The 72,089-nt window shown below is 37.1% G+C and overlaps 1 protein-coding gene across 11 annotated transcripts; it reads right to left on the bottom strand.

Moving 5' to 3' along the window:
• Positions 1–4,073: 4,073 nt before the first annotated feature.
• HNRNPC (heterogeneous nuclear ribonucleoprotein C) lies at positions 4,074–56,528 on the bottom strand. Of its 11 annotated transcripts, XM_077770334.1 has the most exons (11): positions 56,386–56,526; positions 55,706–55,751; positions 51,918–52,081; positions 51,561–51,586; positions 31,100–31,377; positions 25,204–25,318; positions 24,565–24,612; positions 5,589–5,749; positions 4,945–5,058; positions 4,542–4,702; positions 4,074–4,442 (listed from the first exon to the last, which is right to left on the bottom strand). In XM_077770334.1, exons 5-11 carry the CDS (start codon positions 31,338–31,340, stop codon positions 4,359–4,361), a joined length of 924 nt encoding a protein of 307 aa, XP_077626460.1. In that variant the 5' UTR covers positions 31,341–31,377; positions 51,561–51,586; positions 51,918–52,081; positions 55,706–55,751; positions 56,386–56,526; the 3' UTR covers positions 4,074–4,358. The 11 variants fall into 11 exon arrangements, with proteins under 11 accessions (XP_077626460.1, XP_077626470.1, XP_077626468.1 ...); XM_077770344.1 differs by lacking the exon at positions 51,918–52,081 and having other exon boundaries at positions 4,542–4,699; positions 25,243–25,318; positions 56,386–56,528; XM_077770342.1 differs by lacking the exon at positions 51,918–52,081 and having other exon boundaries at positions 4,542–4,699; positions 56,386–56,528.
• Between the last annotated feature and the right edge of the window lie 15,561 nt (positions 56,529–72,089).

Genomic DNA, 72,089 nt, shown 5'->3' on the forward strand with positions numbered 1-72,089 from the left:
CCTCCCTACCCAGACACTTCCTCCCTTTCAGTGCTTTCTATCTATACAAACTCTCACCCTTTTGCCACTTTTAAAAAAATAAAGTATTGCCACCATAGTTTCTTAAACCACTTAAGTCCCAACTACAGAGATTTAAATTGGCCTGGAATGCACACCTGGGCATTAGGACTTTAAAAAAGCTACCTTGCTCATTTGAATGCACAACCAAGGTTGAGATCCACCAACTATAATTATCTCAGTCAAAACTGTGAAAGGTCTGTAGGAGATATTTTGCATAAGCAAATCTTGGGCTTATATTCTGGTTTTTAACTGTTTTGTCTTTTTGCATCCACCCCATTACACTATCTCTTCTTTCTATTGTAGTTCTGACATAAGTGGTAGGGAGGGGCCCATGCTAGCTCCCAACAGGGCTTTAACTCCCAATTCTATATAGGTTCTGCTTTTCAAAACTGGTACTTTCAAAAAGTTTTTGGATTAACTTGAAAGTTATTTATGCAACCAGATAGGTTTTGAGGCATTCTTTATTAGGACTAATTTGATTAACTAAAGTTCAAACATGGACTTTTCCATTTCTCCTAACTCTCCTCTCTAAACTTTTAGAATTCTGTTATCCTGGTCATGTATACATCTAAAATCTAGCTTTTTCTGTACAGTTTAGCTGGCCAGATTTTCACTTTATCCTAAGGTCTTTCCGAACCACGTAATTCTCCAAAAATAATGCCCCCATAGTTCTCAAATACAGTATAAATGATACCTATTCTCTATGAGACACAACATTGACAAGGCAGGTGAGGTTGTCTATAGGTACTTACCCAGCCCATACTCTGCACATTGTATGTAGCTTATTTCCTGGTCACTCTCACTTCTACTTCATATCTGTGTTCACTATTAACTGGCCACAACTCATCACAGTACCTTTCCCCCTTAATCTATTGAAAACTCAACTGAATTGCATTTTCTTGATCAATGTAATCTGAACTAGGGTCCAGAAACTCAAACCCCATTTGACAGTGGTGCAACTGAATCCTTCATTCTCCCAGGCCACAATGATGAGGCTTTCTGGTTCTCTTAAAACTAATATTCATTAGTTCATCAGTGGTCATTCAGTGCTGTCACAGGTCAGCCACATGTGATCGGAACTAAGTATAGTTTTCAACTGATCTCATTAAATACAAAGCTATTTCCTATTTCAACTGCTTCTACAATATTCCATCTAAGTTACCTAAAACCATCAGTTATTTGTGAAGTATAGTCTCTCTTCAGTTCCATTTCTTTACTTAGCGTATCATACCCATGGGCCTTGCTTCCCGTGGCTACTTATTCTTTTGAATAAATATACTGCTGCTGAGTCATCCAGTAGACTCCTTTATTGCTATCTTCTTGTTACCATATGGCTGGAATGATGCCCATTTTTCTATCCCTTCTTTCCATTACATTCTTAAAACTCATTTGTTTATTCTTTGGTTTCCAATTTACCATAATCCTGTGGTGGTTCTTTGCATTTTCCTATTGTTATGCCAAGTTCCCTCCGAAAAACAGAGCCTTTAAAACAAATGCTGAATAGTAATGATAATTCTTGCAGTTTTCAGATGACACTTGAAACTACCTTAGTCAACTGCAAAGAAGTTTCCCCATTAAAAATTGGGCATCGGGTTTCAAAGCCTACGTGGCTCACAGTCAGTTAAGCGTCCAACTCTCGATTTCAGTCATGAGATAGAGCCCCACAGTGTGTGGAGCCTGCTTGGGATCCTCTCTCACCCTCATCTTTCCCCTGCGTGTTCTAAAAAAAAAAAATTAAAACTCTTAGCTTCCAAGCTATTTTTTCCCCTTAATTTCTTGGTATATGGGGTGAGGGAAGGGGAAGACATTCTGAATTTTATACCCAACAAATGCATCACCATATTTTACTGTTTTAAACCTTATTTCCACTGAATAGCTTAAGGCTCTGGTCTTTGAGATTGTCACTACCCAGAATTCCCTCTAAACAATTATCTGAGTCTGAAACTCAAGCTTTTCATCCTTACCGGCACTGCTTACCTTGCTTGCTCTGCCTCTATTTCTATTGAAACTACTCCAATCTTTTCCCCTGGAACCCAAGGTAAAGTAACAGTAACTATAACCCTTCATTAGAATCTGGAACCACAGTGGCCTCTTTTAAAAAAAGTTTGTAATATCTCTACTTAATCAGACTACTAAATGTAGAAGTATTTCAATCCTGTTTCCTTTACTTTCCTATAGTTTTGGCCTGAGTCTGAATTTAAAAGTATTAAAAGAATAGAACTATGATTATAGAATTCTACAGTAATGTTCTTAGTTCCAAGAAGATAGGAGTATGAAATAATTCTTCCCTGTCAAGATAAACTAGAGATCTCTTGGCATTTTACCAGTAACTCTGTGTGTGTATGTTTTCAAAACGCATATGACCATTTCTCTAAGCTTCCGACAGTTTCTTTCAGTATTTGATTTCACACGAAATTATAAAAGACACTTTTAGGCATGGCCTAACTGGTCTATTACCTTTTAAGTACTGATGGCTAACATTATAACCTTAAACAGGTTTTATTAACATCTTAGAACCCTGACCATTTCTTCTAAGCATCCAATTTATTGTTGGGAGTTACATGCAGAAAGTGAGTTTCTGTAACATGAAATCACATAGGTTCAGAAAATAGGGTGGGTAGAAGTATTTTTAACCAAATTAACACACAGAAGCTACTTTTGTACTGTGGATATTGGGTCGAAAGGTAGTCCATAGTTCAATCTTTTCTGCTTTGTCACTTGTTACATAAAATGATTTATGGAGTTCTAATAAATAGGACAGGACTTCTGCTCCTAGTAAGTTGGATACAAATGCCTTTGCTGTATGCTATGAAACAGCAACTTTCCTGGGGAATTAAAGGTTGTGTGAACTATAGTGGTCTAAACTAACCATGGTTTTGTCCTGCTCTGCTGGAAACGGAAGTATAAAACAAACTGGACCTTTCAGGATTAGGTAAGCATCACAAAACTAGAAGCTGTTTAACAAATGATCCGTAGAAGTTTGTGTGCCTAATAATTAGTATCATGACTAAAAATCACTGCAATTAGTCATACTGGTTGGGGGGGGGGAGGTGCGTGCAAAAATTTATATGGATTAAACCAATTTAAAGTAAATTAAATATTCTCAGTAACCTTGGATGGTTTTTATAAATACTACACAAGAGAAGTAAAGAAAAGAGCTTTCCTATTTTAAGTTAACAGTGAGGCACAGACTCAATCCAGAAAGCAACTGGGACTATAACAAAATAATAAAATGGAAGAAAAAAGAAGTTTCATTCTCCCAGAAATCTGGACATGTTTGAGCCTCACCTATTTAAGGACAAAATATAGCACACAACAAAAATCTCAAAAAGGGTGCCAAATGGACCACCAAAACATTAATGAAAAAAGCATAATGTAGTTCGCAAACCTTTTCATTTGGAAACAAGAGCCATTCTGCAAAAGAATCTCCACTCCACATCAAAGTAACTTGTCTCCTTAACATAATACCCACCCCAGTGATACATCATTTGAGTAGTGTATGTGGTATGCATAATGACTATGTCTCAAAAATATATATAGTACGTTCTAGGGGTTTTGTGGAGGCCGCTGTGAAACAGAATTGGAAGTAAACAGTTATAAACTACAAAAATAAAAAACCAGGTTCTCTTTTTCTCCAAATTCCTGGTTTAATAAGGACTTGTTTATTTTGAGAAAAAAGGGTCCCAAACATCAGGCTGTTCACAAAAATAACCCACAGTATCAACTTTAGAAAACAAATCTTAAAGACTATTACACTACTTATTTTTCTAGAGGATGCATTTGACATGCCAACTCTCATTCACAAAAATACATTGTTACATTTGTGTTGAACAGCCCCACGTAAGCACTCTTGTGTGGGGTATAACACACATACCTCTAACTCAAAGCTGCTCTCAGATGCTACTCAACTAAAGCGATTGCCTTTGCAGTTAGGGAAGCAACTATGGAGCTCATGTATGAATGGAAATAACTGCACTCCCTGCATAACAAGAGATTATTTTGGAGACAGTTGATAAAAACCACACATCCTTTTTATTGTTAAGTCATAAAGAGGTATCAAAATTAAAAGCAAAAATTACAGGGTAAGACTTAACATAACTATTAGGAGCGTCAAGGGAAGTGAAAATGGGACTAGGCGCAGGGCAATATGAATTAATGAACATGGGAAGGACAAGGATGGGGAGAACAGTGAGATGTGCTGAAGATACTAGGGGAGAGGATCTGGTGAAAATTTTGATCTTAGACAAGCGCCTAGGTAAAGAAATAATGGGACAAGATTTCTAAACCCCACTATGTGCTTAAGAGTCATCCTCGCCATTGGCGCTGTCTCTGTCATCCTCTCCTTCCTCAGCCTCTTTTTCATCATCCTTGATCAACTCCAGCTGTGAGAAACAGACACAAATAGGATGGAGTTAGAGGCACTCCATGTGTCCCTGATCCCCCCTCCACCACCTCTTTCTTTCCTTTCCCGTGGTTTTCACCTGGTCATCCCCCCGATCTTCATTATCATCATCATCCAGTAGGTCCCCCTCCTCAGCAGAGTCATCTGCACCCCCCTCAGACTCCATCTTCACATTAGTCTCATCTTTCTTCAGGGAGCTGCTGCTCTGCTCCTCTTCTGACTTATCATTCTTCATCTCTACTGGGGATGAGAAGGACAAGTCTGTCTAGGGGCAAATAATGTCCACAGGATGTAGACAATCCCCACTAATGATCATAGAACTGCAGCACAAATCTAAATCCTCCCACACAAATGCCCTTCCCAATTCAAACTCCCCAAGTGTCATATTCAATCGCTTTATATCCCACTACTCCAACATATACCTCCAACTATCTTAGGTGACTAACCCAACTTTACACCCAACAAGCAGGAAATCCATTTACCTCCTTGTTTGCTTTGTTCTTTCTCAATTTTTTCCAGGCTTTCCAGTAGAGAATCCACTTTTTGCTTTATCTGGGTCAACTCCTTCTTAATGGTCTGAAGGTCATCGCCTTTCACTTTAATACAAACAAAACTCTAGATTAGAATGAACTGTACCAGCCAGAAAGCTACCAGTTGCCAAACGCACCCCCAGGTAAAAAAAATAAGGCTGTAGCCAGTAGGAGATCACTGGAGAGAAACAGAGCCATGACCATATTCTCCAAGTAATGTGGACCCTTATTTTTTTAGCTAAAAACTAAATCTAATGTGCCTACTCCCTTAGCATCAGTATTCTACTTTAGGCCCGCTAAGGACCCTCAATTATATTGAAAGCATCTTTTGTACTGTTTTACTGACTTAACACATTTCATATATTTATATATGCTTAATTAGCTCCCTCAAGTCTAGTGACTTTTTTCAAATTAGCAAGGCCTTATAATTTATATAATTTACAGAAGGCAGCCTAAATTGGCCCCTTAATCACTACCTCTCCTCTTTCATTATTTTGATAATGTAGAGCCATTTGTATGAAAACTAATTAGCTGCACTAATTTCCCTATTTCAACAAAAGAAAATAGCAGAATCCCAAAACTACAATAATACATACACTTTCCAGACTTGGAAGAAGATCCTCGCTGTCCACTCTTAGAATTGAAGCCACTTTTGCCTCTGCGTGAGGTGTTTCCTGATACACGTTGGCGTTTTGATGGAACTACAGCCCGAGCAATAGGAGGAGGAGGAGGAACACGTGCTGGGTAACTATACATCCTATGGGATAAAAGGAAAAAAGAATTCCTTCACAACTAAAATTAAGTCAGCAAGATCCAACAGTGACCTTACAAAAGAATTACCATTGTCTGTTTCTTTGTGTTAGTTTCATTCAAAAGGCCAGTTAAAACCTTTCTTTGCTGATCTGAATGCAGCAGCTACTTCAAGATGCTACATATACATAAGCAGATCCGATGATAGTTGATTTACCTTAAGGGATGGACATTAAAGCTTCTTCTGTACTAGGGCATAGGGCAGTATTAATAAAGCATTGCTTTTTATAAAGAATAGTCTATATATTGATCTTGCTCTTTTCATGTTACAGTACATAATTAAACAACATCTAGAACTCACAAAACAAACATAAAAACAATTCCAACTAAAGTACTCACAAGAAGAGAGTGCCATTACTGGAGTCTGCCAACAGTGGTTTATTTACTGTTAGCCAGATCCTTAATTTTTATTACCTACACAAGTATACAGATAAATCATTACTACTAATTAGTGATAATAGACTGAACCACATAAAACTGCCAGATTAACCAGCTCTGGCCTCTAAAAACAAAAGCCATTCGAATGTGTTCACTGTGTATAAAATGCCATGATCAATTCTAACGACATTTAAAAAGATATACTCATAGTTACAAAAGGATGGAGAATATGGTCTTATTTGCTATTCACTAGTGCCTAAATCCAACGGCCAGCATACATTCAGCTCTCAAATACAAACACTGGTTGCTCAACTGCTTTCATTGGAGAAGTATGACCCTAAAATTAGTAAAGAGAAAATTCAAAGTACAACAAAAAGCTTCTTACGTGGGTATCCAGATGTTTTAGAAAATGTCTACATCCCATGTCATTTTTACAAGAGATTGTAGCAGCATAAGGGGAGACATAGCAGCAGGAATAAAAATCTTCTAATTCTAGTTCTGTACCTTTTTAGTAACTAACTTAATTTCAGGGCCATTTTTGATGAAAACCACCCACCAAGTGTGTTGCTCTGCCTAACTTCAAAAGTTTAAGGAGCAAATGTGATGTATTAAAATCACATAATTCATATATGTGATACGACTCCCTCTAATACAGTTCATTAGTGGCTAGTCTCTGAATCTCAAAGTTTCCAATCCTCCTGGTAGTGAAAACAATGATTTTATACCATCTCGCAGAGAATTCTCTCCTCAACCCAATTTAATCTAAAATGTTTCTATTATATTTTAACACAGCAGTATTTTAGTTTTGCCCAGGAGTAGCTATGACAGGAACATTTTCCTAAATTAAGAAAGAGCACATGTACATTGTCAAACAAGAGCAGGCACAACTAAATTTTCACTTATGCAGTTTTTAGTCAAGACCATCCTTGGGACAAAGCAGTTACTGATTTGCCATGTGAAATGAAGAATGATGTGCTAAAGGTTACTGCAGTGCTCATAATTCTTGTTTTAAGCTCTATTAAGAACACTTTTTTAAGGGCGCCTAGGTGGCTCAGTCGGTTGGCTTCGGCTCGTCATGGCCTCATGGTTAGTAGGTCCAAGCAGCTCAGAGCCTGGAGCCTGCTTCACATTCTGTGTTTCCCTCTCTCTCTCTAGCCCTCCCCTGCTCATGCTCTGTCTCTCAAAAAAAAAAATAAAATAAAATAAAATAAAAAAAAATAAAAAAAGAACACTTTTTTATTTGAGAGAGAGAGAACCTGAGAGAAGGGCAGGAGGAGAGAGAGAATCTTAAGGAGGCCCAACACATACTGGAGATTCTGACATAGGGCTCGATCTCAAAACCCTGGGATCATGTCCTGAACTGAAACCAAGAGTGGGATGGCTCAACTGACTGAGCCATTCAGGCGCCCCTCAAAGACTTTTATGGTTGAATTCCAGGAAATAAGAAACTATACGATTCAGAAGGTAGGGAGGTATTAGTGCTTCTATAGAGGTTTTTCTTCAGTAGACAAATTTAAATGTTAATGTGCAAGATGACACTTTAAAAAGCAGTTTCAGAAAACGATGGAGGAGTTCATCCATCTTTGGGCATGAAATACCTACTGGCCCAATCCTGCTGGATTTAGAGATCCTAACCAACCCACTCACTGTTACAAGTCTCCAAACCAATGACCATACCATTTACCTTCTTTATACTTTACCACACTGGAAACCTAACAATTTCACCAACGTAGGTAAATCGTCATAATGAAAATAAGGCAAGAAATACAGTTCTGAAGTCAAACACTCCAGTTTACAGAAGATAAACTGCTAGTGTTGAAGGGCTTTTAGTGCCATGGAACTTAACTGCTGCTCAAACAAAAATGAACTCTTGAAAAACTCAAAAGATTCCTCTAAAGAGGAAGTTGAAGTAGATCTTCCTTGTAAAATCTCCAAGTGCATGACTGAAAACATGAGAAAACCTACCTACTATGATAACCCTCAAGGTCAAAGGGATAGGAAATAGAAAGCTGTGTATGACAGCTTCAAAAACTAGCTACAACCATTCCTGCCCCCCCCCCCAAGAAAACCTTTATTGATAAAGCCCAAAGTCATTAAAGTCTTCATGAAAGTTTCACTGTTACTAACGGAAAAAGCACTAAAAACACTAAGACAGTTATGACTGGCCCCTAAAGCAGCAATCTGGACATTAAGTGTTGGTATAAAATCTAGCCAGAATAAACAGGTAATTAAAATACCATTAAAAAAATTAAAACACTTCTGATTACATATAAGCTAGCTAATTATCTGCACAGTAAGAAAAAGGTTTGAACTCTGTCCAAATCTCTAAACAAAACACAACACATCACTTATTAAAAAATAAGTTTAGTTTTGTCTGTCTGGGTGGCTCAGTCAGTTAAGTGACTCCTGATTTCGACTCAGGTCATAATCACAGTTCGTGAGTTCAAGCCCTGCTTTGGGTTCCGTGCTGGGACTCTCTCCCTCCCTCCTCTCTCAAAAATAAACTTTAAAAGTTTACAGAGGTGCCTGGGTGGCCAGTCAGTTAAGTGTCAGACTTTGGTTTCAGCTCAGGTCATGGACTCCCAGTTAGTTGAGATCAGGCCCCGTGTCCAGCCAGTTCTGTCCTGGCACCATGAAGCCTGCTTGGGATTCTCTCTGCCCCTCTCCTACTAGAGCTTGCTCTCTCATAATAAACAAACTTGAAGTAAATGTTAGCGTGTTAGTTTCTACTTAGAGTCATGGTGGGTACAGAGTTTGAGGTGACTATCTTGTCATCAACTAGTAATTACTGGAACTAGGAAGGAAAAATCTCTTTTTGGCTTTTAAACTCTACACATAATATTTACCGTTGTGTCACATTATTTTCTATGATTGCCTCTAGATCTATCCCACAGACTACAGTTACTTCTATTTATTAATTGGGGTTTTGTTCTTGTCACTTTCTTAAAATCATTCCTTTTGCACATCATGGATTTGTACATATTTCTCCCTATATTTCTCTAAATTAAAGCATGTTTTAAGGTGCCTGGCTAGCTCATTCAGTGGAACATGATTCTTGGGGTCATGACTTGGAGCTCCATATATGGTGTAGATTTTTTAAAAAAAAAAAAAAAGTTTCAATAGAGAACATTTCTCATAAATGAGCGGTCATGTTAGATTTGGTCCTGATTAGCTTAAATAGAATCTTAACAAGATTACTCTTGTTCCTGCCTTAGTGATTTTTAACCTTAATGTGAATAGGTACATTCATCGAATTTTAGCGATTTCAGAGATGCTTGCACATTCCAAAGCCCAAACCACATATAGCAGCCTATAAAATCAGTCCTTCTAGGAAAATCAGAGGTAAGCAGGGAGAAACATCATCCTGAAATCCCATTAATATATAGTAATGAAGCAGAAGAAAATACCTCCTAACACTTGAAAGAAGTTTAACATTTTTTTTTAAATGTTTTATTTATTTCTGAGAGAGAGAACGTGAGCAGCGGAGGGTCAGAGAGGGAGACACAGAATCTGAAACAGGCTCCAGGCTCTGAGCTGTCAGCACAGAGCCCGACACGGGGTTGGAACCCACGAAGCACAAGATCATGACCTGAGCTGAAGCTGGACACTTAACTGACTGAGCCACCCAGGCGCCTTAATTTTTTTTAACCTTTTTGGGGGCCTAAAATATCTGGCAGTTTTTTTCCCCCAGAATTACCTGTTTCCTAATTGATAGTTAATATACCTAAAAATCATTTTTTATCTACGTTTTTAAGACCTGAAGGCAGGTATGGCACATTAAATAAATATATGCAGGAGAATACAGATACTTACTAATACATTAATTCTAGTTGTTTCTACTTTGTAGTGATTGAAATGTAATCGTATTAATCATGGTTTCTGAGATACAAAGATCACTTTTACATCTAGGCATTTAATAAACTTGCCTCTCTAAACTTTTATTTATATATTTTAAGACTTTAAATAATCTCTACAACCAACAGTGACTTTAACTTAACCTCAAGGTCAAGAGTCACATGTTAGACTAAGCCAGCCAGGCACCTCTGTAAACTACCTTACAATCCAGCAGTTGTACTAATAGGTATTTATCCAAAGGATACAAAAATACAAATTCGAAGGGATACATACACACCGATGTATATAACCGCATTATCAACAACAGGCAAACAAGAGAAAGAGCCCAAGGGTCCAGTGACTGATGAATGGATAAAAATGTGGTATACACACACACACACACACACTGGAATATTATTCAGCCATGGAAAAGAATGAAATCTTGGGGCACGTTGGTGTGGGCACTCCGTTAAGTAACTTTTCATTTTGGCCCAGGTCATGATCTCACGAACCATGAAACTAAGACCCATGTTGGGCTCCGCAATGACAGCCAGGAGCCTGCTTGGGATTCTTTCTCCTCCTCGCTCTACCCCTTGTCCACACGTGTGCTCTCTCAAAACAAACAAACAAATGAAATCTTGCCATTTGCAATGACTTATGGATAGAGTCCATCAGAGAAAGACAAAAGCCATATGGTTTCGCTTGTGTGGAATTTAGGAAACAAAAAACGAACACATGAAAAAGAAAAAAAAAAAAGAGGGAAGCAAACCATGAGACTTTGTAACAATAGAGAATGTAACAGGGTTGATGGGAGGCCGAGAGAAGGATAGGCTAAATGGGTGAGGAGTATTGAGGTCCCTTGTTATGAGCACAAGGTGTTATATCAATGAATTACTAAATTCGACTCCTAAAACCAATAGTATATTATGTGTTAACCAACTAGAATTTAAGTAAGAATTTAGAAAAAAATTATGAAAAATTTTAAATTCATCCTAATGTAACTTGGTTAATACTATATATTTCTTTAAATCTCAAAGACAGCAGGCTACTGATGCATTTCCTGAGTGGCTCAGATGGTTAACCATCTGACTTCGGCTCAGGTCATCATCTCAAATGCTCATGGCCTCAAGCCCTGTGCTAATAGTGCGAATCCTGCTTGGGACTTTTCCTCTCTCTCAAGTATAAATAAAATAAAAATGAATCAACTAGCTAAATTTTTATAATCGGTTTTATTTCTAAAGTAAGAGAATGTTTTTAAAAATTTTTGTTTATTTAGAGAGAATATCCCAAGCAGGCTCTGCGCTGTCAGTGTAGACCCTGATACAGGGCTTGAACTCACGAAATGTGAGAACATTACCTGAGCTGAAATCAAGAGTCAGATGCTTACCCAATTGAGTCACCCAGGAGCCCCCAAAAGAGACAATTTCTAAACCTTAATTGCAAGTAGTTTTTTTTCCCACAAATACACTACGTTGAGTCTTCTTGGGAGAAGCTTAACTGAGGTGAGTGCAACTGTTAAACATGTTTCACTAATGCAACTTATGTTTAGAGTGCTGTTTACCAATATTAAATTTGCAGTTGTACTTTGTATTCATTAACTTTCTTCGTTTTGCCTTTATCTAATGGTCCATTAAGGAGATAGATTTATAGGACAATGGAAAAACAGGAAGCCCTGCTAATTAATGATAAAGGAAGGGGCTGAAGGACAAACCAATATGCTGCACAGGATCATTTAACATATAGTGGCACCCAAACTTAAATTTTAAAGAACAGGGATGCCTGGGTGGCTGAGTGGGTTAAGCATCTGACTCTTGATTCTCACTCAGGTCATGATCTCCTACTCTTGGGATCAAGCGTGGAGGGATCAATCCCCAGTCGGGCTACACAATGACAGCACAAGCCTGCTTGAGAATTCTCTCTGCTCTCTATCCTTCCCCTGCTCACCTAGGTGTGTGCTCTCTCTAACATAAAAAAGGAACTTAAAAAAAGAAATAGAAAACCATTCCGTAATTAAAGGAAAACAAAGATTACCTAACTACCTTTGTGGTTTTAAGAACACTGCCCACAGAAAAATGATCAAGGTGCATTCCTGTTTACAAAGAGAACGAATTAACAGCCCCTATATACGTGTAACCAAAGTTGTCAATGTGCCACTGGTTCTACACTCTTCTGTCAGAACTGTTGGTTTAATGTTTATGACTATTTTTGCAGATTCAAAGAAACACTTGATTAAAAATTGCTTCACTGATTTATTTGCAACTCTCCAAGAAAGAGGAAAAAATTAACACTCATTTTAGGATGCATCCAATTTTATATATTTAAAAAAATAAAAAGCTGCATCTTAAAATTACAGTGATTTGTCTTAATGATTAAATTGCAAAGCTACTTTTGCAAACCAGAGGTGTCTAGGGAAGACAATTTAAAAATTCACCTTAAAACTTTCTAAATGAAAAATAATCTGAATACGTAGGTTGCTTTGGTAAATTCTTTCAGAAACAGTACTCGATCCAAAACTGTGTTAAAAAAAATTTAATCTTGGGGCGCCTGGGTGGCTTAGTCGGTTAAGCGTCCGACTTTCACTTAGGTCATGATCTCGCGGTTCGTGGGTTCGAGCCCCGCGTCGGGCTCTGTGCTGACTGCCAGCTCAGAGCCTGGAGCCTGTTTCAGTCTGTGACTCCCTCTCTCTCTGACCCTCCCCTGCTCACGCTGTCTCTTTCTCGCTCGCTCTCTCTCTCCTAGAAATAAAAAAGTTTAAAAAAAAAAATTAATCTGTCTTTGCTTCTGTTTATGAAGCTATACATCCAGATAACCATCTTTAGTTCACAATTTCCCCAAAATTATAACAGTATTAACTTGTCATAATCCCAAAATGTCACTTTGGGTCTTTTCCAAAGACAACAAACTGTCAGTGTTGTCCAATTTTTATTTTTTTTATAAAGCTGAAATTAAAAAACAGTGTTTATGAAAAATATGGTTTATAAACCATGTTAAGAACATGTAACCCCATTCATTTCTATATTCTCAATTTACCATCCAGGTCAAAAGGGTACACTTGTTTTGCTTATCATAAAAGTTCTTTTAAGCAGTTGTCTGAAACAGATTTGTGGTTGCTAGGAATAGGGTGGAGAAACAGACCAGAATAGAGTTTCATGGTGAATTTGTGAGAAGCATGGACTATCTATATCTTGATTATCCTGGTAGATACTGTACCTTGAATATATTAAGTATGTTAGAATTATACACTGAAAGAGTAATTTTTCTATATGCAAAATGGTATCCTATTTCTATCTTTCCATTCTTGAATTTCTTTGTAAAGTTTCTGCCCCCATCATTATCCAACCCTACCCGTGTCAAGTCACCAATGATGCCCACATTTCTCAATCATCTATTAACATTTGTAGTTCATGCCTCTACTCTTTTAATACATATTCATACAGCTGTGACACTTAAATTCTTCTGGTTTTTGTCCAGCTTTCTTTTATGACATTTCTCAATCACTTGTACTCATTCCTCATCTCCCCAGTTTTTAATAGTTGCAGTGCTCTACATCTCTCTCTTCACTCACCCAGTATTGTGGTTTTGTGACCTACAAGCAGACAACTATGTCTCTACATAATCAACCGCCTATCTAACAGATCTCAAAACATGTCCATGGCCAATCTGTGATAGTCACTCCTCAACCTAGTTTCTCCTAGGTTCTTCTGTCACTATTTCTGCAAATTCCAAGTCTCTAGTTGTGCAGGCCAAAACCTTGGTGCCATCTAATTCCTCTCTTAGCCTTCACAGTAACATGGAAGCAAATCTGTCTGTATCAACTTCAAAACTCAAAATTTCCATGGCTACCCCCAGGGTCCTTTCCCAAATGACTGCATGTCTAGATAATTACATCAGCCACTTATTATCTACAATCAGACTAAACCTGTTAAAATACAAATAAGATGCCTCATTTCAAATCTCTCTAATGCCTTCTCCTCTCATTTCATAAAAGCTAAAGATGCCTTAACATGCTTTTGTTCAACCAACCCATCTTCTCTGAGACCATTTATTTTCCACTATGGCATCCTGGGTGAACACAACAATGCCTTTCCTAAACTAGCCTGTAGGAAAGAAATTTGTCACAAATCACACTATTAACATGTAAAAAACCAAATCTAATTATATCACTAGAAAGCCAGGAGCACTAATATGCCTTTCCCGCAGTTTTATACAGACTATTCGGGAGTTTTCCTCTAAGAAAACCAGACAAAAGTAAACTGAATCATCTACCACAAAATTAAAAAAAAAAAAATCAGATCTTGTGCCTACAATGGAGGTGATGAGACTATTAGGTCATACCTGCTGTGAAGGAATTCACACAAAACTTTTCCCCTGGTAAGTTTCTCTTGTAAATACATTTTTTTTGGTGCCATCTTAATCTATTTCCCTTCTTAAACCCCACCAATCTCACAGTAGTAGCATTTATTATTGTAAAGGTCCTGGAAAAAGGTTGATCTGCCTAAATCAATCAAACTGTATTTAGTGGACCTTTGTTTCTTATGTGTTGGATTATAGTTCTTAAGGAGATTACATTATAATCTTATCCTATGTATCAATGAGTATGTACCTTCCCTTTCTTTCCTTGAAAAATGACTCATTTCTTGGATAGTCTTTTTCAATATTCCTTATAGCTTTATTCCAAAACCCCACTCAGGGTTCTCTAATTCCCTACCTGAAGAGCAGTCCTCAAGTCACTACAATTCTCCTTCTGAAACACTACTCAGAAATCATTTGTAGAACACCTGAGTGACTCAATTTCAGCTCAGGTCATGATCTCACCATTTGTCAGATCAATCCCTGTGTTGGGCTCTGCGCTGACAGAATAGGGCCTGCTTGGGATTCTCTCTCCCTCTCTTCCTGACCCTCTACTGCTCTCTCAAAATAAACTAAAAAAATTTCATTTAACCAGTAATTTTGCAGCATTATAAACGTGCATTATCCAACTGAGTAGTCACTGGCCACATAGGGCTATTTAAATTAAAATTTCAGTTTCTCAGTCACATTAGCCACATTTCAAGTGCAAAAAAGCCCAATGTGACTAATGTCTACCACACTAACCATGCAGGTATAAATATTTACATCAACACAGAAAGTTCTATTGCACAACACCATTCTAGTTTGTTGCTTATCTACTGCCTCTATATAATTTCCAAAAAGGTTAGAATTCTGTAATTTTTTTAGTCTATTACAAAACCATAATCCTTATCAACTAGCTAAAGGTTCTAGTTAACACATCTCCTATGATCACAAAGCAGAATCATTAAACTATAAAAGACTAAAAATAGTAATATAAAAAATGTAAATATCGGATACTGTATCAAGACTTACATCTATAATATATGAAGCCTTACACCTCAAGAAAACCCCAAAATGAGCAAATCATCTGATATGATGAAAAGAAAAATCATTTTTTCTTTTTTTTGAATTTTTTAATGTTTTATTTATTTCTGAGAGTGAGAGAGAGCGAGAACGCGCGCGCGCAAGCGAGCACAAGAGCAGGGGAGGGTCAGAGAGAGGGGAAGACACAGAATCCAAAGCAGGCTCCAGGCTCTGAACTAGCGGTGAGGACAGAGCCCAACGCAGGGCTCGAACCCGCAAACTGTGAGATTATGACCTGAGTCGAACTCGGACAACTGACTCACTGAGCCACCCAGGCGCCCCTGATACAGTTTTTCTAAAAATAAACATATCTGATAAGCACATGAATACTCAACATCATTTAAAAGAATTTTTTTTTTTAGTAATCACCACTTATCAATAGTTGTGTGCTCTTTGGACCAAACCAGCCAGGTGCCCTTCAACGTCTTTAGTTTCTAAGAAAATGCAAATCAAAACCACAATGGGATAACATTATTCAAACTTGAACTACTATAGTTAATAACACTGATGAATGGGTAAACCAAATGTGGTATCATCCATACAATGGAATATAAAAAGGAATGATGAACTAACAAATGGTACATTATCGATTAATAATGAAGTATAAAGTAGAAGAAACCAGTCATAAAAGAAAAATAATTTATGAATCAATTGATATGAAATACCCAGAATAGACAAATCTATAAATAGAAAACAGATTAGTAAACTGGCAGACCTAGGAATAGAAGAATAGAGATGGCTGGTAACAAATAAGGTGTTTACTTTTAGGGAGACGGAAGTTTCTAAAATTAGATCATGGTCAAGACTGCATAACTCCAAATATACTAAATTGAATTGTACACTTTAAAATGAATTTTAGGGGTGCCTGGGTGGCTTAGTCGGTTAAATGTCCGACTTCGGATCAGGTCATGATCTTATGGTTCGTGGGTTCGAGCCTCGCATCAGGCTCTGTGCTGACAGCTGGCTCAGAGCCTGGAGCCTGTTTTAGATGTATCTCCTTCTCTATCTGAACTTCCCCTGGTCATGCGGTCTTTCTCTCAGAAATAAATAAAACATTAAAAAAAAAAAAGAAGAAGAAGAACGGATCCTAAAATAGAATCCTGTTAAAACAGCAGTGGCGAATTTTGGATTACAGGTCATAAAGAGAATACCACTTAACTCAGAGCCTTATTGTAGATTTTCTGACAGAGTCTCAAATGCTTCCCCTGCAAAGAAATACCTCCCACCTACTTAGTAAGAGTCCAGGACACAATAAACATAAGCAAACAGCCCAAACTGAAAGCTAAGTAAAATAAATACACTGTCAAAATTTTAAGTCAGTAATACCAGATTTATGTTGAAAAGTATAGTTGTGCTAATCCATGTCTTTAATTAAAATCCTCCAGGCAACTATAACATTATCAGGGGCCCATACAAAAGATAAAACCAATACAAAGGTTCTTCCTGTGCCTTTGCTTTTCCAAGTAGCTAAGAATCCTTTTCTCTCTGAATCACATGCCTTTCCAAGCAGATGGTCTAAATCAGTTTTTCAAAACCTAAATATTTCATGTGTTCTTCCTTCAGTTCTAGTGTTACTCGGGAATAAGAAAAACGGAAAAACGGAAGGAGGCAGGATGACAGCATCACTAATCTCAAGAACATAGGGGTTGGAGGTGTCCTTCAATCTGTAGTCAGTATTTCTTTGGGGCTTGAACCCACAGACCAGGAGATAATGACCTGAGCCAAAGTTGGCTGCTTAACCTACTGAGCCACCCAGGTGCCCTTGCAGTTACTATTTCTTTAACTTACTAACCAAAACCTAAAACTTCATGTGCTTAGAATAAGGGCTTAAGGGGTGCCTGGGTGGTTCAGTCAGTTAAGCGTCCGACTTCAGCTCAGGTCATGATCTCATGGTTCGTGGGTTCGAGACCGGCGTCAGGCTCTGCGCTGAGAGCTAGCTCAGAGCCTGGAGCCTGTTTCAGATTCTGTGTCTCCCTCTCTCTCTGACCCTCCACTGCTCGTGCTCTCTCTCAGAAATAAACATAAAAAGAAAAAAAAAAGAATAAGGGCTTAAATATTAGCTTAACATGATGGTTAAACTATCACCTGTCCTGTGTTTCAAAGGAGACTCCCTTAACAACTGTACTTCACCTCCACAATTTTTCTACAAGGATACCTTCCTGGAAAAGAGCTCTAAGAGTAGTATTAACAATAAAATTGTCTCCCAAAATTCAAACTCATACCTTCCAACCTCTTTCATGTAACCCTTAATGGTATAATGGTAGTCATGAAAGGTAAATATCTCTGCTATACATCATTTTCTCCCTATAAAACTTACTCTCATTAACTTCAACTCAATAAATTATATTGAGACCAGTCTACGTCAGAAATTCCTGTACCTCCTTTTCCATTCCAACATTTACAATGTTACAAATATTACAATTTATGTTACAGCTTCTTAATACATCTTTTATTCCCCTCCATAAAGCAGTTCTAAGACATCTCTATCTGCAAGACACAATTCCCTAATAGACCATACAAAGATTTTTACAAGCAGCACTCTTTCCAATTATATCTGGCTGCTTCATCAAATACAACCAGGGATATTTATCACTCTGTACCTTTATTAAAGCTGTACCTTTTACTCTCTGCCTCAAAACCTCCTACTTAGTATCAAAGGCAAGTTCGAATGTAGCACTTTGTGAAACTATCTAGGGATGTTTAAATTTGAAGAGAGCTCAAAGCTCCAAAGGGAAACACAACCAATCTATTACAAACAATCCCTATACAAATGCAGGAAACATAGCAGCCAATATTAATTCCACATCACTGTCTTCACTGTATAATATAGTGATTGCTACGATAGTTTCTTCATTGAATAACATATCTTCCTACATGTGTTGTATTTGATATGTAAGTTGATATATTCCATTCCTCTTTCTGTTCATGGTGCGATGGGAGTATTAACTTTTATAGGCCAGTGCCTTATACACTCTTTACACATGGACCATGAATAATAATGTAATGTGTGATAAGTTACTTGTTATAAAGCCCTCAAAGACCACTGAACAAAAATCAGGGTCTTTTTGAACCATATCTTTTGCATACTAGGTTGTTTATTGTGTCATGACTTTTATACTATAACCTGCTGTCAAACCTGGCAAACCACTATTGCTTTCTGTGCTCCCAAGTTTCTATAGATGATTGAGAAGGAATTACTTGGCTGTCCATAACGGAGTTTTTAAAAAAATTTAAATATAGGATTCCATATGCTATATCCATATGGTATATTACATGCCATAGAATACCCCCCCTTAAACTTGTGCAACCATTACCACTGTGTAATCCCAAAACAATTTTATCAGTGACCTTGTAAGGGAAAGAAAAGTAGGACTACAACTGATAAAAAAAATCTAAAGAATTTCAGATTTTTTTAAAAAAATGGATATGGTTGGGGCGCCTGGGTGGCTCAGTCGGTTAAGGGTCAAACTTCGGCTCAGGTCATGATCTCGCAGTTCATGGGTTCGAGTCCCTTGTGGGGCTCTGTGCTGACAGCTAGCTCAGAGCCTGGAGCCTGTTTTGGATTCTGTGTCTCCCTCTCTCTGACCCTTCCTTGCTGATGCTGTCTCTCTCAGAAATAAATAATTAAAAAAAAAAAGAAAGGATATGGTTTTATACGTAAGAAAAGGCTAAATATTTGTGACACAAACACATAAGATTAGAAATAAATTTTAAGAAATTGAAAAACAGGGAGCCTGGCTGGCCAAGTTGGAAAAGCATGTGACTCCATGATGCTGGGGGTGTGAATTCAAGGCCCACAATGGATGTAGAGATTACTTCATAAAACTTTGAAGAATTGAAAAAACAAATCACTTCTAAGTATTTCAAAGCAACTGCTCACATAAGGCGTTCTTCAGCAACAATTTTCCTAGAAGCTACAAGGTTCTCAACAGGACATAACAGAAATTGCATCTCTGCCAGAATCCTACAGGTTTTCAGGATTAAAAATAATTTTTTTAAATGATTTATTTTTTGAGAGAAAGAGAGTAGGAGACACAGCATCCACAGGAGGCTCTAGGCTTCTAGTGGTCAACAGAGCCTGACATGGGGCTTGAACTCCTAGACGGTAACATCATGACCTGAACAGAAGTTGGAAGGAAGCTTAACTGACTGAGCCACCCAAGCACCCCCAGGTTTTCAGGATTTCAAAATCAACAAATAGTATGTTCTACACACAGGCAAGCCTTATGCAACTCCCCTTGTTTTATACATAGAAGCCCATGAACAGGCATCCTAAAACAAAAACCTACTTTTAAGTATCCTACCAGAAAAAAATGTGTTGTTTAATGAATTTCTAGGTAATTCTAAACTATGTATGATAGAGTTTACAATATACATGAAACAGAGTTGACAGTGTCTGTCAGATATTAATAAATCTATCTAAAATGGTAGTTCCACATTATCAGCAATTTATACTGAAAATTCATCACCAAACCGTCCAATGCCTATAAAATTAGGAATGGTCTTCAGAACAGACAGACCAAATTCAGACCTACCTAATGAAAAAGGTAACCTATGGAAAAAAGCTAGTAAGAATCATCTTATCTTAATGGTGAAAAATGTGGGGGTGTCTGAGTGGTTCTTTCAGTAAAGTGCCTAACTCTTGATTTCCCCCACTTGTGCTCTTGCTCTCGCAAAAAACAGATGCATAATCTGATCACTGGAAAAATGCTACAATATTAACATTTAGTTAACTTTGAGTATTCCTGTTAAGCCAACAGGAAAAACATGTACTAAGAATTCTTTCACACTATAGTAAGCTTTAATGATGACAGATTAACAGTTTTTCATTTTTATACCCGCACCCCAAATTAAATCAGTAATATTACAACACTGCAGGGGGCAGCATTAAGGCTACAGAATTTGATCCTGTTGTCTCCCTCAGCAGACAAAATACTAAAAATATAAGTGACTTGGTTTAAGTTTTAAAGTTTGATTGCCCTACAGTTTTAAGATAAAGTATTTACAATCCTTGGGTCTTCCCAGGCAAAAATACAACACGGTTAGGGGAGGGCTCTTTAAACAAACCAAGTCACTCTAATAAAACAGTGTTAATTACCTATTTCCTGATATCTAAAGTGTTTCTTCTTATAAAACACTCAATGCCTCCTGTATTCTTAAAATTCCTGCCAAATCAGGTTAATGATTAAAATGCATAATGCATTTATGAAGTGCTCTAGGCTCCTTCCCCACCAACACCATCATGCTGTCATCCCAAAGGAGAAAAAAACAAAAACAAAAAAATAGAAGCTGAAATCTGATCAAGCCTGCAAATGTATCCACCAATTCACAGGAAATACAATGAAACATGCTAAACACCAAATATAACGACAAAATGAAGTCTGAAAAACTGATGAGATTAGAAATATTATAAGTATAAATGGAATTGTGATGTTTATAAAAGCAATCTTTTACTGATACACCATTATCTTTTATATATATTTGATTGGAAATGCTCCAGGTCCACACACACACAAAAATTGAAATAACCATTAAAAAGAGGTCTAGAAAACAAATACTAAGCATTTCAGTATGCATTAAAATTAGGAAGACTGTTATCACACCTAAAGAGAACTGGAGTATGCTAGAGATGTCAAGTTTTTTGGGAGGAGGATTGGAGGGGTTATCCATAATTCCCTTCATTCTGATAATCCAGAAGTGTAACTTGCAGCAATTTTGCATATAAGAAATGTGAAGATCATGGTAATAAACAGGAATGAATCCTCATGTGCTAAAGATTGGGAATTCTTCACTGACTGGTTGTAAATAGTTATGATATTTCTGAGTTTATAATTTATAATGTAATTATAATGCAATTTCTTGTCTTTCATGTTTCTATAGCAACTCTATTAATAAGCATTATTTTTTCCATATTAGGGATAAGAAAGTTGAGATTACATAGGACTTTAGTCAAAAACTTCCTAGCTGAATGTCAATTCTTTGGATTCTTCAATTGTTCTTTCATAGGCTATCAGCTGACTCTCTACCATAAAAAATTAGAACTCCAGATCCCAGGAAGCTAGGATTAAAGCTTTAAAGGATTAAATAAACACTGTTCTAACCCCTTTACACAGGAAGATCTAGAGCTTTTATCTCATCTCAGAGCCAATATCAATCCTATCCTCCTTTAATAAAGAATCTAATATAGTTGATGTAGGACCACTATGTTGCTATGACAGTTAATACAAGACTTAACCTTGTGAATATCTTCAGAATGACTTCTTAGTGTAATTTTCTCTAAAAAAATTTTTTTAACATTTATCTTTGAGTGAGAGAGTGACAGTACAAGGGAAGGGCAGAGAGAGACACACACAAAATCCAAAGCAGTCTCCAGTTGCCTGCACAGAGCCAACGTGGACCTCAAACCTACGGATTATAAGATCATAACCTGAGCCCAAGTCAGATGCCCAACCGAGCCACCCAGTGCGATATTCTAACGCAATTTTCCTGACTAGTTTTCTTACACTTGACTAAACGTGTCTTCTCATTATAGACCTCAGTACTGTACTTAAATCAGCTCTTTACCAGCTACTCCCTGGCTGCTCTATCATCAGTCATCACAAGTCTTTTTCCATTGGCTGAGATTAGCATAGAAGCTATTACTTTTCACTGACACTCGATTAATACCAAGCAATACACCAGAGTAATTAAAGGTATTCTTTTGCCTCTTGAAAACTGAAGAACGAGGCCAATAGCGGCACGGCCACTAATTTTTAGGCTCAAAGAGCAGTGGCAAGAAATTTGAAGGTTATTTCTACAAACATCTAACTTTCTGTACTACTCCTTGCTATTTATGTCTTTTTTCCAATGAACTTATTTAAAATTCCTCAGTCAAAAAACTCTTTACCAAGCTTACTTACAGTGGCATGATAGAAATGGTCAATGCTTTCCTGCCTCACCAAGACAACTAATAGTAAATAAAACATTAGAGGACTATTCTCATGAAGAAGTTAGGATTGTACATTTTAAAATTCTCTACATACTAAATTTAAAACAGGAGTTTCTTGTGCCAGAGTCCAAGAAATTTTCTGTATTATATATATGCATATTTGTACATAATAAACATATGTCTATATATGTTAATAAATGTACAAATAAATAAATATATTAGAATTTTTCTAAAGAGTCCATGGACAAAGAAATACGGTTAAGAATCACAGAAATAAAACTACTTCCTCATGCTTTCTTATCAATGATTCTCAACATCACCGACATCAGTGTCTCTTGAGAAGCATTAAAAAAAATACACCAACATTCAAGAATCTATCTAGACCGTATACAGAAGAATCTCTACAGGTATAGTTGGGCATGAGTTTGTCGTTTTTTTTTTTTCTTTCTTTCTTCCCCAGAGTAAAGGGCAACTGCTTCAGATAAACTCAACAAGGCCTCTGTGCCATCAAGTCACCCAACAAATGATCATTTTCAGGAGAAAAGAGATGCTCAGATCTCTCAACTGCCATTTTTTATATTATAATACCTTTAAAATATGAAAATCATCAGCTTTCAAACCATGTGTTCAAACATAAATAGACATAAAAACCTGAAGAAATCTAAGAACATAATAATTAGCCATACTGATGATGCATGAAGAATACTCAAATCACACAATCCTAAATGGCATTCAAACACCTTAACAATATAGGTCTGACCTATTTTTCCATTCTTATTCTTTCTAGCCTATTTATGACTAGCTTACCACAGCCCATATATTTCTCAAACACAAAAAATGTACATGTTCAAGTCTTTTTTTGAGTCAGTTCCAAGTGCTGACTGACTTGATTCCTTTGCCCAATTCCCTTGATAGGACTCAACTCGGTTCAAAAGTTTTTTGTCTGTGAAACATTCCCAAATCAAGAAAGTTAATTACTTTTATTCGCAAAGCCACAAATGATTTAATTGATATTCTTATATATTAATATCATACTAGTCATTAGAATACTGAAATCCTATGATGAAAAAGACCCATGAGAAATTTATACTAGATCTAGTCCAATCTATGAGCATATACCATATACTTCCAAATGATGCATAATTTAGAAAGCAGGAAACCAAATAAACCTAATTTTTTTTTAACATTCATAAAACTAATGTTATCAGAATGCTAATAAGATACTAGTATCTTTTATGTATTATGTCATTCCCCACAAACTAATTCCTGTATCATCAGATCTAAATCCATCCTTCATAACATTCCATAACCTACGCCTATCCACACATTTTCCTATTTATTTCTCAGGATGCACCAACAAATACTAGTGCTTTTCTGAAGGTGCGCGTGTGTACATACACACACAATCCCCCCCAACCATTATTCCAACCTCCCTGTCTTTTAGAAGAAAGGTGTTACCACTATCCCCAACCTAGAAGTCTTCAACATCTTTTACCTCCTAAAGCAAATTTTTAAAATGTTATTAAAAAAAAAACAAACCAAAAAATAAAAAACCATCTCCCCTCCACTATCCACCCCCATCCCCCAGTTTAACTGGTCAGCATATAGCATCCCATGGGGCTTGATCCCATGAACCAGGAGATCATGAGCTGAGCAGAGATTGAGAGTCAAATGCTCAATGGATTGAGGCAACACAGGCATCCAGAGTGCGTACTGTGAATTCATTTATCTAGGCTCACTGTATCGTATTTTGTATTACTTGGTTTACTCAAGGGAGACTTAGGAATCTTTTTTTAAAAAAAAATAGTGTTGCTGTAATCCCCTATAAAGCAAAGCCAAATGGCAAGTATGTGATAGGAAATAATGAAGAGAACATGGAAATGCTAATTAAGTTCTATTTCATCATTCAGCAGTGAAATGAATCCTTCTCTATCTGGCATACAAATTCAAACAAAACACTGGATATGTCCCAATATGCCCAGACAATATATACATAAACTGATTTCTTTGAAACTAACAAAAATACCACCCTTTTCTACCTCTGACGATTTGTAAGAAGGTATTTTTCATTTTGTTTATAAAACGGGGGACGCTGACAATCTGTTGTTCATTATAAGAAAAAGGAATGTTAATTATAAAATTGAAAAATAAAATGATTCTTACTTAAATGGCTTTTTACCAGAATAGACAAAAGACCTTTAACATACCTGTCATAATAATCTCGTTGAAAGTCATAGTCCAAGTCAAAAGAGGAGCTGAAAAATAAATACCGAAAAGGATTAATTTGGAGCTGCTGATGTAAATTCACAACAGATGGGAAAAACAAAAACAAAAACCATGCAAAACCAATCATAACAAATAGATCAAAAGATTAGCATGGAATAATATCCAATCATTCAAACAATCATTAAAGATCCAGTCATTTTAGAGGCCACTGGACATGCAGCAGCCAATTTGCAAATTTAGGAATAAATATGCTACAATTTCAACATATAACATAATAGCTAATACAAGAGCACTGAAAAATACAACAATAAACCAAACATTCTTATACTACCCTCCTTCCCTTTCTTATTTCCCAGCTTCTTAAACTAAACAATTCTTCTTGAAGGTTTTCATTTTATGTTAAAAATATCAAGATGCTCTTTAGTAAGTAAAAATCTCAGGGAATTCTAATAATTCTCTGGGAAATGGGGGAAAAGGAGGTATACTAATACAAGATTAATAAAGTATCACTTTTACACAGATAAAACATAGTACAGTTAACCCTCCCCACATCCAGAAAACAGATAGAGAAGATGCCCATTGATGGACACAATGCAGTTATAAATAATAAAGTTCCGGACCTGAGTAGAGGGGACGGAGAAGGGTGTTCTGGTACTGACCCGTACATCTCCGCTGCAGATCGTTTCACACCTGCCTTTCCTCGGTTCACTTTTGGCTCTGCAGCCAGATTAATATCTGAAAAAGCAAAAACAAAGACAGAAACTTTAATGACAGCTTTGGGTGGGTAAGGTAGATCTTAAACTACAGTTTTAAAATGTGTACATAGTATATAAATCAATGAAGGACTAGCACTGTATCTCATCTTTCCTTATGTAAAAAGGGGTCATGAATTTTTGTGAGGCTAAGACTTTGTTCTCTGTTCTGTAACAAAGAGTATTAATCACACATAAAACATCAGGTTTGTCTTTGGTACCTTCTACCCTCAGCTGCCACTAAAATAAACTCACTATTCACAGTATATATAGGAATGAGTGAGTGACTTCAGAGATATAAAATATATAGCAGTCATTAATATGGATTGTGGTACCCTCAATGTTCAATCCCCTTGAGAATAGGATCAGCTGTAAAGATGAATAAAAACTGGTTAAGAAATACTATGCAGGGGAACCGGGGGTTGCTAATTCAGATTAAATGTCCAAGTCTTGATTTCAGCTCTGCACTGGGCATGGAGCCTGCTTGGGATTCTCTCCCTGTCCCTTCCCAGGTTGCACTGTCTCTCCCTCTCTCTCAGAATTAACATAAAAAACAAAACCAAAAACACACACTAGAAAAGTACCATGCAGACTGAACTGCTGAGCAATCGTTAACATGAACACAAAGAAGGGAAATGAGGGAATAAAGGAAAAGTCCTAGTTTCCATATACCTCATAATTTTTAAAACACATATTCCAACATGGCCAGCTATTTACCTGACACCCAATACCTACCAAACAAGAGAATGATGATCACTTTCTTATTCTAACAAGAATACATTTGTCAAAAACCAGCTCTCCAAAACTCAGTTCATCAAATGACCAACTGAAAAACAGAGTTTTAGTACACTATCTGCTGAGCACCAGTACATTTATGAATAATCTCAAAAGAGTTCTTAATTCACTAAACTCGTTTTAACATTTGTTGTTGAGAACGTGGTTTTTAAAATTTTTCTAAAACAAAAACAGAATAAACTATATATTATACTGATTATATAGTCTTATAGAAGAATTATTTCAAGTGATACTTTATNTATATTAATAAAAAGAAACTAAAAGCTAAAACTGCATTTAATAATTCTGATTTTGGCAAAAAAGCCCCACAAAAAAACAAAAAAACCCGAAACAGGTATAGTTATTTTAAAATTCTGGCACAACGCAGAAAAGTTATGTTTCGTTTCTTAAAAAAAAAAAGTGCAGGGCGCCTGGGTGGCTCAGTCAGTTAAGTGTCCAACTTCAGGTCAGGTCATAATCTCACGATTCATGGGTTCAAGCCCCATGTCAGGCTGTGTGCTGACAGCTAGCTTAGAGCCTGGAGCTTGCTTCGGATTCTGTGTCTCCCTCTTTGACCCTCCCCTGGTCATGCTGCCTCTCTCTCTCTCGCTCTCTCTCAGATAAAAAAAAAAAAAATTTAAACAAAATCTAAAAACAAAAGTGCTCCTATTCTGCCCATGAAACTAGATAGAAGCTTTTAAAATTCAACAATAATAAGCACTCTTCAGTGTACAGAGATCATGGATTCTATGTAAGTGCCACTAAAAGGAGCCAAAGCTCTTAGGAAAAAAGTGGCAATTTGAAATTTAGGTCAAGAAATATATCAGATGACCTGAAATATCTTGTGATGTCAGAAGTAAGGAGGTAATGAAATATTACAAGAGTAAAATCTCAAGGACATAGGAACCAACTTGGTGATCCACTGGCCATAGAATAAATATTTTGAGCTCTAAAGAATGATTTGCAATGCACAAAAATAGATCAATTTAAAATAGAAGTTTATGGGGATGCCTGGCTAGCTCAGGTGGTAGAGTATGCAACTTTTGACCTTGGGGTTGAGAGTTCTTCAACCAAGGTTTCGTGTACAACTTACAGAGCTTACTATTTTAAGTGTATTTATTCATTTTGAGAGAGAAGTGAAAAAGAATCCTAAGCAGGCTCCACACTGTCAACAGAGCCCAATACAGGGCTCAAATTCACAAACCATGAGATCATGACCTGAGCAGAAATCAATGAGTCAGATCTTTCAGAGTCATCCAGGCACCCCTAGAGCTTTCTTTTTATAAAAAAGGCTAGAGGTGCCTGGGTAGCTCAGTGGGTAAAGTGTACAACTTTGGCATAGGTCATGATCTCATGGTTTGTGAGTTTAAGTCTTGTGTCGGGTTCCACGCTGACAGCCTGGAGCCTAGATCCTGCTTCAGATTCTGTTTCCTTCTCTCTCTGTCCCTCCCTCCCACGTTCACCCTCTCAAAAACTAAACATTAAAAAAAAAATAATTTTAAAAAGCTAAAATATGAATTTATATTATTGAGCAAAAGCAATGATTATATTTAATCGTTGCTAAACATCAATTTCAAAAAAATTTATCCTGTCGTTCCAACATAAATACTATTTCAGAAAAAAAATGTTAATCAGTTGTTCATGTCACAAAAATGAGTTATGCAGAAGGAATTAGAAAACTATTTTGCAAACCCTAATGAAATACTTTGGAAATGATCATCAATGGATAATCACCATTAAGCTTTAAAGGTGATGGGAAACCTTATCACAGATTGTGTCAGGATGTAAGATCAGAACCAAAAATTATCCTTAACATCACTAAAAATGGGACCACATTAGGTCACCTGGTGTGATATAATATACAATACAGAGCATTGTCCATGTAATATTTTCACCAAAATAGTATCTGAATTGTATCAAGCCTCAAGGTCTGCACAGTCCAAGGCAATAAGCTGCTACTCAAAATTCAGATGTATTCTAAGTATACATCCTTATACTTCTATTGGACGGCACTGCTCTACATCTAGCAGTATTACACAAAATAGAGGCAGAAAAGAACAAATTAATAGACACCACAAAGGATCAATCAGTACACAGTGTGGAACTCACTTCTTTTAACAAATTAAATCTCATTATTTTTTAAAATTAGAGGGAAAGGAAAACTCACATAAAAACATCTAAAAGGCAATTAATCAAATACATATATAGACATGGACTGGATCTTGGATTTAATCAAGTTTTAAAAAAGTCTGAGGGGCACCTGAGTAGCTCAGTTGGTTGAGCATCTGATTCTTTATCTCTGCTCAGTTAATGAGCCCACAGTTCTTGGGTTCGGCCCACATTAGGCTCTTTGCTTTCAGCAGGCAGCCTGCTCGCTTCATATCTTCTGTTCCCACCTCTCTCCGCCCTTCCCCTTTGCTCTCTTTCCAAAAAAAAAATTAAAAACTCACACAAAAAGAACAACAAAAAACCAATCAGTTTGGGACCAGGGTCCTCAGTTAAGCATCTGACTGCGGCCAGTTCAAGGACACTTATCTCATGGTTCTTGGGTTCGAGTGGGCCTCTGTGCTGACATGACAGCTCTGAGTCTGGGGCCTACTTTGAATTGTGTGTCTCCCTCACTCTCTGCCCCTTCCCCCACTCACACTGTTTTTCTCTCTCTCTAAATAAACATTAAAAAGAATAATAAAAAGAAGCTTGAGACTATAAAGGAGGAAATCTAAACATCCATTGATTATTGATGGCATTAAGGAATTTCTGGGAGGCTTTTTTTTTTTTAAGGATGTGATAAGGTCAGTGTGGTTTGCGTTTTGGTACAAGTCCCTGTCTGCTGGGTATGTTGGAGTCTTAAAAAGACTTGACTCTAACAAAACTTGAGAGAAAAAAAACAAACAAACAATAGATCAAATCAAGGTTAGTCAAAGTTGGTATCTGTTAAGACAGGTGTGACATATATACACACATGTTCATTAAATTCTTCTATTTTTGTATTAGTGTATTTCCATCATAGTTAAAAAATAAATAAGTATCATAAAAAACCTGACTTTATTTAAGATGAACTGTTTTAGTTCATTTTTGCCACAGCCATTTTTAAAGATAAAGTTTTACAGGGGCGCCTGGGTGGCTTAATTGGTTAAGCGTCCGACTTTCGCTTAGGTCATGATCTCGCGGTTCGTGGGTTCGAGCCCTGCGTCGGGCTCTGTGCTGACTGCCAGCTCGGAGCCTGGAGCCTATTTCAGAGTCTGTGACTCCCTCTCTCTCTCTGACCCTCCCCTGCTCACGCTGTCTCTCTCTCTCTCCTAGAAATAAATAAAAATATTAAAAAAAAACAAACAAGTTTTACAGATGAGTTTTCCTCTACTTAGAATATAGGACAAGTGGAGAATACAGGACAAGTGGTTATGAAAATTTATGTATTCTCAATTACAAATGTTCCTTTTATCTTCAATGTCAAGGATTAAAAGGTTCTCTAACTTACAATATTTTTCCTTCCCAATCCATTGTGGTTGGGATTTTTAAAATAGCCATCTGAAAAGTGTTTATAAATGCAATACAATTACACTAAACTTTTATTCTAGAATGAAAAGAACTTTCATGAAATAGCCACTGCAAAACCATAAACAATCCAAAACAATCTAAAAGATTGTTGAAACTTTAAAATACATCAAGATACGCGAAGTATTTATTAAGTGCTACAATCATTATGAAATGCTGAAGTTTTATATAGTATTACAGGGAAAAACACCAACATGGAAACACTTGAGGGAAAAATTCCCTCCAACGGGAAGAGAGGAAGGCAGTTAATTCAATTGTGGAACTCAATTGTGGCATTCAAGACATATGTACTTATTCTTTTATTCTTAAAAAACAAAAAGAATGGACTTCTCTTACAAATTCTTCAGATTACCTAATATTCACACCCAAGAAAATATAAGCTATATAAAATTACTACGATTCTGACAGCAAATCTTAGCAAATGGTTAAGTTGTTAGAAAATTATTCAAGGAGATGTAATTTTACAAGACTTACATGGTAATACGTCTTAATATGTAATGAGATCTTCTGAAGTTTAGAATATAACTATTATCTGAGTACAGCTTAAATCTCATTCTCAAATACTTGAACATGTTAGATCAGAGCAGTCCCTTCTTGGGAAAACTAACACCTAAGACAAAACCACTTTGAGCTGCTAATGTTGAAATGTATTTAATAAGTGCGTTTTAAGGAGTGTAACATGCTAGACTATACTTGAAGCTTCTCATGAATTATCTCAACTAATCCAAATTCCTGGTAACACCAAAGTACAATTATCTCAGGTAAGAATAGATGATAAATTCTGAGGTACTGTTTTAACAACTGAGAAAATGTAAAGGCTCAGACAAGCTACGCAGACTGCCCAACACACATACTTCTGGAGCCCTAATGCAGAGCCCAGCAATCTGACTCCACAGCTCAAGAGTGACTAAGCTATATTGTCTTCACCTAATCATCTGTGAGTAGTAGGACACAGCCATTTAAGCAACAACTGTACCTTTTGTAATGTCATTCCTACCCTCTTGGCCTTACTCAAGACCCCAACTGAAGGTTTATCCAATCTCTGCTACAGAAAATGGAATAAAATCCTTATTTAGCCAATTATACCTACAAGCCTAACATTTTCTGACTGGTACCTTAATGAAAAGGGGAGAGAAAAATAGAAGCTTGAATAGAAAAAACTGGATGTGGAGGTGCCTGGGTGCCTCAGTTGGTTGAGCCCAACTCTTGCTACAGCTCAGGTCAGGACCTCACGGTTTGTGAGACTGAGGCTTGTGTCAGGCTCTGCATCAACTGCACATAGCCTACTTGGAATTCTTTCTGTCTCTATACTAGTCCCCCACATGCACATGGGCCACTTGTCTCTCTCAAAACTAATAAACATTAAAAAACAAATGGCCTGTATTATATGCGAATTATACAATCAATGAAAAAATTAATTCAACCCAGATCTTACCTAAAACCTGGCCAGCAATCATTCTTCCATCCTCTCCTGCCACAGCAGCCCGAGCATTTCTCTCATTAACATACTGAACGAAGGCAAAGCCCTTATGAACAGAGCAACCCACAATTTTGCCATATTTTGAGAAGATTGCCTCCACATCAGATTTCTTGACCACAAGAGTATTGAGATTCCCGATGAATACACGGGAGTTCATGGAGCGAGGATCTGTCTTGTTGGTAACATTGCTGGCCATGGTCTTTGATGATACGGTTCTTTACAAAGCCGAAAAACTGGAAGGAAAAAAAAAAGCATTCAGGTGAAAAGAAGATAAAAACAAAACACTCCTTGATTAAACTTTCTACTCTTTATTTTGAACCACAGTGACAAGAGTTATCAACCAAAAGGGCTCTGTCATAGCAAGTATCTTACTATTTTAGAGAGGAGAGCTCCTGAATGTGCATTCTTTTAAAAATTTATCTCCCTCTTCCCAGTCTATTGCAGGAGGGGGTGGGAGTCCTCTTCACAGACTACTATAAAATCATGGACATTATTAATTACAAGTGACCCTCTCTGCTCTAAAGTCCTGAAGCAAATATTACAACCTTCTCGTTACATTTTTTCTTTTATATTTTTAACCTTACCCAATACTAACCTAACCATTCCTTGCCATGTATAAAGAACTCCACCTTCTTGCACATTGCTATTACTAAAACGAGTCTCAACTATTCCAAAGATATACAAAACTCCAAACTCTGCCCACAAACCATTCTTTAGCTAGATAAATGTGGACAGCTGACATCTTCAAGTATAATTAACCTTATACTAATGAAATATATAGACCCAATTTATTCACTCTGGAAATATTTACTTCCAGGTACTTTAACTGACTTATGCCAGATACAGCTTAAGTATCAATATAAACACTTTACAGAATGTAATGACTTTAGACCTACTTTTTATGTGATAATCTACAAAATTCAGTTGGGACATTTAATAATACTAGATGATGATGATGATAAAACTAGTAGGTAGAACACTGCATGAATCAAAAGAGGACCAATAGAACTACTTTCCTCAGATTTTTTTCAAAACAAAAATTATCTTTATGTATGTTAAAAAAAGGTTTAATCATAATTAAATGGAGATTCCTGATACTACCATCTTAGGTCTTTTTTGAGAAAGTTGACATTCTTTAAGCTTTTCTAACTGCTGCCCCTTCCCACTCCAACCACCAAACTGAAGATAAACCCACATTATATTCTTAAGATTAATTTCCCCCCCATTCATCCCTTTGAAACTCCAATGAGATACCAGTCTTTCCATTACTCAGGAGAATCATGACAAACTAGTTCTCATGGATTATGTAAAAATGTATTCTAAATATACACATATGTATGTATCAAAATAGGCAGTACAACATCATTTATACAGACAACTAGTATTCGGACCCTTAAAACACCTAGTCCTTTCACAAACAGGTTTGATTTTAAAGCTGTAATCACCATTTTTCCCTCCTAGCCATTCTAAGATTCAAGAAATTGTCTTTATTTTAGTTTCTAAATTATAGCTTTATAAACAGTAGCTCTTAATTTTAAGACTAAACAGTAAAAATTTATGGGAGCGATTAACACACTTTCATCTCTAAGTGTGAGTACCAGAAAGCCTTACACACCAAAAACAAAATGAAAGGCCTAACTGGTTTCAAATATTACTGCTGGCTATTAAAGTTTATTATAAATTGGGACAACTTAAGCCAGTTTTCTGCAAATGTTTTTCATGAATAAACATATATTCTATATATTATAATAAATACAGGTAAAATCTTACTGGGGTTTAATTAGAAATTACCTGTAAGGGGAAAGATGGTTCTACACACTATCAGCACATTCAACAAGAGGGGAAACCACCAAACAATGGACATTAATATCTGCTTCAAATACACTCCTTGAACCACAGAAAAATGGGATATAAATTAGTTTTTTCATTTTTCACAAAGATGGTAGTATACAGTTTGTACCATTCGAGAAGTAGAGAATTCATTACATATAAACAATGCCATTGGGCATTAGGGATTAATTCTCTTAAGGAACTCCATTTGGAAAGGCAGGTAAAAAACATCCAGATACACATATAAGGTGGTAACTTTGGGTGCCACCTCTGAATTTAAGGATATGATTTTATCTTTTATTGTGATTATCTGTGGTTTCTAAATTTGCTACCAGAATCATGAATTGTTAGCAGAAAACAATGTTATGACCTCAACCTCAAAGACTTGGCTAAAGTCAATGGAATAGCTTTCAATGCCTATACTCACTCTAAGGTTTTAATCAAGATATGAGCAATAATAAAGACAAGTAGACCCACAAAGAGCCATTAATCCTGATTCAAGGAACACATCTTCCAAAAATAAGTATTACTACAAATTAATAGTTTTTCACTAAACATTGAGTATCTGAGAAGTATTAGGTACTTAAAGAGGAAAAACAGAACAAGTAAGAATCCTCAGAGTTTACACTCTAATGATACTGCCCTTTAAAATTTTATTGAAGGGGCCCCTGGGTAGCTAAGTCAGTTAAGCATCTGACTTGTTGGGTTTGAGCCCTGTGTAGGGCTCTGTGTGGACAGCTCAGAGCCTGGAGCCTGTTTCAGATTCTGTCTCCTACCTGCCTCTCTCCCACTCATGCTCCATCTCTCTCAGTCTCTAGCAGCAAACATTAAAAAATAAAATAAAATTTTATTGAAGTGGGAACAGACTTCCCAAAATTTTACAAACAGCCAAATGATCTCAGTTCACATTTCACCTCTGATCAAGGTACCTTACCCATTAAATCCATGTTGGGAGGTGGGGGTGTGAGTAATGGCCAATATCCTAAATGCAAAGAAACTACTGGGGGGAAAACAGAGATTCTCAGAAAAAAGCACAAACAGCGTAATTTTTGATCTTTCAGAATCCCCAGATAAAAACAACTAGATACTAAGCTTGAATGTCAAGGTACCCCAGTGAAAATGATAAAATGCCAGGCTGGTCAGGAAGCCAATAGCCCATGCAACAGCCCACATGGGGGAAATACAAAGACTTAAGAAATTGAAGAATCCCCAAATATCCATTTACTTGAAAGCCAAGAGAACCAATTCTAAGAAAAGCATGAGTGAGTACAATGTACTATTGTAAAAATATCAAGGTTGCAGAGCCTCTATTAAATCTCAAAACTAAGCCCCATGTGTCCCATTCCATTCTCAGTCGCTTTCCAACCTCCAAAAGTTAACTACCACTTTTTTTTTAAACTAGGCTTCAAGCCCAGCACAGAGCCCTAATCAGGGGCTAAACTCACAACCTGAACTGAGATCAAAAGTCAGATTTTCAAGGGACTTAGCCACCCAGGTGTGGCTAACCATTTTCTGTTTAAAATAATTATATCACCTTAGTGTATATCCCTGGATATTCTTACTCATTAAAGCAAACCTGATGTGTCTTTTATGGCCTCTTTTAGGTTAAGTTCCCCTCCCATCCCTTTAACTTAAAACTTATTCTTTGAAGAACCCAGGGTATTCAACCTGAAGTTTCCCACTATGGATTTCCTGTGATTTCATACTCTTAGTACAGTAACACACACAACACACACACGACACTGGATTTTAGTGACGTTAATGCTTAAATTCTAAGGTCTTAAAATTATGGTATCTCAGGTTTATGTCTAATCTATTACTCAGAATTCATTAGAATAGTTTCCCAGTTCTTACATGGTAATAACAGCAGGACTGTGCCTCTATACGTGTAACTCAGTTTTGCTGGGTATAAAATTTACATTTTCTTTCCTAAAATGTTTTTTACTTACTTCTGAATTGTCACAGGTCATTCTAAAGTGTAAATCTTGTTGGCAGAGTTCTATTTTATCGACTTTAGTTAATTAGAGATTTTTCTTCCTAATGAATTAAAGACTAACAGAAATGGAACAGCTCTAAATGAATATATTTGAGACTACATCATGGGTCATAAAGGTTTATACTCGAGTAATTTTTCCTCACTGGACAGTCAACTTCTCCTAGTTTTTTAAAAAAATAAGTGAACTTCTCTGACTAGCTTAAATATCAGAACCAAATGCTATAGTCTTAAAGACACACATCAGATTTCAAGTTTAAAAGCAAGGTGCAGAAAAAACAGGTTAACTTTTGCTGTTTTTAACCTTATAAATATCTACAGCATGTTACAGTCCACATGCCTTTTGGTACAAGATTTTTAATTTCTAACAACTCAGTATTCTTATACCAGCAACTGCAGTCTTTAGAATAATCTTCACATTACTTTAGGGGTGCCTGGCTGGCTTGTCTGGGAAAACATGTGACTCTTGATCCCAGGGTTGAGCCTGAGCCCCTCATTGGGTTGAGATTCAACAAAAAAAACCCCACCCTTACAGGAAGAGAATTACCTGGCAACTACTTTAAATAATGTGGGAATTACAATTAAATGTTTAGGTCAAAAAGCAGTATATACAACTGTATGGTTAAAAGAAGCATATATAAAGTATTCACATATAAATCACATGCTGAGGAAAGATAAATATTTTAAAATATTCTATGGGTACTCTGCTTTTGTTTAATCCATATTATGACCTTCACAGCCTAGTTCCTTAAACTAGTTTATAAATTCCACAACTACTTCCATTTTCCTGACAACCAGTAGTTTCTGGCACATTCTAAATGTTCCATAGTTCCTCAAAGATGAAATTAGTCTAGGAACATTCTTAAAGTTTTCTCAAAGAGGGGCAGCTGGGTGGCACAGTTGGTTAGGCATCTGACTTCAGCTCAGGTCATCATCTCATAGCTTCTGGGTTCTAGCCCCACATGGGGCTCTGTGCTGACAACTCAGAGTCGAGCCTGCTTCAGATTCTATGTCTCTGCCCCTCCCCCACTCGTGCTGTGTCTCAAAATTAAACTTTTAAAAAAGTGTTCTCAGTAAAATCATTTTTTTTTAAGTTTTTTTTTTTTTTTTTCGGAGAGAGAGAGAGCGCGAGCGAGCGAGGGAGGGTCAGAGAGAGAGGGAGACACAGACTCTGAAATAGGCTCCACAGACTCTGAAATAGGCTCCAGGCTCTGAGCTGGCAGTCAGCACAGAGCCCGACGCGGGGCTCGAACCCACGAACCGCGAGATCATGACCTAAGCGAAAGTCGGACGCTTAACTGACTAAGCCACCCAGGTGCCCCAGTAAAATCATTTTTTTTTTTAAGTTTTTATTTTATTTCTAGTTAGTTAACACATAGTGCTGTATTAGTTTCAGCTTTTTTTTTTTTTAGGTTTATGTATGTATGCATGCACGTAGGTAGGTAAGTAATCCCTACACATCATGTGGGGCTCGAATTGACAATCCAGAAATCAAATCAAGAGTTGCATGTTCTTCCTACTGAGCCAGCCAGATGCCCCACACAACTCATTTTAAGACTAATTCATTTTTTCTCAAACATCCAAGTAAATTAAAGTTACACAGAATAAAAAGTTCTTTCCTAAAATTGGTTTCAAAATGTTCCATGGATACTCGGCATCCTGTGTAATTAACTGCTAAAGATAAAGTAAATGTAGTTTCCTGAAAAGCAGAAACCAAACACAGTAAATACAATGGAAGGAAAGAATGAACATTTTCCTGAAGGTTGTTATTTGGGTGGCAGCAGTCAAAACTCTGGCACAGATGCACATGTACATGTTTCCACATTACACACTTTATAGTTTTTAATCCCATCAAAGTATCTATGGTGTGTTTTATCTGGTAAGTAAATAAAAACTAGGACTACTCAGTTACCTTTATTGCTTTATTACACCAAAAGATCTATGTACATGTCTGATCAGAGGCTTTATACTGAAGCAATAGATCCAAGAAATTTTAGTGGCAGTGAAGGACAAATGTAGAAGACTTGTGGATATAGAAATGTTTCTATTCACTCCTGCCATTTGAATTACATGCTAAAATAAAAAATCCTAAATAAATAAAATCTTCATCTGTTTGGAATGCAAACAAACCTGTCAAATTTTATTTCAACTGTTCATTCTCAGGTTTGCACTACCCTATTCTTTGCCCTCTTGAGACCAACCTAACTTGGACTGCTAATCTAACTAAAAGTTTGGGAAAGGTTTTGGGAAAGGTTTTAACTACTCCATCTCTCAAAGTCACATTAAAGGTCAAGTAAATTCTGCTGGAAAAGAGGGGCAACACGGGGAGAGGCAGATTGCACGCTGATGTTTATATGAGAGTTTCAAATGGTCCAAAAGCATTGATTAATAAAGGTCCTGGACTTTGTTGGGAGCTGGGCCAAAATCAATTTACAACTGAAACCAAGACTTTAACTCCCTTGCTTTTATGTCTGGAACACTAGAACTGTACCTTTAGTGGAAAAGGATTGGAAAGATAAATGCTTGACAAAACTGTGCCACTTATTCAGACTGTGTTCAGTATCACAGTAGTAATATTTAGGCAGATTTACTACAAACAAAAAATCAGCAGAAAGTACACAAGCCACAAGGTTTCTACTGAAGATCTCAGCCAATCCTCTACCTGCTCACCCTATACACCTACACCAATTACATATATACTTGTTCATATCATACTATGTTACTCCAGAAAAAAAGAAATCAAAGACAATATCTGTATGCCTTATCAGATGTCAAAAACAAAAAAAACCTAACTTGCCTCAGAACTCTGCCTTTTAATTTTATTACCCATTAACTACCCTATACACTAAATTTAATTAGATACAACTACCACATGACTAAGGTTATTTCCCATCTTTCTTTGAAGAATATAAAAAGCAGAGTATCACTAGATGGCAGCAATGAGTTGGCATTTTTAAAAATAGATGACTAAATCTGGGGTCTAAAGATTTTCTATTTCACACCGCGTTTCACAACTTTTTGTCTAAGTTTCTTTTTTCAATACTATAAATTTCTCTAATTAGAACATCATCATCTGCAGAAATTGTCCTCTTTTAACAATCCTCAACTCCTATTTTGCCCCGTTAGAAGTCACTGGTCTCTTTCAGTTCCCTCTTACATTACTCAATCTGGCCCCCCTTCTTTGTTCTCTGTCTGTTGTTATCTTTATTACATTCAATTATTTCCCTCTGGCCAACAATGAACTGTCCATGTGTCTACAAAAACAACAGTATACTTTGTTTTCAGAACATTTCCAGGTCACAAAAAGCAATGCTGGCCATTTTTAGATAATCTATCTAACTGCTATGTCTAAACTCTAAGCTAAGAGAATACTCAAGATATTTTAAATTATAGGGAAAAATAGATAATTCAATAAATGGTAGCACATGGCCATCTAAAAACAAACTCAGTACACCAAAATAAATTATAAATGGGTCACACTTTAAATGTAAAAAATTAGAAATGCAATGGTCAAAACCTGAACACAAAACACGCCAACAGTCCCAGAAAGTATAAAGAGAAAATAAAGCGCAGGAAATCCAAAACAAATCATTTAAAATAAATGTTTTAAGAAAAACATGCTGAAATTAAAAATTTTAAAGATACTTTTTGAGACTGTGGCAAAGATTACATCAGTGTTAAGAACTGATTCAGACAACTATTGATGTATGCTAAAATCACTGTCCAAAGCTTGAGTAGACATAGGATTTACTTGATCTCAAAGTATTACCAAAAAGAATACAAGTTATAAAGGGTAAAATGTACCTTTACAATGGAGCGCTAAATGCCACCACTTAAACCAAATGATCTGACATATGCCTCCTGCTGTAACAAACACATCATCTATGCAATATTCTTGGTAAAATATCTGAACCTATACATGGGGACACAATTTCAAGTTTGTAGAAACATTACACAGCAATATAGCTGACACTCCTCAAAAATATATACACACAAACCAGGGGAAAGGAGGGACTTTCCTAGATTAAGAATGCAATTTGTTTGGGGCGGGGGGAGGAGACTGGAGGAAGCAATGTGTGATCTTTGACTGGATAGAGAACAACATTTTTTGCTGACTAGAGAATTTTGTTATGGACTGTACATAAGAAAATAGTAATGTTTTTTATTGGTTTGATAATTATATGATGATATATGTTACCTTTCTTCTTAGGAGATGCAGCAATGTTCAAGTTCCTAAGTGAAGTATCATGCCTAGAATTTTAAAATTATTCAAGGGGGTAAAAACAAAAACAACAACCCCACAGATAAAGAACAAACATGGTAATCTAGGCAGCAGCCACCAGAACAAGCACAAGAAAGCTGAAACAGGAATGGTGTATGTTACATGGGTGAATATAACCTGTTCCAAAGTTTGTTAAAGCTATTCTTGGCAAATGGGAAAATGATATATACCAGGTCACACACTTCAACAAGTTCCAAGAAAATAGCAAAATGTATTTTTCTTAGAGTTGCTAATATAATAACGATCATCGAATTGGATGAAGAGACACTGGCATTCCCTCTGCTATAAGTAAACCATTACATATTTCTATAGGTTCCTTTGAAAATTCTTAATCAAAGGTTAAGTGCCAAGCAATAGGGAGACTATATACTTGCATTGATTAAGGAACTGACAACGTTAAATTAATTTCAGGTCATCTTATTTGGAATTGAAAATGAGAAACGTTGACATCTGTCAATTTTGTTATAGATCCCTATAACAAAAAACATTAGATAACACCCCAACAAAAACTTGTTCTAGAAAACTAAGCGAAAAACATTTACAATATAAATCCTCTTAAACTACATATGGTAACAATTCCACATTAATAAAAATCTATAAATATATAAAATATATACCATAAAAATATAGAAGTGTAGAAGTACCTCTATCTCAAAGACAGAAAAATGGACCAAAATAGCAAAATATTAAGTGGTTATCTTTGAGTACTGATGCTTTAAGTATTTTCTTTACATGTTTTCTTCAAATCTTAATATAAGCATTTTTATAATAAAAGATTGTTCCTGTCTTTAGGTAATGTAATGCAACAAAAAATTTTAAACTGAAGGTTTTAAAAATATTCCCAGAATCTCTAAGATAAAAAAACTAAATCATGTAGCTCAACAGCCTCACAATTATTCAGAGAATGTTAAAATCCCCTTATAACAACATCCTTGCTCACTAATAATCTAGCCTCTTAAACTGACAAAGTCAAGGATTTCATAACTTTCAAATACTCAATTTTAAAACGTAGTTGTCTTTTAACTAATTTCTTTGGTTCCCTCTTTCATTTATGGTCTCTTCCTTAGCATTAAAATTTTCTTCTTTAACATAAATCATCTTATTTAAACTGTTCCCTATCCTTACCCTCTATGAAAATAAGAAAAGGTCCCATACAACAAATACAATTTAATCTGTCCCTTTAAAAACAGTAGCAGTCCAAATTTCGTTGTTCTATGAAGAATGGAACACACTCTGAATGCTACCCAGATGCTACTGTTTCTGGTAACTTTTGTATTGTCAACATATGCAGAATTCATGAAGTTAAAACCTCTAATTCTTATTAATATAATGCTAACTTCCTATTTGGACAATTACAGTGTTGGGTCTCTTTACATCTAGTATAGGGTTTTACACTTCAAATACCATTTCATCCTCTTTAGACCTAGTTCACTGTCCCTCGTTCCAGCCTGAAGTTTCAGATGCTGACTTTGTTAAGTATTAAAATATTAACAATCTCTTTTAATGACATATCATCCCTGATTTGTTCAATATACCAATGGGTCTTCCCCAAATTATTTAAAGAAGTTTAATAAGATTAACACAATTTTCCTTCAATAGCAAAGTTTTTTTATGTTACAGTATTAGTTTTAAACCAATGACCAGCAAAAGGCAATCTCAACTGACAAGTGCTTCTGCATATTTTTTCTATCCTGCATTACATGATTTAGTTTTCCTAAACGTATCATGGTTAGTTTTGAGCAGGACCTGCATCAGTAACTTAAAAAATTACAAATAAAAAATTTAAGTAAACCCGGTTTTCAAAAAAATTTAACCAAACTGGAAGATTGGGATTTTAGGGTCAGACTTGTTTAGATTTCGATGTCAACCCCTATGAATAGTGTATACTACCCTTTTGAGATGCCAATTCCTCCCAAAATCAGATCATTCAGCAGAAAAATGAGTATTAGTCTCATAGGTGAGGTAGGAGGCATTAAGTACAGAAAACACTGACATGGTGCTTGGCACATAACAAGTGTTGATGCTGCAGCTGCCGCTAACTACTACATCATTTACTATTATTGGCAAATACCAACAAAGAAAAACATGGGCCAAGGACACAAATGACTAGTAATACTAAAAGTTTGTGAAGATTTTTAAAATTAAACATCATTATAATGAAAACAAATTAAACCAATTACCATATTTCATTTACAAAAGAGGAAAAACATTTTAATCTTGAAATGGTCATTTTTATACATTTTCTCTATGATTTGGTTCCATATTTTCAGAGGACAATGGGACTTATCAAAAGCCTTAAACCTGCTGTGCATATTCTTTGCTCAATCTCACTTCTGAGAACTCATCTGAAGCAAATAAGGATTTGGACCTATTTATAGTAAAAAATTAGAAAATAAGTACATGACAATATAGGACTGGCAAAATGAATTTCAGTACACCAATCCAATTAATACAAGCAGCAACAATTATTTAAAATGACAATGTACTGACATCGAGAGATGTCTGTCCAAGCCATTAAGGAGCACACATGACATACAGTTGTTCCTTGAACAACAGAGGAGGCAAGGGGCACCAGCGTCCCCACTGTATAAGAAAAAATCCACACCTAACTGGACTCCTCAAAAATTGCTGACTGAAAGCCTTATCCATAAGATGATTAACATGTATTTCGTGCATGTGTTATATACTGCATTCTTATAATAAAGCAAGAAGGGCACCTGGATGACTCAGTCTGTTAAGCTTGATTTCAGCTCAGGTTATGATCTCTTGGTTTTGAGATCCAGCCTTGCATTAGATTTAGATTCTCTCTCCCTCTCCCCATCCCCTGCTCACATGCTGTTTCTAGAAATAAGAAAAATTTAAAAACTACTAAAATCCTAAGAAAAATATACTTACAGCACTGCATATTTTTAAAAATCCACATAGGTCGACTCATACAATCCAAACCTGTATTGTTTAAGGATCAACTGTACAAATTATCTAAATTATGAAGTGTTAGACATCTCAGGATATAGGAATACTGTGAAGTTTGGAAGTACTTTTTCCTTAATTTTTCAACAACCATGATGCTTTCATAATTTTTCATTCTGCAAAGATAGCTTATTGCTACCTTGCAATTTAAGGATACAATGCACAGCATGGCCTAGAACAAGCAAAGATTTCTATAAACCATCCTACCCACCAAATGGAAGTTGTAATGGTCGAGGGCTTCCCTTTCACAAAGAGCAATTCAAAACCATATGTAATTTTTAAAATTGGGCATCTCTCAACCAAATTTTTGGTTGGATATTGTGTTTCACAAATTCAAGGTATCTCATTAGTAGTCCCAACAGATAGATACTTCTCTCCACATCTCAACCTTCATAATCAACTGCTGCCATTATTAAATAGCATCCATCAGTTTCAGTGTTACATCAGATTTAACGAAATAAGGTAGTGCCTGGCTGGGTCAGTGAGTAGAGCATGTGACTCTTGTTATCAAGAGTTGTTGATTCAAGCCCCATGCTAGATGCAGAGATTACTTAAAAAGAAAACCCCAGCACTTTAGAAGCATAGCATACTGTTCTTTTTTCAAGTGTTTTTTTTTTCCATTTATTTTTTGAGAAAGAGCATGAATTATTGGGGGAGGACCAGAGAGAGAGAGAGAGGGAGACACAGAATCCAAAGCAGGCTCCAGGCTCTGAGCGTGTCAGCACAGAGCCCAACACGGGGCTCGAACCCACAAACTGTGAGATCATGACCATGAGCTGAAGTTGGACACTTAACTGACTGAGCCGCCCAGGTGCCCCCCAAACCTATCACATTCTTAACTAGACTAACGTCTACATAGGAAAACTCCCCTTCAACAAGCATCTGTTCATTCTGGGAGTGCTTTAAAAATTTTTTTTTAAATCTTTCTTTATTCTTGAGAGCCAGAGACAGAGTGTCAGTGGGAGAGGAACAGATACAGAGGGAGACACAGAATCTGAAACAGGCTCCAGGCTATGAGCTGTAAGCATAGAGTCTGACACAGAGCTCAAACTCACAGTTCAGTTCATGACCTGAGCTGAAGTTGGACATTTAACTGAGCCACCCAGGTACCACTCTGCGAATGTCTCAAGCCANAAAAAAAAAAAGGTTCCCAAATCTACAAGTATCAAACAAGTATTAGGAGTATGTAGAAAAATACTTTTCAAAGGAAAAGATCAACATTTCATAATTACTTCAGTAAGGTCAATAAACCTTGACTGGGAACTAAAACATCAAGAACACATGCAATATATAAAAATAATTTTAAATCCATACAGGAAGTATTTATTATTTCTGGTATAACTCAAAACCTATGTGAATAACAGTGACAAAATGGTTAAGGTGCACATAAACCCCTGACGACCAAGAGAACATTATCTTTATACTTGAGATTCATGGTTTAAATATTAGGGCTCTGTCTTAAATCAGCAATTTCCTTTAAGTAGTTCAGTAAATAACACTCAAAATGGTAACATAGTAATCTAGATGGAAAGTATATGTAAATCAATCGTATTGTTTTGTACGTTTGAGTATTTTCTTTGAAAATTAGGGAGGGAATAGGTAAAAACGTTCATAAGTATTATAATCACAGATCCACACTGATCTGCAAAATTGTTTTTCAAATATTTCTCCTTTCAGCTATTACCAAGAAACAGTTCTCATTTTTAGTGTCAGTGGTATCACCGTTTATACAGTCTACCCCTTTGAAATTACTTGATTCTTAATCCTATTTATAATTTGAGTCATTATTTCAAGTTTTACACAGAAAATGGTTACTTTTTTATATTGTATTATTGCAAATTCACATACCATGATCCCCAACTTCCCCTCAAACACCAAAAAACACTCTTGCCACAATGCCCATCAAAATGTCTACAAGTAAGCAATAAAAAAGGGAGTGCAAGCAGTCTAGACCAGTGCTTTTCTTTGATGTGCCCATCCGTTCTAGGAATAGGGCCATGAAATTCTGTATTTTCTATGAAACTTCCAGATTATGATGAAGGTGATGATGATGATGATAATGATGATGATGATGATGTTGTTGCTGGAGCACAGACCATATTCTAAATAGCAAACAGAAAGGGCCAATGATCCTTATTCACAAGATTTCATTTCCTTTTTATCTTGCACTGAGTTACAACAAAGTATTTTTTAGTTATAAAACTTACACTATTTTACTTATTTATTTTTTTTTAGAGAGAAACAGAAAAAGCATGTGGGGAGGGAGGGGGAGAGGGAGAGGGGGGGAGAGAGAGAGAAAATCCTAAGTGGGCTTCATGCTCAGTGAGGAGGCCAACACAGGGCTCTCAATCCCAAAACTCTGGGATCATGACCTGAGCCAAAATCAAGAATCGGATGGTGAACCAACTGAGCCACCCTGGCACCCCCAAAATATACCTTTTAATGTCTACTATGGAGACAGGTGTTTGGAAAATCACAATTTTTCAGTATTTACCAACACTGTGCCTGTTTTCTAGGTTACACCCCTGTGGGATCTGGGAAAGCACTGAGCTGTCAAATATAGTAATTTTTATACAGTAATACATACACATAATCAAAGTCACTCAATGTAACAGACTATAAATAAGTCCATTGAAGTCAGGCTGTTACTAAACGCGTTTGTCAAACTAATGAAAATATTTGTCATAAAATCTTAAACTTTTTTTAAGGAAATAATTTTTAATAAGGAAATCTGACTTAAAGTTACTAAAACATTCTCCATCACTCAGACTTAAGCAGCCAAAACATAGGATTACACCTAAATTTGAAAACTGACAGGAAGATGAACATGTTTTGTTACCCTGAAGTCAATTTTATCACTTATGAGAATAACCATACCAAGATTCTCTCAAATTAAAAACAAAAAACTTTAATAAAAGAACTTCTCTAAGTCCAGAAAAGACCAAGCAAAAGACAATTATCCTTAATTTACTTTAAAATCGACATGAAGCAGAGGGAAAAGATGCAGGTATAGGTGAAACAAGATTACCCAAGGACTGTTAAAACTGAATCAAGTTCATAGAAATTGATTATACCCCTTTTTTATGTAAGTTCAGGAATTTTTCACAAAATTAAAAACGCCAAATGTACACATACATATATCTAAGAATGAAAGACATTTATAAAATTTTAGTTTTAATACTGTTCAATTCTGTATAAAAAGGAAAAAATGGGAACAACCTAAGTGCCCCAAACAGAATTCTATTTATGTAAAATATTGTTCAAGTAGGCAGGTATGTAGCTATTAAAATTTTTAGACTGTTATCTAATTTTTGTTAATATTATACTGTCATGAAGCAAAAGATTTTTTTTTCTATTTGAATCGTATGTGCTGTATGTATGACATGACTTGCTGAAAAGCCTAGGTGTGCACACTCCCGGAGAGTAACTTTTAAAAAAATGATAAAATTCTTCCAAATGTTGTCTATAGCCCCATTGCAGGAAATACAACAACTCATGCTCTCAAATGAGGACTCATTCCACCACACCCAAACCTATTTTTTAAAAAATTTTTATTCTAATGTTCATTTTAAAAAAAATTCTTTTTTAGGTTTTATTTATTTAAGAGAGAGACAGCATGAGCAGGGGAGAGTCAGAGAAACAGACACAGAATCTGAAAACAGGCTCCAGATTCTGAGCTAGCTGTCAGCACAGAGCCCGATGCAGGGCTCGAACCCACAAACTGGGAGGTCATGACCTGAGCCAAAGTTAGACACTTAACTGACTGAGCCACCAGGTGCCCCCATTTATTTATTTTTGAGAGAGAGAGTGCAAGCAGGGGAGTGGCAGAGAGACAGGGAGACACAGAAATCTGAAGCAGGCTCCAGGCTCTAAGCACTCATGCGGGGCTCAAGGGGCTCAGACTGGTGAACCACAGGAGATCATAACCTGAGCCAAAGTCACTTAAATGAATGAGCCACCCACGTGCTTCCAGCCAAACCTATTTTAAAACTGCGTTCTCAACTACAGAACTGCTTACTAACCCCCTACCATAGGCCATAGCTATTTACACCCAGTCACAGAATCTTAAGAGTTTAAGTATTTCTACAAAAGGAGTTTTAAGTTTTTAAATTAGAAAGTATTGTGTTGCTCATTATACTACTCAGTCTTCAAACCCTAAATCCTTCTCTACCCCAGAGGTAATCAATGTTGTTTTACATAAATGTTGTTTTCCAGGTTATTTCTCTCATACCTTTACATAGAAGATAAAGTTCTTAATACGTGTTCTGATGAAAAGTGCTAGAGTATTTAGTGGGGGGAAATGTTTGAAGGGCCAAGAAAGGGAAAACATCAGTGAGATGACCTTTGAGTTAAGTGAGGAACCTAATCTTAGGAATGTCTGGGGAAGAAAATTCCAAGGAAAGGCTCAGAGATAGGATCATCTAGTGTGTTTAAGACTCACTAAGGAGGCAATGTGGCTAGAACAGAGTATACTGTAAGAATATTATTAAAGAGGGACAAAACAGATCATGTTAAATCACAGTGAAATTTTAATTTTAATGCTGAAAATAAGGAGCTATTAGTTGAGTTTCAAGAAACTCCTTCAGGTATTTATTCAAGCATTACATTTCAGCAGGATCAATGTAGCTACCACACACTGGTGGGAGGGGCAAAAAAACCTAAACCTATTCCAGTTGTGCACAAGACAATGGCAGCTTGAAACTGGACCAAGCCATGGCAGTATGGGTCAGTTCTTGTTATTTTAAAGGAAGTACTGACAGGCTACTCCACAAGACCTAAGGTGAGGTATGAGAGTAAAAAGGTAAGGATGGCTAACCAACATCTGACCTAAATGACATAAGAACTGGAGTTTCACTAACTGAAACAGGCTACACGGGTTTGAGAGAATAACAAGAACCCAGTTTTGGACTTCTAAGTTGATATACTTAAAGGGAGTAGTCAGCTAGGTAATTAGATTGGCAAGTAATTCAAAAGAAGCCTAGGCTGGTGATGGAAGCATGGGAATCATTAGCTCATAAATGGTACATAAAATCATCTGAATGAAATGAAATGACCCAGGGAAGGTGAGTAAAAAGGAAAAGTGGAAGGACTGAACCACAGAGCACTCCAGCCAAGTGAGAGGGAAAAAAAGCCAGAAACAGAAAAACCTGGAAGCTACATAAAAAATGTTTCAAGGGGGAAAGTGTCTGCACTGGTTAAATCATACCAACTGGTCAAATGTAATGAGGTCTGAAGAAAGACTGAATTTGGCAACACACCCCCTAGGATGGGTATTTTTTTAAACCATAAATTATTTGACTAAAACTCACTTTTGGAATGTATTTATGTCCTCAAAAGAATACTGTCACGTCCAACTATTTCATAAAATTATACCACAAAGCTACATCTACCTAAATAATTCATTACCTAGGGACACTTCATTATGCCATTTAAAGTGATATAAACATCAAAATATGTATTTAGTTCAAAAGTCTTTAAAAAAATGGAGGTCCAAAACAATTTTGGGGGGCAGTAACTTTTACCCAAGATTTCTTTTTCAGAAATTCTTCAATATGTCAAGTAAAGAACAGTCAACCTAGTATAAGAGTTGAATTCTGTAGGCCTAACTGCCTGAGTTGAATCCATGTGTCACCATTTACCTTGTCTAACTTTGGGCAAATTTTTAAAATTCTGTGCTTCAATATTCCCATCTCCAAAATGTGAATACTACTACTTATACAAAGATGATGATTAAAAAAAGTTCAGACAAGGGTGCCTGGGGGGCTCAGGCGGTTGGGCATCTCACTCTTGATTTTGGCTTGGGTTGTGACCCCAAGGTCATAGGATCTAGCCCTCCTCTGTGCTGAGCGTGGAGCCTGTTTAAGATTCTCTCTTTGCCCTCTCCCCCTCTAAAATAAATTATTAAAAAAAGTTATAAGGACTTTAACACTGATGGTAAAGTGTCCATATTATTACTTCCAAAAGGAAAAATTGAGGGTCTACTTCAGTTTTCCTTTCAAACAGAAAAGGGATCCTATCAGATCTAACCCAAGGGAGCTGTCAGAAGTGACCAGTATTTCCTAGAATCTGATCAACCTGCCCTCTTCAAACTATTTATATCTGCTCATTAATACAGGCCCCCCAAAAATAATTTGAAAACCTTGGGCAAGTAGGATTATGTGCTTTTTTAAGAGATTTAACAAGATTGTGACCACTCTGATAAAGTATTCCAATTTACTGTCCTCTCTGAACTTTGTCCTCATTACTTACATTCCCCTTTCAATAGCCAGAAGGAAATTCCAAAGAAATAAATCTCAGCATTCTCCAGTTCCTTCAAAAGATTCCTTTTGTTCCCAAGATAATCTTGGTGTTAAATGTGGCCATAAAAGGACCTATATGCTATGCTTGGTACTTGCCTGTCTTTTCAACTTTGTCTCTTATTCTATGAATTTTGGAGACTATTCTCCAGTAGTACTTATTGCTCTAAAGCCAAGTTTTTGCTCCCATTATTCTGTGCTTTCAGGTAGGAAAACCCACTTCCAGATCTTAATTTCAACATTAATTCCTTTAAGATCTCTTCACTGGCAGCAGCCTCCCACTTCCATATTCTAAATTTGGTTCTCTTCCTCTCATCTCATTCTGTTCTTTTCCTTCTAGATTATAAAGTGTGCAATGATCTATATTACCAAAGAGAGCAAGGGACAATAGGTTTTGTTCATCCCTATATGCCCCAGCCTAACCAGGATTTTCAGAATAGGCACTCAAATGTTTACCTGAATCTTCCAGGAACACCTCAAAAACCAGTGTTTAAATTGTTTTCTACTACTCTTACTGCTCCTTTTGTTTACCCAACATCTATCCTAGGAGTTATGCCAGAAACTTGGGAGTCATGCTGAATTCCTTGCTCCTCATTATCACAACCACCACCAAATCCTCCTAAATTTTCAGCTCTCTAATCCCAGTTTGATTTTTCTGTGTATTTTAATTATCTTGCTTACCACCTACTTCGAATCTCATTCTCCTCTAAGCCATTTCCACAATACTGGAATGACATTTCTAAAATTAAAATCTGATCACACCCCATGGTTGAAAACCTTTCAATAGCTCACTAATGGTTTTTAGATAAAATAAAAACTCCTTGGCAGGCAGTAAAATTTTTATAATCTGGAGTTAATTCTAAGGTTCAGTTCAGTTCCTTCTCTTAGAAGCATTTCCTGACCAGGACACCTGGGTGGCTCAGATTGGTTGAGCATCCAACTTTGGCTCAGGTCATGAGCTCATGGTTTGTGGTTTTGAGCTCCACATTGGGCTCCTTGCTATCTATCAGGTAAGAGCCCGCTTCAGATTCTCTGGCCCTCTCTTTGCCCCTCCCCTGCTTGCATACTCTAAGATAAACATTTTTTAAAAATATTTTTAAAAAGACCGATTTCCTGACCTTTTAGGAGTCAATGGGGTACTCATTTTTGCATGCTTCTATAGAATTTACGTTTACCTCTTAATCACATGGTGACATTTCATTCATGTTTCCCTCACAAGGTTATGAGTCCCTTAAGAACTATACCTTTTGGTATCTCCCCAAACTAGAACATGACCCACAAGAGAAATCTGCAAAACGAACAAGAAAGGGTGTACAGTGAACAGCAACCACACAATGACAAAGACAGAGAGTGACAGGTAAAAATAACTTTCATAGAGTAAAGGCCATCAACAATACTTGGACCCATTAAAAAAAATTCCATTCCTCTTCCATATAACCTCAGGACAGTTTAGAGCTTTCTCCCTTTCTGGTTTAGTTTGAGAATGCCTTCAGTGTTCACTTTAATAGGATTTTATTCTTTTAGTACCAGCAAGGTAAGTATGTTAATGACCCTAGTGCCACACAGCATTCAATGCCTTTAAAAATCATTTTAAACCTCACTTCAAAATATACTATGGCAACTGAAGTGAGTTATATCAAAATATTTCACTATTGTCAGTAAAATACTAGATGTTGCTAGAATTCTTAAGTCTTTAGGTACTCATTCCTTACTAGTACTCTTGGAAACACACCAGGTTCCCCAACATTTAGCTGGGCCACAAGTCATCATTGAAAGAGGTCAACCTCAGATCTTTCCTGATTTGGATACATATTAGATTTCACTTCCTGAGATTAAAAAGCCTAGCTATCCTTAAAAAAACAAAAAACAGAAAAACACACACCTCCCAGTGAGATAGCATTTACTATTACCGGATGTTTCCTATGGTTTGATTCACGTTAATTTTCATTTAAGAACAGTCTAAATAGAATACAATCCACAACACAAACAAGATTACTCTGAATGACATCACTACTAATTTGCAATAATCTAAAAAAACCATGTAATATGCTCGTCTCTTGTCTTGTTGCTAATTAAAACAAACCATTTTCATTCTAAAATAAATGTAAACTTCAGCTGCTCTTTCCAATTACCAAAATTTCTCAGTTAATTACAAACTCGTAATTCCATTATATTTTACAAAAAACTGAGGTGGCATCCCTAGGGAAACACCTGAGACACACAAAAATCTCAACCTAAACATTTCCAGAAGCTATCACCTACACCGTATCAACTAGACTTAAAAGGGGTGTATTTCCTAGTCTTTGCAATGAAACCAAGTGGACCTCACACCTCTTACCATCACCCAGGAAGGGTGTGCATCTGTTCCGAAGGCCCCCCTGGCTCCAGGTCATCCTGGCTGCTGCTGTTCCAGGCTGGGCATCCATGTTGCTGCAGCTTGTGGTTTGTGAGGGGTAGTAGTGTACAGGAAAAGCAGGAAGGGATTTCAAGGGAAACAGGAGGAGATGGCTTTCTGGGAAAATGCCATCACCATTATAGGTGTTAAGTAGTACCACACACATTTTATTGCAGCACAGTTTAAAAATTTAACAAATGAAAGATTAAAAATAAAAAAACAAAAATAAAAAATTAAAAATACAGACGTCCAGAGATGCTCTAAAACAGTTAAGTTAAAGATCAGGAAAAATAAGGTCACAGACTTAACAGCCAGTAAAATTCTTTCAAGCGTGGGGAAGGGGATGAGGGCAAGGGTGGGGTTGGGAGAGAAAAGGTTTATGTGATCAATCTACTTAAAAATGCTAATGCCTTCACTTTCTCTCCCAAGATGTAAAACTCCAAAGTCAATCAGGAGGCCGGAGATATTCTTACGAACATTCAGAAAAACTCGATTTTAATCCGGTTAAAAATCATCAGTGTCATTATCATCATCATCATCACCATCATAAGTATAATAATAATAAATAATAATAGTAACTAGTAACAACAATAAAAAGGAAATCAGCGGAAAGTCAGGAAAAATGTAAAAAAAAAATTGGAATAACTTACTGTAGCTGAAGATCAAAAAAATCTCACTGTAAAAAAACAAAAATAAAAATAGCCCAGATTAGAAAAACGGGAGGTGCAAAAATGTTAAGTCAGTAAAGTTCAATTTTCTTTTCTTTTTCCAAAAGCAGTTTCCACAAAAACCGCAAGGGTAAAGTTCTCAGTAGCAGACAAGCAAAGCCCTTTCCACATCATCAATCAATCTTAAAAATACACGAGGAAGTAGAGAGGTCAGTTTATGAGAGGCTAAAAGGCTCCTCCTCCTCTAACCCAACTGCTGCAGAAAAAATAGAAATAGAAATTTTAAAAATTACATTATAATCCAAGGCCCGTTTTTGGAAACAATTAAAAAAAAAACACCTGTAAATTTGCCGTAGTGCACACCAAGTTGCATCATTATGTTTAAAATGTCTTTATAAAATCAGTTTTGGAATGGGAATGTGTGTGTTCTGGAAGGGTGGGGAAGGGAGGTTAAAAATCAAAGCTGAGCTCCAGTGAGTAGGGATGGGGTTCGCCTTGCTGCCCTGTGAAAGGAGAAGGGACAGATTGAGTCAGAGTTCCTCAGAAATGTTGTGCCCTAAACCCCCAAGACAGAAACATCTGTCCATTGCGTCTAACACATTTTGGTAAAGCATAACATTACACTGGGGTGGGAAAGCCTCTACAGAACCATCCCCTCCTCCAGTGACTGTCTTCACAATTCTTCAATTATCAGTTGGTGACTAAAATTTACTGAATATATGTCTATATTCCCAAAAGGGTCTTAAAAAACAAAAATCTACAATCAAATGATCATCTTGATAATCAGCAGTTTGGGCAAAGAAATTATAGAAAAGCCAGGCCAAAAGAGATGAAGAAGTGAGCAAAAGTCAAATATCAAGAGTATGAAGGGGGAATGGTCTACCATGAAGATACATACTAGAGATGACATCTATTCTCAAAACTAGTAAATGACTGAACAAAAAGATCTGATAGGTTCTACATAAAGGGGAAAGATGCTTTAAATAAGAAGCACATAACAATATATAATAAGGAGCTCATCATTCTACTTAGTGACAATGGAAAAACCACAAATGAAGAAAAGATTAGAGCTACTGAATATTTAATGTCATAAAACAGGCGAAAAATAAATTGTGGTCCCCGAGGAATTTGTTTCTGTGGTCCCACTGTTTATAAGCTAGTATACAGAGCTAATTCCAAGATATGAAATCCAAGAATCTGCTATATAACACCACATTAAAAAATAACATACATGACCAGACTGTAAGATTTGCAATTAGACTGTAGGTCTTCTGAGCAAATAAGGAACTGGTTGCCCTCACATTTCAGTATTCAGGCAGATGTCAGAAAACTTAAACATTTTAAAATAAGCTTTTAAAAAGTGTTCCTTGCATCAATTATGTATCAATGACTACAACAGAACAGATACTAAACCTCTAAAATTTTAACTATTTTTCCAAAGTAGCAGACCAGTTTAGGCATGACAAGGCAGTTACTTTCATACTTGGACTGATGTGTTAAATTGGATGAACTACAGTGGTGCCTGGCTGGCTCAGTCAGAGGAGCATGTGACTCTTGATCTCAGCGCTGTGGGATGAAGCCCCACGTTGGGTATAGAGATTACTTAAAAATAAAATCTTTTTAAAAAAATTGTACAAACTATAAAGAAAAGTTGTAGAAAACGTACGCTCATTTGAATATGATCTCTAAAACAGTGTTTGTGATATACGTTTATGGTGAAACTTTCTCAATTTTCTTACTTGGAGTCCTAGCCTGAACCTGGCACTCAAAATTTTCAGAGTATGTTAAGTAAATTGTGGCTCATTTACAAATAAATCCACTGCATGTATGTCACAAGACATAAGCTTATTAAGTTAATATGAAAAGAAGCATTCACAATTCTCAAAGTCTTCCAAAATGTTATGTTGAACTGATGCGCTAGCAACTCATTCAAGAAAACAAAACGAAACAAAAAAAAAAAAACCCTTTAGGGCGTAATTATACCTAGATAATACTTTGTCCAACCTCTGGGAGATTTGCAACCTTTCTTCTAAAAGACTATTCTCAAAGTGAGGGTTGCCAACCAACACCAAGTGGCACCTATTAGAAATGCAAATTGTCAGGGCCTACACCAAACCTAATTAGAAACCCTAGTGGTGGAGAGCACTGCAATCTACTTCCCACTATTCCCCTTGTTAATTCTAAGGTCAGTTAACATGGCGAACTTAATGGGGAACCTCAATCCCCTGGCAAAATAAATCCAAGATCATAACCTATCATAGTAAATGCACCAAAAGAATTAAAAAACTGATCTTTTTCCCCTTAACAAACCTTAACTTTCTAATATCTAAGAGAATACACACAGTTATGCTATATCTAATATCTAATAGTACTAGATCTCACCAGTCAATTCCCTAATATATCTAATATGTACAAAATCATCTACTTCCCTGATCCCAAAGAGCAGTAGTATACATGCTAAGTATGAGTAATGCCCTCCAAAGATAACAAAACTACTTCAAGACAAAAAAAGAGTTAAAGTAGAAAAGTTACTAATATACAAAAACTGCTTTTAATAATAAAACTTTCTGAACACTTCAGACTTCTGACAACAAATGACTTGAGTAGAAATCAGAGGTGAAAATAGGTAAGATGTTTAAGCCCCCTTCTTCTAAGTATAAAACTGAAATCCCTAAGGTTTAGATTATTTGCCTAACACAATAAAGAGGGTGGAGACAGAGAATAAAGTCTAATTCTCTTAATCTCTATCACTCCCCAATTAATACCTTAGACAATGACTACTTAATATAATCTTTAATATTAAAATAATTAACTACTTCAGATTTATACCTTGTTCTTACACCAGTCCCATTCAACAAAGTCACACGCTATTTGAAACAAAGTCACACGCTATATGAAACCCACTGAAGACCTCATCACAAATATAAGGAATGTTTAAATTTTCTACAGAAGGAATAGCAAAACCAAGCACTCCAGTGCTACGGGCATGGGAAAACACAAGGTCAGGAGACCTGCAACTTAGAATTCCTTCTTAAACTCTTCCTCTTTAGCCATGTGAAAATGCTACTAAATCCTATGTATCTAAAAACACATCTAAAATTGTTTCAAACATTAATTCTGGGGCCAAATCTTTCCAGCTGGATATCAAACTCAAAATAATTGTTTCCTTGGTACATGCTGATCCTAAGAAACCCCGTATTTCTAACACCTCAAAGCAAGAAAAGAGCCCCTGAATTAATTTCAATTCTTATCAATAACTGTTATTAAATATTAATTCTTTACATTTCTCTTTATCTGCCAACAATATTACGGTTATTACTTAAACAATCACTACCCTTATCTCATTTCTAATAGTTCTGCAGTGATAAACTTTAATTTTAAGCCCATTTAATAATATACATGTTTACATTTTTAAAGGGCAATGCTTCCAATCCCTTTTACAGTATCTACATAGTGAGGGAATTAACACAAATGCATCACTATTCCTGATAAAAGTACATTTACCTTCTGTTTCCTGAGATGAATTTACCCTGCAGTTTTGGTTTAAATTTTGCTTAATAGTTTTTGTGAGAGTAACACATTATGAAAAATAAAATCAATTAATCTTCCCCTTCCCAGAATATGAAGGAAAAAAAAGTGGTTTCTTGGTTAAGTGAATGTGATACTACTTAGATAAAAAACCTATGTAATTTTTATAAACTTAGTCAACATTTTTAGTAAATTTCTGGACTTAAAGATTAAGCATAATAGTTTCTTAATAAAAAATATGTACACATTTTTACCAAAGTTTAGATATTTTGGAAAAATGCCAGAATTATTGTAAAAATCAAATTTTAAGTTTCTCTTACACTGTTACATTAATTAACAACTGCAGTTCCCATAATTAAGTTATTTTCTCCAAGCGCAGTTTGGAAATTTCCAATTACCGCTAGCGGTTGCTGTAATTCGGTTCTTGAAAAATTCAAATATAGTACTTCTAATACCTACTATCAATAGTAGGTAAAGGCACTTGACTAACCAACCTAGTGGTCAAATTCCTTAATAGTTCCGCTACTGATTTAATATGGCCCTAGTAACCGACACTCTAAGAGTCTCAGTTCCTGTCTGAGAAAGATAGCAGTACCTACCTCAAGCAAAGTTCCACTAACTTATATATTTCAAGTGATTTGTAACCTGCAGATAAAAAGTAAGCCAGCTTTAATTATTACTGTTAATATGTAAATGATCACAATTAAAAAAATAGAACTGAGAATAGCTACTTCGAGGCCCGCCATTGCTCAGAGAAGTGTAAAATAAAGAGTAATCGGCAAAACGTTAAATCTATTGTTATATTTACTACTCATGCCCTGCGGTACGCTCCAGAATCTAAAAGGCTTGCGGTACAAGATTTACTTGGTAACCCTTACCCATCCCCCGCCCAATTTTTAAATTTAACACGAGGCATCGACACTACAGGAACTTCAACTGTATTAAGGAGCATCTGAGCATCTCGATCTTCCCTTTATCTCTCCTGGAGTCCTCATGGTCGTAGAAAATGAAAGGAAGCAGCCGTTAACACAGAAAGAGCGAAAAAGAAAAAGGACATTTCCCCCGCCGATCGTGGCCCAGAGGACACCAGGTTAAATCTACGCAAGGGCTGAGGCCTATAAAACTCTGTCCTGTATAAAACCTAATGGCCCAACGCAAACTGAATAAACGGAGGCCTAGTTACTCTACCGAGGGTAGGGTTCCCTCGTCTTCTCTCCCACACCCCTTCACGCTCCCGGAGGAACCCAGCGCCAGCCCAGCTTCCGCCCCCTCCACTTACCAGGAGGGGGGAGGGAGAAGGGATTCGATTCTGAATCTCCTACTCCCGAGTTCTACGTGGAGAAGCCAACTGCTGCTCGAGGTCGACAACGCGGCCGCAACCGCTCAGTCTTCGTCTCTTCACAAAATGGCCCCCGAGTCTCCTCTGCCGCCGAGGCGAAGGCCTAGCCCCCGCCCCGCTCCCGAGAATCCTGCTATTGGTTGCGACTTTTCTCGCTCCCGCTTCTAATTAGACAGTTCTACTGTTCTTCACAATGCTGCCCAATCACAATCAGTAGTGGGTTAGACTATGCAGGAGAATTTCCACATGCGTGGGAGACACTAGTTTGCAAATGGCTACGTTTCCTGTCATTTATCACCTGAGAAGTGCTTATTGGTCACTGTACCTGACGAAGCGCTGGGTGGAAACTCGTCTTTGTATCACGCACCGCTTCACATCCGGGTATCCGGGAAGTCTGATTGGCGGCCGTATTCTCCAATCTCTGTTTCTTAGATCAACTAGTAGAAGGCCCGCCCAGATCTCGGAATTCCCGCGACGTGGGGGCGGGGAAGGATTAAGGGATTTCGTTATGTAGCCGCTAGAAGGATCTGCCCTAGCCTCGGGTATAGGAAAAAGGTGACGCACCTAGTGAATCCTCCACCGAATGTGGGAAAAGAGAGGGCTTTTCTTAGGCAAGGGAGCAGTGAGGACCAGGCCGCAGAAAACTAACCAGCCCTGCGATTTTTCCAACCCAAATCCCTACTCTGTTCTAGACCCGAATGTCAGCCCCCTCCTGGACAGCTCCACTTGTCAGCCTGTCAAGCCCTGCTTCAGACAACCCGTATCTCACCCAAACCAACTAACTTCCTTATTCCTTTCCACTACAGAAAATAAAGTGCTCGCTTGGCATACTAGGCCCACTCTCTGGCCTCAGTCATCCTGCTGATACCCTAGTGCAAACCAAATTGGATTACCTCCCGCCGTACAAATCTGGTTCCTTAAATCCCCTCATCCCGAAATGGCCTACCACCCACTCCCTGGGGTCACCGCCTGCCAGTAACTCTGGTTATATTATAGCAGCCATGAACGCAGTCAAAATAGGTCCGGCTCTACTAAGAATGGGGGAGATTTATCTAGTTAAGGAAACGAGGATGCAGAACACCTGATACTGTGATTACATCTGTATCCATTTTAAGGGGTAAATGTATATGTGAAGGCAGTTTTATGCATTAGTTTTGAATTCTGAATTGCAGAGAGATTCACAATGAAGCTAGCTGTTAACCTGTCAAATGACAAAACAATTAACTAGCTTGATATCCTTCCTTCAAGAGAAAATAATCCATGGATTGGGAGAATACATTGCCTCACAAGCAATGCCTACCAGGGGAGGTTTGGGCAACAGCAACTTTTACATTAGAAGAGGCAACTCAGAAACAGTGCTGGGGTTGCATATCTGACCTTATACAGAAAGATCAAGGAAAAGGAAGTAAGTTTAAAGCCCAGAGTTGCCTTGACTTTTGCGGATTGGCTGACAGGGTATTCAGCATTTCCGGTCAAGCAGAATTTATAGGGTACACTTGACAGGAAGGACTCCATCTTGGATCTAGAAATTTATTTCAACATAGCTTTGGGGAGCAGGGTTTTTACCTTTTTCAGTGGTATGCCTTGTTATACTACTTGAATTTTTTGGCTATATGCATGTACTGCTTTTAAGCAAATTTGAAAAGCAAAACCAAAGCATGTAAAAAATATACTCAATTACTAACAGTGATTCTCTTCCTGGTGGGAGAATTACAGGTGCTTTTTGTTTTATTAGTTGTTGTTTTTTTGTTTGTTTACTTGTTCTTTTCTGTATTTTCCAAATTGTCAACTTTAAACAAGTAATCAGAGGAAAACATCCTACAAGAGCTTGAGGCCTCAGCTCAATTGCTAGGTTGCAACAAACTCATAGCACTGTGGTCAATTTCACAGTCTTCTCTTCTCCTGGATGGTAAGTTGTTTTGTTTTCCTTAATTTTTATTATTGAAGTATAGTTGACAATGTTATATTACTTTCAGGTGCACAACCTAGTGATTTGACAGTGCCATACATAATGCGATGCTCACCATCCACAATAAGTATAGTTACCATAGAGTGTTTTTCCAATATTGTAGCCTGTATTCACTATGCTGTACTTTCCAAATCTGTGGTTTATTTCTTTTATAACTGGAAGTTTGTATCTCTTAATCCCCTTCACTTAGTTCACCTATCCCACCTATTCCCTCCCCTCTGGCAATCACCAGTTCTCTATAATTATCCATCTCTTTCTGTTTTTTATTTTTTAGATTATACATATAAGTGCAAGCATGCGATATTTGCCTTCTCTGCCTGATGTATTTTACTTAGCATAATACTCTCTAGGCCCCTCCATGTTGTCATAAATGACAAGATCTCATTCTTTTTAATGTTTTAGAAATATTCCATTGTGTGTATATGTGCATACATATCACCTTTATCCATTGATCTATGAAAAACACTTAGGTTGCTTCCATATCTTGACTGTTGTAAATATTGCTGCAATAAACATAGGGGTGCATAGCCCTTTTCCAATTAGTGTTTTGATTTCCTCTGGGTAAATACCCAGTAGTGGAATCGCTGGATCAGATGGCATTTCTATTTATAATTTTTTAAGGTAATTCCATTCTTTTTTTCCCAGTGGTTGCACCAAAAATTTCCCACTAACAATGCATGAGGGTACTCTTTTCTCTTTTTAAAAAAGAATTTTTTTTTTGAGAGCAAGAGAGAACATGCACGCAAGTGGGGGAGGGGCAGAGAGAGAGAGAATCCCAAGCAGGTTCCTTACTGTCAGTGCAGAACCTTATACAATTTGGGGCTCCATCCAAGGAACCTTGAGATCCTAACCTGAGCTGAAATCAAGACTGAGCCACCCAGGCGCCCCAGAGGGTTTTCTTTTCTTCACATCCTCACCAACACTTAGTTCTTGTCCTTTTGAAACTAGCCATTCTGACAAGTATGAAGCGATATCTCATTGTGGTTTTGATTTTCATTTTCCTGATTAGTGCTGTTGGGCATCTTTTCATCTTTTCATGTCTGTTTGCCATCTGTATGTCTTCTTTGGAAAAATGTCTATTTAGGTCCTTTGCCCAATTTTAATTGGATTTTTTTTAGTGTTGAGCTAAGTTCTTTTTTTTCCCCCTTAATTAAATAGGCTGTATGGCCAACATGGGGCTTGAACTCAAGACCATGATATCAAGAATCATATGCTCTACTGACTGAGCCACCCAGGCACCCCTATAAGTTCTTTCTATTTTTTGGATATTAACTCCTTATTGAATATATATTTTGCAAATATGTTCTCCCATTCAATAGGTTGCCTCTTTTGTTGATGGTTTCCTTTGCTGTGCAAAAGTGTTTTATTTTGGTGTATAGTTTATTTTTGCCTTTGTTTCCCTTGTTTGAGGAGACATTATCCATAAATATGTTTCTAAGGCCAATGCCCAAGAGATTACTGCTTGTATTTTCTTTTAGGAGTTTTATGGTTTTGGGTCTCATGTTTAGGTCTGTAATCCATTTTGATTTTATTTTTGTGTATGGTGTAAGGAAGTGGCCCAGTTTCATTCTTTTGCATATTGCTGTCCAGTTTTCCCAACACCACTTATTGAAGAGATGGTCTTTTTCCTATTGTATATTCTTGCCTCCTTTGTCATAGATTAATTGACCATATACGTGTGGGCTTATTGCTGAATTTTCTCTTCTGTTCCATTGGTATAGTTTTGTACTATACCCGAGATAGTGATATCTCTAGTTTTGTTTTTTTTTTTTAATGTTTATTTCTGAGAGAGAGAGAGAGAGAGAGAGAGACAGCATGAGCCCAGGAGGGTCAGAGAGAGAGGGAGATACAGAATCTGAAACAGGCTCCAGGCTCTGAGCTGGCTGTCAGCACAAAGTCCAATGCGGGGCTCGAACCCACTAACCGTAAGATCATTACCTGAGCCGAAGTCAGATGCTTAACTGACTGAGCCACCCAGGTGCCCCAGTTTTGTTCTTCTTAAGATTGCTTTGGCTACTTGGGGTTTTTTGTGGTTCCACACAAAATTTAGGATTATTTGTTCTAGTTCTATGAAAAATACTATTGGTATTTTGATAAGGATTGCATTACATCTGTAATTTGCTTTGGTGAGTATGGACATTTTAATGTAATTCTTCCAATCCATGAGCATGGCATATCTTTCCATTTGTTTATGCTTTCAATTTCTTTCCTCAATGCCTTACAGTTTTCATAGCATAGGTTTTTCACCTCCTTGGGTAAGTTCATTCCTAGGTCTTTTATTCTTTTTGATGCAATCATAAGTGGGATTGTTTTCTTAATTTCCTTTCTGCCAGTTCATTGTTAGTGTAGAGAAATGCAACAGACTTCTGTATTTAACTTAGTATCCTGCAGCATCACTGAATTTATTTATTCTAAAGCTTTTTGGGTGGAGTCTTCGGGGTTTTCTCTATGTAGTATCATGTCATCTGCATATAGGGACAGTTTAATTTCTTCCTTACAAATTTGGATGCCTTTTATTTCTTGTCTGATTGTTGCAGCTAGGACTCCAATACAATGCTGAATAAAAGTGGTGAGAATTGATATTCTTGTCTTGTTCCTAATCTTAGAGGAAAAGTTTTCAGTGTTTCAGCATCAAGTATGATATTAGCTGTGGTTTTGTCATATATGTCCTTTATGGTGTTAGCTGTGGTTTTGTCATAGATGTCCTTTATTATATTTAGATATACTCCCTCTAAATCCACTTTGTTGAGAATTTTTATCATGAATGGATGTTGAATTTTGTCAAATGCTTTTTCTGCATTTACTGAGATGATCATATGGTCTTTATCCTTCGTGTTGTTATAGTGATCTATCAAGCTGATTTATGAGTGTTGTACCATCCTTGCGCCCACAGTACTACTTGATTATGGTGAATGATGTTTTTAAATGTATGGTTGAATTTGGATTGCTAATATTTTGTGGATGATTTTTGCATCTATGTTGATGAGGAATATTGGCCTGTACTTTTTTCTTTTGTGGTGTCTTTCTCTGGTTTTGATCGCAGGGTAATGCTGGCTTGAGTTTGGAAGTTTTCCTTTCTTTTCTATTTTTTTTTGAATAGCTTGAAAAAATTAGGTATTAACTCTTTTTTAAACATTTTGTAGAATTCATGTGTGATGCCACTGGGTTGGGGACTTTTGGTTTGGCGGAGGTTTTTGTTTTGTTTGTTGTGTAGTTTATTTTTTGTAAGAGATGGAGAATGGTGGGAGGAGGAGAGAGAAAGGGAGGGAGGAAGGGAGGGAAGGGGAGGAGAGAGAGAGAATCCCAACCAGGCTCTATGCTGTCAGCACACAGCCCAGTATGGGACTCAAACTCACAACCCATGGGGTAGCTGGGTGGCTCAGTCAGTTATTTGTCCGACTTTGGCTCATGATCTGATTTGGTGAGATCAGGTCATGATCTCACGGTTTGTGGGTTTGAGCCCTGCATTAGGCTCTGTGCTGACAGCTAGCTTGGAGTCTGGAGCCTGCTTCAGATTCTGTGTCTCCCTCTCTCTTTGACCTTCCCCTGCTCACTTGCTCGCTCTCTCTCTCTCTCAGAAATAAAAACATTTAAAAAATTAAAAAAGAAAAATTCACAAGCCATGAGATCATGTCTGAGCCAAAATCAAGAGTCAGATACTTAACTGACTGACCCACCAAGGTGCCCTTGGGGAAATTTTTGATTACTGATTCAATTTCATTACTAATAATCAGTCTTGTCAGATTTCCTATTTTTTCTTGATTCAGTTTTGCAAAATTATTTATTTCAAAGAATTCATCCATTTCTTCTAGGTTGTACAATTTTTTGCATATAAATATTTCTAGTAGTTGCTGTACAGAAGTATTTGTTGTACTTCTGTGATGTTGGTTGTTGCTTCTTTTGTTTCTGATTTTTAGTTCTCCCTCTTTTTTTCTTAAAAAAATTTTTTTTTCTTTTTTTCTGGCTGTTTGAAAAGATAAAATTGATAAAGAACCAGCTTTTGTTTTGTTTTAGTTTTTTTTTATTTCTAGGAGAGAGAGATAGCGTGAGCAGGGGAGGGTCAGAGAGAGAGGGAGTCACAGACTGAAACAGCCTCCAGGCTCTGAGCTGGCAGTCAGCACAGAGCCGGACGCGGGGCCCGAACCCACAAACCGCGAAATTATGACCTAAGCGAAAGTCGGACGCTCAACCGACTAAGCCACCCAGGCGCCCCGATAAAGAACCAGCTTTTGGTTTCGTCGTCGTCGTCGTTGTTGTTGTTGTTGTTGTTTTTCTTTCCCTGTCCCTATTTTGTTTCTCCCTTGATCTTTATTTCCTTCCTTTTAACTTTGGGCTTTGTTTTTGGATGGTTAAGTATTTTGATGTCAGAGTTTCATATTACTCTCTGTATTCCCCTGGCTTACTATATATTCCAGGGCCTTACACAGAGTGTGTTTGAAATTTGTATTAATCTGTAACTTTTATTTATCAGAAGAAATTGCTATTTTCCCAGGACACACAGGTAGACTGTCTTTTTTTCATTATATATTTTATATAGCATTTACTCAGAGGGACCCAGAGGCTGTGAGGCTTCATTGATCTAGAATTCATGTAGTTATTAATTTAAGTAAATAAAAATAATCACTGTTTAAAAAGTGACAACAGGCCCCAAATGGAATTACCTGTGCTATGCCCACACCACCAAACCGAAACTTAATACTTTACCTAATTGCAGTTTGATTCTCCTCTAGGAGTGTAATCTTAACCAGTCACTCTGTAATTTCCTGATCAGCACCAGTGAGGTAATCTGCCTAATAGACCCTTTTGTCCTCCATTGGAAGGTGACCTTGTCTGAAATAATCCTTCCCCCCACTCCATTTACATCTTCCTTATCTCACCCTCTGCCTTTACTTGTTAACCACTATATTTGATGCAAGAGAAGTACTTAAGAGACCATTTATGTTTTCAAGGAGTTCATCTCTTTGCTAGGTGGGGTAGAATTGGAAAATACAGGAAGAATCAATAACCAGTACCTTCATCAAGTAACTTAGAATTTACTAAGGATAAAAAAAAACAATGCAAAAATAGCATAATACAAGGCAGAATGCTAAGTGCTATGCTGATGACAAATATTTATGACACCTGGTTTTAAAGCTTTGTAAACGTAAGTGGACAAGATGGAAAGTTGGAAGTGTCCTTGATCTCTTCTGCTTACTCGAAACACCTTACAGTTCTAAAGTTGAATGCTTCTATTGGGTAGTGGTGTATAGTAGAAAGCAAGCCATGAGCCAGACTCCAGTAGTGGAGGAGGAATGGGGGAAGAGGTGAAGAAAAAGAGTAGTAGTAACTCCTTGCCTTGGGCTAAATAGAAACCAAAACTGAACTTTTTTTTTTTTTGCTTTATTTACTTAGCACAAAATAGAAGAGGGGCAGAGAGAGTGGGAGACACAGAATCTGAAGCAGACTCCAGCCTCTGAGCTGTCAGCACAGATCCTGATGAGAGGCTCAAACCCAAGAGCCATGAGATCATAACCTGAGCCGGAGTCGGACATATAACCGACTGAGCCACCTAGGTGCCCCTGAACTTTTATTTTTAATTCAAGAAGTAATTCTCTTCGAAGAAGGCTTTATGTGGCATGGAGTAATGTACCAGAGTAATATATCCCCTGCAAACTTCCCACCTCCCAATTCCAAGCCACCTGCCAAGAAGAAAGGAAAAGCAGCAATGCCTGTGACAGGCCTAGTTTACTTTTTACCTAAGTTATTAGCCTAGTGTACTCCATATCTATCATCCTATGTACCCTCGTACTTACTTCTCTACCTTATTATATTCAACAAGTCAAACAGGAATATACTAGTCAATCATCTTGGCCTCTCTTCCTCTGCATCCTCCATCATCCAAGTTTGTCATAAGCATTTCCCACTGGTGAGTGAGGACGTGGTCTCTGAAGAATCCAGACAAAGCACTTAATTTAAGCTTCATAGAGGGGTGCCTGGTGGCTCAGTTGGTTGAGAGTCCGACTTCATCTCAGGTCATGATTTCATGGTTCCTGAGTTCAAGCCCCACATCAGGCTCTGTGCTGACAGCTCAGAGCATGGAGCCTGCTTTGGATTCTGTGTCTCCCTCTCTCTCTGCTACTCCTCCATTCTTGCTCTGCCTCTCAAAAATAAACGTTTAAAAAATTTAAACTTCACAGAGCTCTCTGATTATCCAACACTACTTTATAATTCTTTACGCTAATTTGGAAACCTTTCTGACTGTTTGCAGTGTATCTTATACAGGCAACTGTATTCTATCTGAAAAATAAATACGATAAAAATATTACACATGACTTTCAAGACCCTTCCTCTTTGACTGCATTCTGTTTCTCCCACAGTGAGTCTGTCCCTCAAGCTGATTCTGCAAATTACTGCCATGGTAATCCTCTGAAAGCATTCACTTTTTGTGTGTGACTCCCACACTAAAATCCTATAATAGCTCTCTATTTCAGTCCTACATTTTCATTGTTTCATTCACAGCTCTTCCATAACTAGGCCTGCCTTACCTATCAATATTATCCCATCCACAAGACCCTGATCCTAGGCAGCCCCTGCAGTCAGTCCTTGGTCTCCAACAGGCCACATTGCCAATCTCTTTCCCCATAGTCCAGCTATTCTTTAAAACCCACCTCAAGTTGCAATTAATGCTTTTAAAGAATACATGATATTGATTCAACTGCTTATTCAATCAACCATTATTTCTTGTATTTTTTAAGTATTTTTTGTATTCAATGTATTGTCATCACAAAAGTAGATATAACATAGTTCCAGTACTCAAGCCTTCTCAAACTCACTTCAGTTATTATTTACTTCATAACAAGATAGCACTGCTTTGTTCTATAATCCTTTTATTTATTGGCCCCATTTTGTACTTGGTATATATGTGTAAATCACAAAATTTCATAAATTGATGGTTTGACTATCTGACATAGCATCTTATTATATCTATCTCTGTTTTCATCCCCAATGCCTTTGGCAATGGGTAAAATTGTATTAAGGGAATTTGGAATATAGACTCCAGTGAATAGATTATTGATGATCTGGCTTCTGGATTCTATAAAAAAGGCTTTATATGCATTCTGATAATATTATTGGTCACTTTAGTTGGATATAGGTCTTCGTTAAGCTTCCAGTGTTTCCCCCCCCTATGATTTTAAAGCCTTCCACATGGAAATAAGCTTTTTTCTTTTTTCTAAGAATATGTAATTTAAAAAAATTTTTTTTAAATGTTTTACTTATGTCTAGGAGAGAGAGAAAGCGTGAACAGGGGAGGGTCAGAGAGAGAGGGAGTCACAGACTCTGAAACAGGCTCCAGGCTCTGAGCTGGCAGTCAGCACAGAGCCCGACATGGGGCTTGAACCCACGAACCATGAGATCATGACCTAAGCGAAAGTCAGACGCTTAACCAACTAAGCCACCCAGGCACCCCATAAGAATATGTAATTTTTTAAAAAATTTTAAATACAGAAAAAGTGAAATTTTCTATATGATCTATCCTCCAAAAGCATCCATTCCTAATTACTTGGTATACATCTTTACACACTTAAAAATAGATATACATATGGATTTGTCTTTTAATTTTCTTTTTTTAATTTATTAATATTTATTTTGAGGGGGGGTGGAGAGAAATTCCAAGAAGGCTCCACGCTTTCAGTACAGAGCCTGATGTGGAGCTTGAAATCCCAGATCATGAGATCATGACCTGAGCTGAAACCAAGAGATGGGCACTTAACCAACTAAGCCACCCAGGCACACTCCTCTTTTTCTTAATAGGCAAAACCTTGAGCTTAAAAACTAAAAAAATAAAAAAGTAAAAAATGTTTATCCAGAAAGCTTGAAAAAGTTAGAAAGATTAAAGAAATTTTGAATCATTACATCCACTTTAGTGGTTTTGAGGTTGAGTAGTATTTGATTTTGAGTATCTTTGGCCACCTTCAAATTAAAATAATAAAAATAATAGATAACTTTTATTGAACGGACACCATGTGTTAAGCACTTTCTAAGTGCTTTACACACATTAATTTATTTGGTGATTTTCTTATCCCCATTTTATTTTTTTAAAACAAATTTTAATGTATGTTTGTTTTTGAGAGAGGGAACAGGAGTGGGTGAGGGGCACAGAGAGAGGGAGACACAGAATTTGAAGCCGGCACCAGGCTCTGAGCTGTCGGCACAGAGCCCCATATGGGGCTCAAACTCATGAACCGTAAGACTGTGGCCTGAGCCAAAGTCAGATGCTTAACCGACTGAGCCACCCAGGCACCCCTTTGTATCCCCATTTTAAAGATGAGGAAACTAAACCAAAGAGAAGATACATAATTTGCCTAAGGTGGCACAGTTTTTGTTGAAGCTAAGATTCTGATGCTAGAAAGTCTGATTGAGTGTGTGCATATAACCATTATACAGTTATTAATAGTTTGCCAAAGTGGAAAAATCCTATCCATTTATTCAACAATGTTTATTATGAAGTACATGGTATGTAATAAACATTGTGCCAAGTACTGTGCCAGGTCATAAGAACACAGAAGTAAATAGTTGTGCTACCTGACCTACAGAACAGAGTCAAGTATTAAGTGAATAACTACTCAATTGCGCGTAGTAAATTGTATTAAGTGCTACTAAAGATAAGTACAGGGTGCTTTGGAACCTATGTAATACAGGCTCTTCGCCTCTTCAAGGAGGTGTTGTGAAAATAAATGACTTAATTTTAAAAACTTCCTTTAAAAAAAAAACACTTCCTATTTCTTTGTTTCCTCAATTTGTTTTTTTCCCCTTCCTACCAAATGTTTTTCTCCATCTTTTCCTTTGTCTTCTTTGCTCCTCTTCTAATTTTTATCCCAGCAATGACCTGAATCTGGTTTCTTGTAGGTTAAGCCTTCTTTAAACACACTTGCCATCTGTTCTCCTTCTGGCTCTGAAGCACAAGATTTTATCCTCTGGTAATTTTTCATTAAGCTAATCTTTATACAGCTTACAGAGTACTTTTCAGTTGACAAGCCTTACATTTCGTCATTAGTACTTATTTTACTATTAAAATAGGAATTCACCTTGTGAGCACCCATCAAAATGTTACAAAAATACAATTTGAACTGGCCCAGATCCTTTCAATTATGAAATTATATTTTATGTAGTAATTATCTTTCACATGACTGACAACTACCCAGTTTACCTAGGGACTTTTTAAAACACAGTTTGAGAGATGTCTCTTAATGCCTGAGGAACATTTCCAATAGAATGACTCTTAAGTTTGAATACTACCTATTCCACAACTCCATCCTCAGAATAGTGCCTTTTTTTGTCATTTCCATTTATATTCAGATGCGTAAAACCTCAGAACACACTCTCCGGCTCACTTCTTCATTGTCCAAAGAATCCTGACTACTGTTCCTTTCTAAAGAGCAGTGAAAATAGCACACAGGTAGCATGCATTTGATTTGGCAGATTTGAGAATGGAGGAAAGATCATTAAAGTCCTTCCCTTTTTGTGGCACCTGGGTGGCTCAGTTGGTTAGGCATCAAACTCTTGGTTTCAGCTCAGGTCATAATCTCACAGGTTCCTGAGTTTGACCCCCATGATGGGCTCTGTGCTGACAGCTCAGAACTTAGAGCCTGCTTCAGATTCTGTGTCTCCCTCTCTCTCTGCCCCTCTCCTTCTCACGTTCTGTCTTTCTCTCTCTCTCTCAAAAATAAACATTTAAAAAAATTAGAGTCCCTTCCCTTTTAAAATTTCTTAAAATTTAACTCTTGTGTAGTTAACATACAGTATTATATTAGTTTCAGATACACAAATAGTGATTCAACTGTTCCATATATTAGTGCTCATTAAAATAAGTGTACTCTTTTTTTTTAATGTTTATTTTTCAGAGAGAGATTGATAGAGTGAGAGCAGGGGAGGGGAAGAGAGAGAGGGAGACAGAATCTGAAGCAGGCTCCAGGCTCTGAGCTGTCGGCACAGAGCCTGATGCGGGGCTCAAACCCACAAACCTTAAGATCATTACCTGAGTTGAAGTCAGACACTTAACTGACTAGGCCATCCAAGTGCCCTGGGATAAGTGTGCTCTTAATTCTCTTCACCTATTTCACCCATCCCTCACATCCACCTGCCCTCTTGGAATCATCTGTTTGTTCTCTGTACTTGAGAGTCTGTTTTTTGGTTTGTGTCTCTTTTTCCCCCTTTGTTTGCTGTTTCTTAAATCTCACATATAAGTGAAATTATATGGTATTTGTGTTTCTAAAATACCTAGGAATAAATTTAACCAAAAAGGTGAAAGACCTATACTCTGAAAGCTATAAAACAATGATGGGGGCACCTAGGTGGCTCAGTTGCATAAGCATCCAACTCTTGATTTAGGTTCTGGTTCTGATCTCAGGGTTTGTGAGATTGAGCCCTGCAATGGGCTCTGTACTGATATCGCAGAGCCTGCTTGGGACTCTCTCTGCCCCTTCTCAACACAGGTTCTCTCAAAAATAAATAAATAAACTTAAAAAAAAATGATAAAATAAATTGAAGATGACACAAAGAAATGGAAAGGCATTCCATGCTTATGAATTGGAAGAATAAATATTGTTAAAATGTCCATACTACCCAAAGCAATCTGCTCATTTAATGACATCCCTATCAAAATACCAATAGCTTTTTTCACAGAACTAGAATAAACAATCCTAAAATTTGTATAGAGCCACAAAAGACCCCAAATAGCCAAAGCAATCTTGAAAAAGAAAAAGAGGAGTGCCTGGGTGGCTCAGTCAGTTGAGTGTCCGACTTTGGCTCAGGTCATGATCTCACAGTTCATGGGTTCAAGCCCCATGTCGGGCTCTGTGCTGACAGCTAGCTCAGAGTCTGGAGACTATTTCGGATTCTGTGTCTCCCTCTCTCTGACCCTCCCCTGCTCATGCTGTCTCTCTCTCTCTCTCTCTCTCTCTCTCAGAAATAAATACGTTAAAAAAAAAAAAACAAAGCTGGAGGTATCACAATTTCGGACTTTAAGTTATATTACAAAGCTGTAGTAACCAAAATAGTATGGTATTGGCATAAAAATAGACACTTAGATCAATAGAACAGAATAGAAAGCCTAGAAATAAACGCATAATTATATGGTCAATTAATCTTCAACAAAGGAGGCGAGAATATGCAATGGGAAAATGACAGTTTCTTAAACAAATGGTGTTGAGAAAACTGGACAGCTAAATGCAAAAGAATGCAACTGGACCACTTTCTTATACCATACACAAAAATAAACTAAAAATGGATTAAAGGCCTAGGTATGAGACCTCAAACCATAAAAATCCTAGAGGACAACATAGGCTACTGCCTCTCTGACACCGACCTTACCAACTCCTTTCTAGATCTGTCTCCTGAGGTAAGGGAAACAAAAGCAAAAATAAACTATTGGGACCTCATCAAAATGAAAAGCTTCCTTACAACAAAGGAAACAATCAACAAAATTAAAATACAGTCTACTGAATGGGAGAAAATATTTGCAAATGACATACCTGGTTTGGATTATTATCTAAAATATGTAAACAACATATACATTCTACCACCAAAAAAAGAGGTAATTCAATTTTCAAATTGGCAAAAGTCCTTTCCCTTTTATTTGATTCATCAGAAGAAAAAGAATGCCTTACTAAGTGTGTGAGTGGGGTGCCTGGCTGGCTAGCTAGTAGAGCATTCCACTTTCATTCTCAGGGTTGTGAGATGGAGCCCCATGTTGAGTGTGGAGCCTACTTTAAAAAATGAATAAGTGGGTATCTGGGTGGTTCAGTTGATTAGGCATCCAACTCTTCATTTCATTTCAGCTCAGGTCATGATCTCACAGTTTGTGAAATCGAGCCATGCATCAGGCTCTGTGCTGACAGTTTGGAGCCTGTTTGGGATTCTCTCTTGCTCTCTGTCTCTGCTCTTCCTCTGCTTGTGTGTGCTCTCTCTTCCCTCTGTCAATAAACTTCAAAATAGTTAAAAGACTTTTTTGAAAAGTAAGTAAAAGCCTGTGTGAGTAAGGTTTCTGATAACTGAATCACATATTAGTTTTCAAATTTAAATTTAAAGCTGTTGTATGCAAATATGTAATCTCTACTCCCAACATGGGAGTAGATCCTGAGATCAAGAACTGCATGCTCAGAATAGCACTGCTAGGAATTTACCCAAGGGATACAGGGGTGCTGATGCATAGGGGCACATGTACCCCAATGTTCACAGCAGCACTCTCAACAATAGCCAAAACATGGAAAGAGCCTAAGTGTCCATCAACTGACAAATGGATCAAGATGGTGTGGATTATCTATACAATGGAATACTACATGGCAATGAAAAAGAATGAAATCTGGCCATGTGTAGTAACATCGATGGAACTTGAGGGTGTTATGCTGAGTGAAATAAGTCAGGCAGAAAAGGACAGATACCATATGTTTGCACATACAGGAGGATTAGGAGGAATTTAACGGAGGACCATGGGGGGGAAGAAGGGGAAAAATAGAGGGGGAAGGGAGGCAAACCATGAGAGACTCTTGAATGCCAAGGACAAACCGAGGGCTGATGGGGGTGGGGGAGAGGGGAAGGGGGTGATGGACATGGAGGAGAGCACTTGTGGAGATGAGCACTGGGTGTTATATGGAAACCAACTTGACAATAAACTATTAAAAAAAAGAACTGCATGCTCAGGGTGCCTGGGTGGCTCAGTCGGTTAAGCATCTGAGTTCAGCTCAGGTCATGATCTCACAGCTCGTGGGTTTGAGCCTACATTGGGCTCTGTGCTGACAGCTCAGAGCCTGGAGCCTCCTTTCGATTCTGTCTGTCTGTCTCTCTCTCGGCTCTTCTCCCACTCGTGATCTCTTTCTCTCTCAAAAATAAATCACACACACACACACACACACACACACACACTGCATGCTCTTCTGATGAGCCAGCCAGTTGCTCTTTGAATTTAAATGTAGAGTAGGAGCATTTGGGTGGCTCAGTGGGTTGAGTGTCTGACTTCTGCTCAGGTCATAATCTCACAGCCCATGCATTTGAGCTCCTTGTTGGGTTCTGTGCTGATAGCTCAGAGCCTGGAGCCTGCTTCAGATTCTGTGTCTCCCTGTCTCTCTTTTCCTCCTCAGCTCCACACATACTCTCTCTGTGTCAAAAATAAACATTAAAAAAATTTTTAAAGGGGCACCTGAGTTGCTCAGTTGGTTAACTGTCCAACTTTGGCTCTGTCCATGATCTCCTGGTTTAGGAGTTTGAGCCCCACATTGAGGTCTGTGCTGACAGCTCAGAGCCTGGAGCCTGCTTCAGATTCTGTGTCTCCCTTTCTCTCTGCCCCACTCCCACTCACACTCTGTGTGTGTCTCTCTTTCTCTCAGAAATAAACATTAAAAAATATATGTATTTCTTAAAACTTTTAAGAAACATTGTATTTTACATCTGAAGTGGCCATGTGTAAATTATACCTTGATAAGGGTATTTTTTTGAAGCTAGAAGGAAAACAGGAAATAACTAAATATTTAGTTTTTTAAGTACCTAATAACCACATGTGATTTAGTGAGTACCATTTTGAACAGATAGATCTAGTATATAAAACTTTTCTGTGTTTTTATTTATTTATTTTTTAATGTTTATCTTAGAGAGAGAGAAAGAGAGAGAAAGAACAAGGGAGGGAGAAGCAAAGAGAGAGGGG

Source organism: Crocuta crocuta, unplaced genomic scaffold (genome assembly GCF_008692635.1).
Source record: "Crocuta crocuta isolate KB4526 unplaced genomic scaffold, BGI_CrCroc_1.0 scaffold175, whole genome shotgun sequence".
NCBI lineage: Eukaryota > Metazoa > Chordata > Mammalia > Carnivora > Hyaenidae > Crocuta > Crocuta crocuta.

Coding starts and splice junctions, on each gene's coding strand:
- HNRNPC (XM_077770341.1), bottom strand. CDS start 31,340: ATGGCCAGCAATGTTACCAACAAGACAGATCCTCGCTCCATGAACTCC. Junction 5,750..24,564: donor CAACGAGATTATTATGACAG/GTATGTTAAAGG, acceptor TTTATCCCATAG/GATGTATAGTTACCCAGCAC. Junction 4,443..4,541: donor AAGATCGGGGGGATGACCAG/GTGAAAACCACG, acceptor TGTTTCTCACAG/CTGGAGTTGATCAAGGATGA.